We start from the raw sequence: 72,089 nt of genomic DNA, 5'->3' as shown, positions 1-72,089 counted from the left end.
TACAAAAATCTCCACCTGTTGCAAAATATAAACTGGAATACTGTAGTTTATGGGGTATTAAGAAAGTCTATTTTCTGAATAATTAATTAACAATTTTCCTGAAATGTGAAAGAAACTTCATGTAAGAGTCAATAGAAAATATGAAGAAATAGCTGACGCAAAACATTCTTCCACAAAGTTTAACATCTACGATTATGTATTTCCCTAAATTGTTAGAGGGGAAAATAAAGTTTTAATTTCACAGGAAATAAAATGGGCTGCAAGTTACTAATAGAACCAGAGGCTAAAAGAGGAGTATTTTAAATTTTGCATCAGAATTTTTACTGAAAATATAAATGGTGCTCATATAAATTAATTAAATTTTCATAATGCTAATGAAAATGGGTTTCTTTTTTAAAGCTGAGCTCTGCTGGAAATCAGTTACTACTTAAGTCCTGTGGGCTTCCCAGAAAAATGCAGATAATAACTTTAAGAGACCTCTAGAGGGCACTCTACAAAACAGATCTAGGTCAAGTGGAGAGGAAGGAACTAGCAGGAGGCAATTTTCAAATGTGTAGAGATTGAAGATTTTTATTTGGAGACACTTAACACCCAGCTTGCTTTTCCAAATGACAAATTAATCTTAACAACTTATCAGACACAGTTTGGAATGTTCCAAACTCTCGAAGTTGCATGCCATTTCTGTAGTGCCAAATGTCCCCAGCTCCTCCTGTGTGCACTCAGCATGGTTCCAATACAAGACATGATGCTAACCCTAGAAGTAGCTGTCTAAAAATTCCACATTCTTTTTAGCTCCTTTCATCCAGTTCCAGGGGTGTTTAGAAAATGTCAGTGCAGGATGAACTGAAAAATAATAAAAACATGTCTGACATTCCGTAGCTCATAATGGTGAGTACACATTTCCACGCACATTACCTTAATGAAAGCTTAAAATATGAGCAAGTCTGGTTTTATTGTCATTGACGCTGATGGGATGACTGACTCTAAGGACTTGAGGTAATAAAGCACATTCAAATTTAGTTCTCTGAATTCAGTCTCAATGACCTTTCCATTGAATCATCCCTATTTCCTATTACCCAGGTAATGAAGTGAAAATCAGTAACCTTTCAATAGATGTTCCTCAGCGGATGAAGTCATGGGATCTGAGCAGGAAAGCAGCATCAACATGATCTGAGTCAGTAAGTCAGAGACTTGGAAAGCCAGCCTGCATTAGGAAGAAGGGAACTAGCTGGGCAGATGACATAGTCATGTCACAAAGAGCTCCCCATAGCATACAGATTACACAGGTGCCAGGGGCACAGATCACATTATACACTGTGATTTGCTTGGTTCACAAACCATAATAAAGAAAAACAACCCCAAAGCCCCCAAACCACTGGAATTCTCATAGCCACTAGATGAGACTTGTTCCTCACTTTTTCCTACCCTCCAGTTTATTTGGTTTTAACTGGATAAAGCCACACGTGTAGAAAACAAAGCTCATACTATCCCAAAGCAGAGTAAGGACTAAGGGCTGGGGATCTGTTACTGACCTTTGCGGGAGTTCTGAGGTGAAGGGTAGTCAACTGTCCCACTGCAGAAATATGGCCACAAAGACAGAGAGGACAGGGAGCCACCTGGCTTTAGTCATAAAACTCAGGGCCTGGCACAATGCCAGACAGATAGAACAGAAGCCTCTAAAACCACCCTGCCCCAGAAGCCAGAACTGCCTACCAGAAGCCAGGACTGCCTACTGGAAGCCAGGGCTGCTTACAAGTCACTGGTATGGGGTTGGTTCAGACCCAAGGGCTGGTGTAAAGTTGAGGCAAAACCCAGGAGGAAGGAAAAACAATGATGAGTGGTCAGCCACTGAGAGTAGTTGGACCTATTACAAGAAAAGAGTAAGTGGAGGTTGGCCAGCTATCCCCATATGCTAAGAGGAAGATAAGGCATGGATATGATACACCATAAAAGACCTGGAGGAAGCCAAAGCCTGAGCAGAAGTCACCTGTTTTGTGACAGGTTAAAATCTCTTTTGAGAACCCCTCCTCAAATGTTTAGTTTCCCAAGTTACTTTAGCTGAAATGCTAGTCCTTAAAAATGACCTGGTTTTCCTGAATGGATGGTAGCTGAGAACACAGTCCATATTTAATGCTAAGAAGCTGACATTCTGCAGCATAATAAAGAAAGCACGTGAATAAAGAAGATGGAACTTTGTTTAACCGTAAAACCTGCAGTTGGTTAGTCATTACATTGTAATTGAACCTGATCTAGACCAGGCAGTGTGCATATGCTGTATAAGCTTCTACTCTCCTAAAAATACCTCATTACCACCCACTGGAACTGTTACAGAGAAATATTTTGATTTTATAGCCTTTATTTCTGAAACATAAAAGGTTTTATGTTTCTAATTCCTAGACAATTTTTGTGGTATTTCTGTTTATCTTGCATTCTGCTTTCAAGCACGGTTTGAGGAAACAATGCAAAATTTCAGAGAAGTCTGAAGCATTTTTCAATTATCAAGAATAAATCAGAGACTGGGGAGTCATTTAGTCCTCTGATCTTAGACAATTACATTGACTGACAGGAGTAAATTCAGTTGAGATATTAGTTTCTTGATTGCTTTAAAAATCTCTCTAGTTGCTTTGGCTTCTGTTTTTGTTCCTGTACTGTTTATCACAGTGACTTTCAAAGCAGTTTACTAAGATGTATTTTGGTAGCAAGAACGGGTTCTTTGCCTGGAGGTTTTCCAACATCGGAATTTTGTTATGCAGACCAATAACACCTGTGATCACACTTCTGATGACCTTGACCTTCATGTGAGTTTGGGCAGAGGACTCTGTCTGAGGAAAGCCGTGGTCATCAACTCCATGGACTCCTCTCTGTGGGCAAGGTGACTCACCTCTGTGCAGCCTGTGCTGGCACTGAATTCCAACACTTGTACAGACTCTTGCTTGATTTCATGGTCTGTTCTCTCTGTATTAAAATTCTTACTAACTGTACTTAAGACACAAAGAGCTGTCCGAAGCCCAAGCCTGATGTTATGGTACTTTTTATGATTTCCTGTATGTCACTGCCTACGTTTTCTTCATCTATCTCTTCATAGCTCATAGTCAACCACTGTGAAACTTTCTCTTTTTGTTTCCAGGTGTGTTAGCAGCTTGCTGTCTTTCTGTTTCCATGGTAACCTAGTCATCCTTCCAGAATTTCAATGCTTATTCTGCGTTACGTGTGCACACGTGAATGTCTTCTGTCTATGGTATGGACTCTGGGATAGGGATCATCTCTGAGTTTATCCTTTGGTTCTTATGGAACAAAGTCAGATGCTCTGATATGGGGCATGAGATGAGTTTCCGCAAATATTCATGCTTTGCTTCAATGACAAGAAGCAACTGCATGTGTCCGGCTCATTGTTCCTCTGATCAAGATACCGCTGCATCTTCCTGCAGTAGACGGAAACAAATACAGAGACCCACAGCTGGACAATGTGCAGAGAGTGAGAGACCTTGAAACACTCCGTCCTTAGTAGGATGTCTCTATCAAATCTCTCCTCTCAGGGTTCAGGGAACTTTGGGCAAGAATAATGTAAATAATTCAAAAATAATGTAAGAGTCAGAGGGGAGGGGATAGAGGACACCAAGGAAAGAAGGTCTTCTAACAACAGGCCTGATGCACTTGTGAACTCACAGAGACTGTGGCAGCATGTGCTGGGCCTGCATAAGTGTCACAGTGCTGATAGAAATAGACATGCAACTCAGAAACCATCTCCAACCAACAACTGCTGGCAAAGGAAAACATAGTTTTTTTCAAAAGAGACTCACTGGTTATACAAACCACACTTGGGGGAGACTCATGCTCAGCAATACAGAATTAAAACAATATAAATTCAATGGTGCTTTTGGAGTGTTTTGTCTCATAGTGCTTTGTCTGGGCATTCTTTTTAATCTTGTAGGTCTTTTGCTTGTATAATATGTCTCCTAGTGCTGTATTTTAATGGAATTTCTGTGTATACAATGTATACAAATTTCTCTCTACATCTCTATGTGTTTCTTGTGCTTTCTTTTTGATGCTTTTGGTTTTTTTTCTTTTGCTTACTTGTTTTGTCTTGTTGTTTGTGGTGGTAATGTGTGTGTTTTCTAATGAGAGAGAGAAAGAAAGGGTGGGTGTTTAGGTGTGTAGAGAGGTGGTGAGGATCTGAGAGTTATGGTATGGGAAACTGTGATTAGAATATGTTGTAAGAAAAATGTCTATTTTTAATAAAAGATAAGAAGATAGCATTGTCCATTCCTTGTATATGCTGTCTCCTAACATTCAGCTAACAGCTAGAAGGTGCTTCTTTTGGAAGCCTTCCTTTCTTAATAGCGAGAGTAAGGAAATCGCAAATCCTTCTCCTTCCCCTCTAAATCTCAGCACTTATCCCACCACATCGATTTTGAAAATGTCCACTCTACACGCCCTACTCCAGTACCAGGCACAAAAATCCTTTCTTCAAGTGGTTTGTCTTAGTAGTCTAAGTGACTCCCAAAATAGTAGACTACCAATGTAGTCCTTGGTTGCCTCTTAGCTACTGAAAGTGGACCTCTACTGAAGATTAGGACATATAAGTCAGAGGATTCAAACTGGATATTATCTTAAAACCTGCTTTTGAGGTATAACTTCTATCTTTCTGGAAAATCCTATGCAAACCATGAAGGGAGGGAAGCAATTAAACAGACCTACCAGCTGCAACACCTTTGAACCATGACAACTAAAAATATGGCAAAATATCTGTAAATATGCACTAAGTGGCACTCACATCTTGGTGGTAACCAAAAGCTAACTAATCAGACTTAAGTTCCACTAATCCACTTAAGTTCATCCTAGAAAACCATAGATGCCACTATAAATCCAGCCTGCTTCCAGAGGATAGTGAGGTCTTGAACCTTAGAAAGGAATCTATCACCACTTTGTTAAACCAGCATAATTTCTTACTACATTCCAAATCTTAACCTTACATCTACAAATGACGATCAAGAAGCCTCAATTTTCAGCAAATGGAGACCATCAGAGAAAAGCACAAATGGACACAATGCTTTGATCAATGGGTCATGAGAAACCCATCTCCAACAGATACACATACATCATGACTCTTACACCTATATCTCAGTGAACATCATAAAAGAAATGGTGGAAAGATTGTAAGAGCAGAGAAATGGCTGTGAAATAATTTCTCCTAAACAAGTACAATAGCAATATCAAAGGATATGCTAAATATGAAAGAGAGAAACAATTTTTTGGCCTACGGCTAGACAAAGAACTACATGACTACAAAGAACTAATGACTTCCAAGTATGATGAGAATGAATGTCTCCTAGGAGTGAGCCACCTTATAGATTGTTCCATGGTTAGTTTTGAAACCACTATACACAAAAACATCCAGAACATACTTATATATTTGTGTTTACATGCATGTATACACATGCATACATGCATGTATGTTTGTAACAATAATAGTAAATGAAATAAATAATAATAAAATAATAAAAATAAATGAATAATAATAAAAAGGGGGCTATTAACTTAAGGGTGGTGGGCTACAAGGGAAGTATTAGAAGGAAGGTACCTAGGATGCATTGGAGGGAGAAAAATATGAGGGAAATATGATATAATTTTATTTTAATTCATCTTGGCTTCATGTGGTATTTCTTTCTGCTTGGTTCCTTCTCTTTAAGAGAAAGGAATTCCATTAGGGTTAGGCATGCCAAACTCTGATCTAGATTTCATGTTTTAAAACCTGGAATATAATATTACATGTTAAGTAATAGTCAAAAAAAGATGCAAAATATTATTTCAGTTCAAATACCTGAAGCTTCCTTAACTGGAATTCTGAAATCTCTCCCAGGTAGACAGACACTCTACGTAGTCATATCTTGGAAAATTTGAATATGAAGGTCTCAAAAACTCATGACATGACACCCCGTGTGACATTTTATCTCATGAATAAACACAACTCATAAGAAAATAGTCTTCTCATATCAAACTAGGAGTTCCACCATTAATATTGTACTTCTGTACTTTAGAGATTATACTGTTTTTTGCTGAATGGGTTATTTAAAATAGTTTCATTTTTGTGAAAGTCTTGGCAATAAAGTGGGAAACTTGGTGTCACCAGGCATTTTATTGTTGTTGATGATGATAAGTCAGAGACTTTGAGAAACTAAGGGTTTTAATGAATTTAATTTAACAAATTAAAATTTGTTACATGTTGACAAATTTTGGCTTGAAATGTGTAATAATATTAAACGAATGGATTGTATAGGGAACAAGAAGTAGATGTTCCTCTGGAAAAGGGGGCAGAGCTAAGTTATCTTTTATTCCTCAGGCAATTTCTCTGTCCACTGAAAGAAAAAGAGAGAAGAAAATTTGCTTCTCTTTGGTATTATGTGTATTGGTAAGGGTATGCAATCCAAACTGACATATACATCATGGTATAACTGTTCCTGTAAAAGTAGCATTAAGCTCCAGTGTCTGTATGGATCAGGCCTTGGAGTGGTCATTGTGCACACAGAGACAAAAGAAATCAGAATCATGGTGTAGGAGTTTTACAAACTATTGTCTTATTTATCAACATTTCTTAGCTGAAAAAAATGCCCAATAAAAATACATGATTAAAAATACCTGACTTAAAAGGAGTAAAAACTTGATTTGTCTTACAACATCAGAACCTTCATCCCACTGTTGGCTATTTCTATTGTTTCTGGATGTGGTGAGAAGAATATCATGACAGAAATCCGTGAAGGAGCAAAGTTGAGAAAACAGCTGAGAAACACCAACCCAGCCAGCAAGCCAGGAAGAGGTTATTCCTTTCGAAGATATGCCCCACTAACCCATTTCCTCCATCTGAAATCAAACCTGCACAGTCTCAGCACCTATGAATAGTTTATTCAAATGTATAATCTATCATTAGTTTAATCATTCATCAACATGATTTTATCATGATTGAAACTATGAGAGATCCTCATGACTAATCACTTGTTCTTTTAAATGCTCTTATAGATATTCCCAAAGTTATGCTTTAACTAATTATTCTTAGTGATCACTTGGGCCAATCAAGTAGATGGTCAAGATTACTCACCACAGTGATCTTTGTCAACAATACATAAAATACACTGAATCTTGGTGTCTTGTCAGTATTCTCTTGCTGTGATGATACACTAGGACTATTCTTATAAAAGAAAGCATTTACTTGGGGGCTTACATACAGTTCAGAGACTTAGTCCATTATCCTCTTAGTTAGGAGCATCTTGGTATACAGGTAGACATGATAGATGAGAGTTCTACATCTTGATCTGAAGGTAGCAAGAAGAGAGAGACACTGGGCTTTTGAACCCTAAAGCCCCTGAAGTGACACACTTTCTCCAGCAAGGCCACACCTCATAATCCTTGCCAAGCAGCACCACTCTCTGACAGCCAAGCATTCAAATACCTGAGTCTACAGGAACTATTCCTATTCAAACTACCATTCTTGGGTACTTCTCAGATTGAATAGTATCTGTGTAAGTATAATTCCTAAGAAGTTTCATTTTATGTAGTTCTACTTGAGGAAACTAACATTCCTACAGTGGGAAAAGGAAAGCCCACAAACTTATGTAGAGTGACAGGTCACTTATTCAAGGACTTTGTCATTCAATAAAGACACAGAATAAGTTGAACCAGTATGAGATCACTGCCTGTTGGTATACAAAAGAGTTCCACAATAGAGTATAACAAGTGAGGATAAACTCACAGAAAGTGTAGTGGTCTGCAGTCCTCTGCATGCTCTGGGAACTGGAACTGAATTCAGCAGCCAAGAGGCCTGCACACACATTTTGTCCACGTTTACAGAGCATGCCCAAAGTAGGACAGTATCTTTAAAGGAATTGGCTTAAAGAGTTCCCACAGCACCTCCTCCTTTTGTCTAAATAAGAGAGTTCTAAGACTAATACAAAACTATATATGATAAGAATAAATATCAGTAATTGTCCAGGGAAAAGAAGAGGCAAGAACATACATAAAAATTAGAATTACAACCAGTATGAATAAAATCAAACAATAAATATATGCTAAATGTTTCAATAATTATCCTATCCTAAGGAATATAAGTCTTACATTAAAAATGGCTTGTTTAAATCATGAGAGGAAAGTAACTATGACTATATAGTCTCCAACCCCATCAAAGACCTGAGAAGGGAAATACTATTACTTGAGTAAAGAGGAAGTCTAATCAAGCAACTTCCAAAAGGTACAAGAAATGACAGAGACAACTAGCTACCTGGGCAATCACTCAAAAGTCTGATTTGTAGCATTGGGGCAACCAACTTTAGCTAAGGCCTGACAGATAATTTTCAGTGACAAGAAAATTTAAAAACCATCTTATTCTGTCTTGTAAAGGTTTGGCAGTCTTTTTTGCTTGTCTCCTGCTTGTCCAGTGTGGACACCATGCATTTTGTCAGTGGTCAAGATATGGGCAGTTCTTTGCCCAAAGGCCAGTTTTGCTAAGAAGAAAATAAGCTCCGAGTGGAATGTCTTTGGTGCCCAACATTTTTTAAGTAATAGATCAGTGCTGTCAGGAGCTGTTGTGTCTCATATCAATAAAATCCTCAGTTATTTAAATGCCATATTTTATAGTTCTTTAAAATGTTTGAAGATTATATATATAATTGAAATATAGCTCTGTATATCCAGATAACCTAATTAACATGACTATACATTTGATTATTATCAATGATTATCTATTAATCTGTCATTTAAAATTATACACTACATTTTAAATGATCTTTATAACATAATACCTTAAACAAGAGTAGGAATATACATATAACAAAATTGACCTTAAACTTGTATTAATAAATCAATGTCCATACCAACATAAAATATTTATTTCTATTTCATATCTCCCTTCCTTTATTTATAGAAAGTTTGGGAATTTGGGCTTAGTTTTCTCCAAACAGCTTCCTGCTGTTTGTTGGGGGAAGTATTTTTAGGTGTTCATAGAGACCTTTCAGGAGTTCTTGTTCCATCAAACCACAATTACTTGTAAGGGATCCACAGACTCCCTTGTTGTGAAAACAAAAGCAAAACCACTTTTTTAAAGTAGAATATCCTTAGAGCCAAATTTTGAAGTTAAGATACCTTTATGTTGGTTTAAATTATCTAGCCCCAGAATCAAATGTCTCTCTATAGTCAAAAATTCAAAGAAAACACAATAATATACATAATTCAAACTCTCTATGTATAGTTTACCTTTGCATGGCTTATTTTATTAACTCATTTAATCTATGACTGTCTGTATTCTTTTACATTGCTTTTACTTTCTCTTTAAAGACTTTGTTTTATTTTAAAACTATTTCTTTTTAGAACTCTCTATACTCCTTTTCTTCTCTCTCCCAAGCCTACATACATTTATCCGACATTGTGAGCCATTTAGAGGTCTTTTTCATCTGAATCTGACTTTATTACATATTTGTAATTATTTTCTGAACAGGAGCACTCTTTTGTAATGCTGAGTAGGCATGGCTAGTACCAACTTTGTGGCCCTGACTGTTTGCTCCACCCAGTCAAACATGGCAGAGGTGCATTTACTACTCCCATCCCAGCTCCAGGGATGTAGTGGGTCTATGGTCTATGTCACCATTGAGCAACTAGTAGCATGTTGCTTGCTCACAAATCTCATTTAAGTGCCCTGTGTTAGGACCTCCTGAATAAGCCAGAGCTGTTTGTACAAACCAGGAAGCCATTATTTTAAAAAAGCTTCAGTTTTTGCTACTAATGCTGAGTCATGAAGCCTTCTCTTAAAGGCTATCTAAAAAAATGTGGTTACCAAGAGTCTGTGCTTGGGCTCACAGTTTTTTGTGGGTCTAGAAGTCCTTTTTTCATAAATTTTTTTTTTTAGGTTTTATGAGGATCCATGCCCCAGACATTGGGTGCAAATTTGTTGACATACAAAAGAGTTCCACAATAGCCTATAATGGAGTAATGAATGGTTTATTTATCTAGGGATAAATTTACAGAAAGAGTAGCAATCCAGAGTCCTCTGAATGCGCTGGGAACTAGAACTGAGTCCAGCAGTCAAGAAGGCATGCACGCATTTTGTCTGCATTTATAGTACATGAGACCATACCCAAAGTAGGCCAGTATCTTAAAGACTACTGTTTTACTTTAAACGTTTTCCTATTACTAGGCAAAGACTATAAAATAAGTTTATAATAGTAAAAATAAGTAAATTAGTAACATAGTGTTATAACATGACTACCAATTCAATATTATATATGCAAAGAATGATATATGCTATAACTTTCAAAAACTGGAGGTACAGTAGGTTTATTTATAATGGTGTCACCACCAAAGCTAATGTAAAAATCATTACTCTGTCTTAGGGTATCTATGATAGCATTGGTAATGTTTTGGCACCATTATGATCTTAAGGGCCACCACTGTATGTGCAGCCTCTCATGATCAGAATATTATAATGTGATACATGGCTATATACTATAATTAACACAGGGAAAAGGTCAAAGGTGCAGATTGATGGCGTAACCTGTTTGCAATTTTAAAAGATCTTAAACTTGGTTAAAAACTTAAAATTTCATAGGCAGAGTCATTTGATCAAATCTCAAAAAAAATGGTTAATGTTTGCCCCTGTAGATAGGCTGGTGCTGGACTATGACAGCAAGCCCTGGCAGTGAATACATCTGTTCCAGGGGAATATAGAAACATCACTTCACTCATTTCCCTAACCTATTAGGGAATAAGCAACCTAATGTCCTATTAGGTTGTTTCACTGTGTCCTTTGTCCATGTATGACACTTTGACTTGAAAAAGCCGAGCATCTTCCATAACTTTTTCTTTTCAAGGTAGGGTTTCTCTGGGTAGGCCTGACTGTCCTGGAACTAGCTCTGTGGCCCAGGTAGCCTTAAACTCTCCGATGTCTACCTGCCTCTGCCTTCTTAGTGCTAGGATTAATGACATGCACCACCACTGCACAGCCCATAATGTTTTTAATATGACAAAAACACTTAAGATAAAAAAAAAATCTTTTCCCAAACATACATTTGTTTTGGTTGTTTTTTGCAGGGATTGGTAACTGGGATGTTATGTTTTTTTATACTATTGAGCTATACTAATCTCCTTTAAAAGACTCAGAAGGCAAAAATTCATTCTTAGTTAAGGGGTGCCAACTAATTCCTATAAGGATCCTTTACAAGCCTCTGCTAGCTAGAGTGTTAACTATTTAGGAGCAGTAATTTTTAACAAGCCCATAACATTGCCATTTCATGAATTATACATGGCTTATAAAATGATTATTTAGTTAGTGGAAAATTAAATCCGTCAGTGTTTTCCAAATCCGAGCTAGGACATTCATCAGAAAAACTGTTAAATTTTTAATCAACTGTACTGTGGTTGATGTAGCTATCAGGCGAAATTGCTCTTTCTTCACCATTCTCCTTGTTGCAAAATATAGAGTAGAATTATCAGCTCTATAATGCTAATTGAATTTTTTCCTCCAAAGATTTAAGACAGTTATGTTCTATCCAGAATTGGAATAAAGACTTTGTATGAGCTTCAAAGACATTTTACATACAACATAGTGGTAATTGAATGTTTGAAGACTATTTTTTTCTTTCTATTCTCTTCCTTCTATTATAGTGCCTCAAATAGAGCCACCACAGATCAAGATTACTCACAGCTCACAGACATTGGAATTAAAATTAAGAACTAGCATAGTGTGTCAAAAGGCATCTCATGTTATGATGAAAGTATAGCAATTGTGATAGTTTTAATTGTCATCTTGACACAATATAGAATCATCTCAATGAGGGATTGCCTATATTAAGTCTACATGTCTAGATCAGGTCATGCCTATGAGGGATTATATTAATAACTGAGGTGGGATGATCTGCCCTATATGTGTACATTAAGACATGCCTATGAGGGATTATATTAATAACTGAGGTGGTTTGATCTACCCTGCTTGGCAAGATTATGTCATGCCTATGAGGGATTCTATTGATAACTGAGGTGGGCTGATCTACCCTGTGCATGGACATCATCATGCATTAGACTCTGGGAGAATAAGAGTAGCATTCATGTATCAATTCAATGTTCACTCTTTCCTATTAATATGACGTGACCAGTTACTTCATGTTCCTGTACCTTGTCTTGTCTAAATGATAGCATATAATATAGACTTGGGAGCCAAGAATGCCTTATGCTTACATTGTTTTATCAAAGCATTTTATCACAACCATGGGAAACAAAACTAAGTCCCCCAAAAAGCTTGAGATATTCTTGATATTATCCTACTTTGTATTATTTTCTCTATGCATTGTTTGAATTGTACTTTAAGTTCTTCTGATGATATTAGAAGTTAATCATATTTTCTTCTTTTTAATTTATTTTTTTGAGAATTTTATAAATGCATACTAGATTTACATTGCTATTCCTCCTGTTCCCCAATCCAACTCTTTCCATAGCCCCCCTAACTCCATCTCTAAATTCATTACTTCTTCTTTAATTATAATTGTAACACACACACACATACACACACACACACACACACGCACACACACACACATACACACACACCAAAACAAAAGCAAAACAAAACCAAATGAACAAAAACCTACTGACTCCATATTGTGTTGTTTGTATGTAGAATGAATTATGAATTTAGAGCTGACCGGTGATGTGGAATTTCCTTCTGTATGCTGTGAATACTGTTGGCTAATAAAGAATCTGCCTTGGCCTGTGATAAGGTAGAGTAGAGCTAGGCAGGGAAAACTAAACTAAATGCTGGGAAAAAAAGGCAGAATCAGGAGATGGCATGTAGCCGCTGCCAGGAACAGACAAGCCAGAAACTTGCTGGTAAGCCACAGCCACATGGCAATACACAGATTAATAAAAATGGGCTAAATTAAGATGTAAGAGTGTACTAAAGATATGCATATAAATTGGCATGGTCATTATGCAGGTAGTATTTAGGCAACCATATTTTTGAAATTTTATTGGTATAATTTCTTATCTAGAAGATACAATCTCTCAGCAGACATTCTGACCCTATGGCTCTTACAACCTTTCTTTCTTCTCTTACAGAATGTTCTCTGTGCTTTAGATATATGGGTTTAATTGTATATGTGCCAAACTTAGTTAGATATACTACATCAGATGTTCTCTGCATTTTGACCAATTATAGTTCCCAATAGTAGTCTCTATCTGCTGTAGAATGAAGCTTATTTGATGAGAGGTGAGAGCCATGTGTTCTATGAGTATAAGGATAAATATTTAGAAAACAGAAATTATACTGTTTATTATATTTTAGAAATATGGCAGTAGTAAGAGCTCCTCTATTGTCCATTGGCTTCTCTATTCATGAGTAATTGGCTAGAATTTCATTTACCAGTCACAAATTCATTCCCATCAAACAAGAAAAATTCAACTAGATAAATATTATTTACTCCAAGTTAAAATTCAAACTAATTTTAATAAATTTGATAAGATTATTATTTTAAATGCCATAATTGCTTCATTAGCATTATCTTTCTGGGATGGCCATTGTTATGGATTTTACAATATACAATTGGATAGAATTATTGATTGCTTTCCTTTTCCTTTGGCAGCTTACATAGCAACTTCAAATATATAATAGCTAGGTCTCAGGGAGGAGGCTTCCAAGTCATTTCTAACTTGATTCCTCTAATTCCTGTTTCCAATGTATGTGATATCTTCAGTAATAGTATCTTAATCATGCATGCCTAAAAGCAACCTTTGACGTTTCCACAAAGAGGATGGGACCCCACAGTGATGACTCCTCCAGGACTGTGATAACACTACTAAGCTAACAAACACCACCTAAGGGTGAACTTTTGACTACACACTTCTCAGATTAATTGCAAGGTGGTTAGCTGAGATGATCCAGTCTAACAGACTACTCTAGCCAGGACTTGAGACAAGCCTTGCACTTTCCTATTATTCATAGACTGGACCAAAAATAATGATACTGTATATACATTTCTATTCTTGTTCAAGGTATTGTACCTTTATAACTCATTTAACAATGTAATGAAAATTTCTAGTCCTTAAAAAATATTATTACCAACTATTTATAATAATAAGGAAATGCAGATTAGTAGTTAATCACCTAGTATAACTGAACTTATAGTCACATTAGATATGGTTTCAAGTTCAAACAAAGATGTATTTTAGATATACAGGTCATCTCCAAACACTTCAGAGACCTTATAGAATATGGCATTTAAGACGTTTTAATAACATAGGTTCTTTTTTATGTCAATGAGACATGTATCCTCCTAGCAGCACCAATATACTTCAGAGAGGATAATGGACATTAAATAAACTCCACACAGAGTTTACTTTCTTTGTGACAAAAGTTAAGTGGGCAAGAACATGCCCTTGCCTCAACTTCTGTCATTATGCTATCCTAATTGGACAAGCAGGACACAAAAGAAAGTGACTGCCAAACATTGTCAATACAAAGAGGGACAATACTTCAAAATATCCCACTTCACAAAAATGTTTGTCAGATATGCTAAACCTTTAGGCCAAAGATAGATGCCCCAACATTGCAGAGGTGCTTTGGGTGACCATACAGGCAGCCAGTTGTTTTTGTCGTTTCTCACATTTTTTAGAAGTCACTTGCTCTTACTACCAGCTTACTCAGTTAATATTTCCTTCTTGGGTTTCTGAGGGAGTTGAATTCTAGATAGTTACAGCTTTCCTTGTTTACCTGATACAGAAAGCAAATTATAGTAGAAAGTAAATTAGGTACAAGACTTTAGATTCACCAAGCTCGGATAGATAATGAGTATTTTCTCTGAATTTTTCAAATGCAAATGACTAGACATTGTTGATGTACTTACTGCCTGTATATATTATATACAGTTATTGTACTTACTGTATATAATTTTTCTTATATTAGTTATAGCCTTTTTATTTTAGACAAAAAAGGAAAACATAGTGATATTTTATTTTTGTTATAGGAAATAAAGCTTGCATGATAATCAGAACTGCAAAGCTAAGCCACTAGAGTTTAGTAGTGGTGGCACACACCTTTAATCCCAGGATTTGGGAAATAAAGGCAGATGGATCTCTGTGAGTTCAAGACCACCCTTGGCCACACAAGATCAATGGTAAAACAAATCCAGGTGGCGGTGCCTCACACCTTTAATCCCAAAAATTGGGAATCCCAGCACTAGAGGGAATATAAAATTAGAGAAGAGAGAGACTCGGTAAGCTTACTCTGCAGTTTCCCAGACTTGACAAACATAATACTTCTCTGCTGGCTTGGGTGCTTTACTTTTCTGGTTTCCAGGTTGAGCCACAATATCTGACTCTGGGTTTTTATTATTTGTGCTACAGTATTCTTCATCCCCAGGTAAAGTGGACACTACTCTTCACTGACCCCCTTTTTTGACAGGCAAGACCTAAACAAGTGTTGACCATGTAGTCTTCCAAGATGAAATTCTTTGTGGCACTCTTGAGTCCTAGCCTGAGTCTTTATTCTTCACGATATATCTCGGTTCAATAAGGCATGCCTCAGTATAGGACCATGTGGATGGAGTAGGTGGTCACAACAAGGGCCAAGGTGTGAGAGAAAATGATGGTGAATGGAGACAGATATTTCTAAAAGTGGTCTCAACACAGCTCTTACTGATATTAAGTTCCAGGGCAAATATAAGCTCATCAGTTCTTCCCTGTGAATTTTGGTTTGGGGTCAAAAAAGGGAAGGGCACTTTTATCATTCTATAACGTTGACTTTGTCTGAGGCCTTTGTATATTTGCTGATCAAGTGTGGTCTAATAACAACTAGGAAAAAAATCATTGTTTCTCTAGAATAGTCTTTATAATATATATATATATATATATATATATATATATATATATATATATATATATTTAGAGACCTCTACATATTTGCCAAGACCATTCCTTCTAATTGGAATACCCACCATCTCTTTTCCTGTTAAAATATTGTCATCTTCTAGGTAGATCTCAAATAAAAAACATGCCCTACCTTATGCTCTGACATTCCATATCCAGACAGAAGTATTCCTCTTTTCTCTGCCTGGTGCTGTAGGGTTGGGTCATCTGGTTTTCTAAGGATATACTAACCCTACTCTCTGTGTAAGCTGTTCTAAATTCTGAAAAGCATAAATAAGATCATAACCCCATAACATATGCAAAAACAGTTCTTAAACCAAACATTGATCACTTCAATGTTTGTCTATTAAACATAAGACTTGTAGTCCTGATCAGTCAGTTTCTAGATATCAGGGGTCTGCCTGTCTTGGGGTTCCTTTTCACAGTAAGCTCTCCTAGCTTTTCTTATGGATAATAACACTACCCTTGCATGTGAACTTGGATGCGCATGAGCTCCTTCTCACTCCAGCTATATTCAGAATACTTTACAAGCCTCATCTATTAGGCCTCTTCTCATTCCACTCTTAAGTAATAGAAAGATTGTGTCTGTATATAGTCTTATTCTAGAATTGTCACTATTACTTGCTCTTCCTATATTTGTTTCTTGTGGATCTACTATCAGAAGTATTAGTCCTGTGAAGAGAAGGCTCCACTTTCCTACGGAATTTTACATCTTCCCGATATACAGCAATTATCCTATAATATGAAATTATTCCAGACATTTTGGCTGAATTAATAAACATTGAAAGAATTAAACGAGCAAGATGGTCTCCCATTAAGAGAGACAGAAACAGAGTGGCACACACACACACACACACACACACACACAGAGAGAGAGAGAGAGAAAGAGAGAGAGAGAGAGAGAGAGAGAGAGAGAGGCAATGGGAGCATGTTTAGCACAGCTTGGCATAGGGAGTAAACTGTCAATGTGGCTGACTTCCCCACTATCATTAGCCTTCCTATGTTTACATGAAAGGCAGCAGGGTTGGGAGAGAGGGGTGGGGTCTGGTGACCTATATGAGAAACAGCCTTCTCTTCAGGATCTAGAAGATAGAAAAGTTAGGGAATGTTTATTCATTTGTTCATTTATTTTAGAAAACTGATTTGAAAGTTAGAAATTATTTTATTAATTGCCATACCACCAAACATTTCTGTTCTGGAATGGTGGCTTTACATGTATCTGGACTCAAAGGGAAGATTTTAACCTGCTGAGAACTGAATGGTGAACTATTCAAGACTGGATGTACGGAGTGGGGAGGTAATTATGTGTATGGGAAGCATATGGCAAAAGCTGTATTTCTCCCACTGAAAGAAACAAGTCCAAATATGTAACATACACACATTCTCCCTCCTATAAATACACAGATTGGATGATGCTGCAGCAACATTTTGTTAAGTACCCATATCCCAGAGAAATCGCTGGAAGCCTTTATCAGGAACAGATGGTTGGGTCCCTCCTGGTCTGAAAGTATTTCTGACTGTCATGTGGTTATTCTATAAATAAACCTTACTGAGAGGAAGGTAAGCAATCAATTGCCCATTTTGACTTTGTAAAATAAAGCCCTTGGTGGTGTGTGGGGGAGCTGAAAAAAACTGGCCAGTTTAATTATGATCTGTTATTAATATTAAGGACTAAAAGGGGTCTTGAAAAACTATCAGGGCCATCTGCCCCTTCTTGGCTAAACCTCATTTGATGAGGATCAGTTTGACATTAAGAGCCCTTTAGAGAATGTCATCAAAGCTCCATTGTGATATTCACAGCATTGTCCAGAGAACCCTTCATATGTGAATTCTCCCAATGGGGATCCATCCCTCAGGCATTCAGCTAGGTACTTTCCCATATTCTGGGTTAGAAGTTCGAGAAAGGCATTCTTTTAATAGCCCTGATCTAACCTCCACTAGGATGTCCATAAGAAGATAACAACAACCCAATGCCAATTATTCCCCAAACTATCTTTACTTTTATGAGCTGTGATTTCTGTTGCTCAGAGCTCCACCATGAGGGTTATTTCACTATTCCAATTTTACAAATACTTCTGAGGTTCAACATACTGGTTAGGCTGCAATTATTTCACAAGCCACCATAATAAATAATATAGTGACTAAGTCCGGGGCTTTCTACCTCTTTGCCCCTCCATTAGAGCAGAACAATTATATCTACCCCTCCCTTTTTTCTAACTCTGTGGCTATATACATACATAAAGGTGTCTTCCAAGAATCCAAAGGACACTCATTTACTTTCTAAGTCAAGGCACAAATCTCACCCACACACCAGCAAGGACTACCTGTTCAACCATGAGTCCATCCATCAACATAAAGAAAAGGATGCATCATATCTCAGTCAGGCTGAAAACCACTCAGCGTTTAAAATTATAACATTTTGTTCCTTAAGCTGTCTGAATCATAGTGTCGATTTAAAAGCAGGGCCACTTCCTGCATGAGAAGATTCTTGGGCTGATAGGAGTTTTGGACATGCACTTGCATCTGTAGCCAATATTATCATCCCTCCTAATTTAGCTAAAACCAAAAACAGCTCCTCCTTTAACATCAGAGGAACACATGCTTGTTTCTGAAAGTCCTGGGAAGGATTTTCTTAGACTTGAAGCCAAGTTTGTGCCATGTTTTGGTGGGTATCTACAACCTAAAAGGCAAATGAACCTGGTGTCAAGGTATTGCTTAAGAGGTCATTAATAAAGTTCAGTTATTAATGAAGAAAAACGGCAACACTTTTCAGATTTTTGCACATATTATTTTTATAAAATGATGTTCTTCATACATTAAAATGGCTGTTTTTTTGTTTTTTTGTTTTTTTTTGTTTTTTTTGAGACAGGGCTTCTCTGTAGCTTTGGAGCCTGTCCTGGAACTAGCTCTTGTAGACCAGGCTGGCCTCGAACTAACAAAGATCCACCTGCCTCTGCCTCCCGAGTGCTGGGATTAAAGGCGTGCACCACCACCGCCCGGCCTTAAAATTGCTGTTTTAAGTTGACAGTTTACATGTTGGATTTTTGTCTGGTAATAGGAAGACAAAAAATATCTCCAATAGACAGTCTCTGCAGTTACTGAAGAAAACTATGGTACTGAAGGTGTAGGGAGTTTATTCAAAACCAAACTCTTAACTCCACCTTTAAGTTATAATGAGGAGCCGTAATTTGAAAAATATTTGAAAGAATAGAATCTAGTTTTCTAATTAATTTTAGAAGTAGATGTAAAAGTTGTTATAGTAATGAGATTTTAGTAGAAAATAAGAAAGAGATTTAGAAAAAAATGTTTTAAATGATACCCTTCTCCGATTATATATATACATATAATGTATATATACATAAATGCTCACATATACCCACACAAAGCCACTTTAATCTATAATAAATCCCACTCTTTTACTCAGGTTACCTCATAATCATCATAAAAATCTGAAGCCAATTCTTAGAGCCATGTTTTGTCTTTTTATTTTGTAAATTTCTCCTCTTGATATAATTATAAATTCATATAAGGAGATATTATGAAGAAATATTCCATGCCTGTTACCCAGTTTTCCAGCTACAAGAAGCCCATTTCTCTTCAGTTGCCAGGATATATGCTTGTGAAAATATACAGTCTTTATATGGTCTACTACACAGTTTCATATCCCAATAAGAAAAAATTGACTGCCCATATTACACCATTTGTGCTTGGTGTTTATTGCTTTTATCTGGTTTATTTTGGTTACTTAATTTGAGAAGGAGCCCTGCAATTCAAGAGTTAGATCTACAAAAATAAAGCTCAGGCAGATGTTCTTCCCTCATTAGCCATATTCCTGTAGCCTGCCTCTCAGAGGCACAATCAACCAATGATTCACATCCTCCTCTCTAGTGGTGCTGCCAGAGGCTACTTGTCTGTTCCTGGATGCTTGGGCCAGAAATAATCACTCAGACTATATTAATTAAAACACTGCTTGGCCAATAGCTTAAGCGTATTGCTAGCTAGCTCTTGTATCCTAAACTAACCCATCTCTATTATTCTGTGCATCACCACAAAATTGTGGCCTACCTGCTAAGTTTCAGCTGGCAGCTCTGTCTTTCTCCTCTAGTGGCTAAATGGCTTACTTTTAATCTCTTACTCTGCCTACTGTCCCTCTATCTTTCTTTTAGCCTGGATTTACTCTGTTAAGCCATTGGTCGAAAGGAGCTCCTTTATTGACCAGTGGCAATAAAACATTTTCCCAGCATACATCTCCTCCCACATCACAGTGGTATATTAGTTAATCATTGAACCTCCACTGAAACATTGTTATTATTCTAAACCCACAGTTTTCATTTGAGTGTAGTCTTAATAATGCTGTAAGTTGTATCAGTTTTGACAAATGCAGGAAGATACATAACCAAATTAATATCATTGTACTGATTAATTTTTTTAATGTCAGCTTAGTACAGGCTAGAGTCTTTCAGGAAGAGAGAACTGTAATTGAGAAAATGTGCCCACCAGACTGGCCTGTAGTCAAGCATCAGGGTGTTTTCTTAATTGGTGATTGATGAGGCAGCTCTCCTGGATGTGATGAGAAAGCAAGCAGAGCAAGCCATGAGCAAGTAAGACAATAAGCAGCACTCCTCCATGGCCTCTGCATCAGTTCTGCTCCAAGTTCCTACTTTGAATTCCTTCCCTGACTTCCCTGGATGATGGAATACAAGTTGTGAAATGAATTAATCCTTTTATCCTCGAGTTGATTTTGGTCATGGCATTTTACTGCAGTAATGGAAACCCTAACTAAGAGGACCATTATGTAGAAACGATGTGTGCCTGAAAATCTCTGCCCTGTCTTTTTTTTTTTTAACTCTCTTCATCCCAAATCCCTGATGATCACATATCTTTATGTCTTTATAAATTTGCCTTTTTATACAATACCAATACCATATTGTAGGCCATATGCTTTTGCAGCAACAATGGCTTTCATATTTGTTTATTTCACCTAGAAATATGCCTGCAAGTTTCTTCTAAGCCTTTTCATGACTTGATAGTTCATTTCGTTTCAGCATCTAATGGTACTGTATTTACTGGTTATATCACACTACATTTATCTCTTCACCTTCTGGAGGAAAATTTAATTGATTCTGAATCTTTGTAATTATAAATAAAGCATTTATAAATACACTTGTTTGGGTTTTTAAATGGATATAAACACCCACGTCTTATAGGTAAAAACCAAGGAGGGCAGTTGTTCAACAGTACTGTAAACAAATGTTTTAGCTCCGTAAGAAGATAAACTGTGTCGAAGGTGTCATTTTGCAGTCCCACGGCAACAAAGGAAAGTTCGTTTTCCTCCACTTCCTCATCTGCATTTGCTGATGCTGGATTTTGCTCATTCTGTATGTGTAGGAGAGAAATGTCCTTGTTATTTGAGTTGCAGCTCCATTAATGGAATATAATGTGGGTCATATTTTCATATGCGTTTTGGTATCTATGTGTCTTTGATGAAATGTCTGTTAAGTTCATTGACCCATTTTTTAGTCAAGATAATTATTTTCTAAAGATTGGGTTTAAGGGCATTTTAGGGAACAATCTTTTCTAGGTGGTGTCTTGTACAAATACTTCTAGTCTGTGATTTATCATCTTGTATTTACAGGAAATTTTGCACAACGAACTTTAATTTTGAGGGAATGTAGCTTATTAATGATTTCTTTCCTAAGTTGTGTCTTTGGGGGATTTGTATAAAAGGCACTGCCACACCCAAAAACCATGCAGGCTAACCTGTGTTACTGGCTAGGACTTTATAATTTAGATCAGTGACTTGTTGTGGAGTTAAGATTTTGTGTACATTGTAAATCTGTATCTATATTTACTATCCTTCATGTGAGGGTCCATCTGTTTCCCCATCGTTTTTTGTACCTCATTTTAATTTCACCAATCTGAGAAGTGAGGACTTGCACACTTGTATTTTTATAACCGGCATAACTTTAATTATGATTTACACTTACTTATTTTTTATGTCTTTGGGAATATTTGTATGTTATTACTGAATTATTTTTAGTTCTTTGTACCTTAAATTTCAGTAATTCTTCATACTTTCCAGAGTCATTTTTATGTGGTCTTTATTGTCTCTGTATTCTAATCATAGTTACAATGTCTCGCCTCACTTTTAATTGGAGAACAATTCAATGCATTCATTCTATAATCCATTTTAAGCTTATTGTTGTATATGCTGTGCGTTACCAACTTATTTTTAAATTTTACTCTAAATGGCTACTCTTCTCCTAGCACAATTTATTCTAACTGGACTGGAGGTTATCTTAATGATTGGGTCTTCTTTCTGTGGCTGAGTGTGTATTTTTAATAGACATGAGGCCTTAGACTTCAGTTTTGTTTTTAGAATATGGTTTACAAGGCCATAAAAGAATCTCTCCTATCGGATGTGTCAAATGAACTTGTTAGAGAATGATGAATATGTCCAACCATAGGATAATAAAGCTTATGTTCCTTATAACCTTTCCATTTACAGTAGAAGTTAAAACCACTACTCAATCCTAGAATTCCGTTTTTCTGTATGTGGATATTACTAATCCTTTCTTTCTGGATACAGGCATTTAGATGTATGCTTGAGAGATTATATGTATCATTTGCCTTGATAAATGGCATACCTCCAGGGATGTACAATGACTTTCATACTACCCACAGTAATTTAAATATTTATTAGTCACCATAGTAGAAAAGGAATAGAAAAATTAATGGTATATTACTTTGACACTATTTCAGGTAGGGATTTAGAGCAGCTGTGATAACAAGCTACTAGGCATTAAACACCTATCCATCAACAACATTTAAATAACAGAGGCCATGTATATAAAAATATGTTTCTCAGCATAGATCAGATCAATCTCTGGTTGTTTCTACTAAAAAATAAGACAATGTGCCAGGCCATTTTATTTTTTATGATGTTTTACTCAATTTTGTAATTCTGTGAAAAGATAGCATTAGCTTGCTGAATAATGTTTCAGTAATTTTTACAAGATGGCATAGCCAGCAAATTGGAGCCTGATCTTAGGACTTTGTGTCTACTTTTGTGGTGGTTTGAATGACATGCCCTCCTTTCCCCATATTTTCAGGCAGCTGAATGCTTAGTGTCCTGTTTACGACACTATGCGGGTAGGTTTGGGGGTGTAGCTATGCTGGAAAAAGTATGTCACTAAGGATGGGCTTTGAGGTTTCAAAACCCTATACTGTTTTCAGTGTGCTTTTTCTGCTTCCTGATTATGTTACGTTTTGAGGTGTGTGCTCTCAGACTGCACTCTAGCTGCCTGCTACCTGCTACCTCTGCTCTGCTATCAGAGATTATTATCTCTCTTGAACAGTAAGCCTAGCAAACTCTTTCTTGTATAATCTGCCTTGGCCATGGTGTTTTATCTCAACAATAAAAAAATTGGAAATATCTTCCATGCTCTTGGATAAGTAGGATCAATCTAATAAAAATGGCAATCTTACAAAAGCAACCTACAGTTCAATGCAATCCCCATCAAAATCCAAACACAATTCTTCAAAGTCCTTGAAAGAACAATACCCAGCTTCATATGGAAAAACAAAAAACACAGAACAGCTAAAATGATTCTGTACAAGAAAGGAACTTCTGGAGGCATCACAATCCCTAATTTCAAACTCTATATAGAGCTGTAGCAATAAAAACAGCTTGATATTAGCAAAAAAAAAATAACATGTGGACCAATGAAATTAAATTGAAGGCCCTGACATAAATCCACACAAAACACCTGATTTTTGACAAAGCAAAAGTAGTACAAGGTAAAAAGGAAAACATCACTAACAAATGGTGCTGGCATAGTTGGATGCCAACATGTAGAAAAATGTTAATAGATTTTATCTATCGCCATGCACAAAATTCTAATCCAAATGGACCAAGGACCTCAACATAAATCCAGTTACATTGACTCTAATAGAAGAAAGAGTAGGAAGTAGCCCTGAATACATTGGCACAGGTGACCACTTCCTAAATATAACATCAGTACCACAGACACTGAGGACAAAAATCAATACAAAGAACTTCCTGAACCTGTAAAACTTCAAGGCAAAGAACATGATCAATAAGACAAAACAAGAGCCTATAGAATAGAAAAAGATCTTGACCAACTCCCCATTTGATAGAGGTCTGATCTCCAAAATTATAAAGAACTCAAGAAATTAGACATCGAAATAGAAAATAATCTAATTGAAAAATGGGGTACAGAGCTAAAGAGAGAATTCTCAGCAGCAGAATCTCAAATGGCCAAAAGATATCTAAGGAACTGATCAACAGCTTTAATGATCAGGAAAACACAAATCTATACAACTGTCAGAATGTCTAAGATCAAAATTACTGAGGTCAACTTACGTTGGAGAGGATATGGAGTCAAGGGATTACTCCTCCACTGCTGATGGGAGTGCACACTTGCACAGCCACTTTGAAAATTAGTATGGCAATTTCTCAGAAAATTGGGAGTAAGTCTACCTCAAGACCCAGTGATACCACTCCTGGGAATATACCCAAAGGATATTCAATCATACCACAAGGACACTTCCTCCACAATGTTCACAGCAGCATTATTCATAATATCCAAAACCTGGAAATAATCTAGATGTTCCTCAACTGGAGAATAGATAAAGGAAATGTGGTACATTTACACAATGGAGCATTTCTCAACTTTATGAAATTTTCAGGCAAATGGATGGAACTAGAATAAAACATGCTGAGTGAAATAACCCAGACTTAGGAAGACAAACACAGTGTGTGCTCACTCATAAGTGGATATTAGATGTAAAGCAAAGAATAAGTAGTCTACAATCCACAGTTCCAGGGAAGCTAGGTAACAAAGAAGAGCCTAAGAGAGACATGTGGAGGGCAGAAGGATAGAGTAGGAGAGCAATGAAAGACAGATCTCGATAAAGAGAGTTACTGTGGGGTTAGAGAGCAACCTGGTGTGTAGGCAGAGACTGCTTGTTTGTTCCTGACTGCTCAGACACAAAATAATTACACAAAACTGTATTGATTAAAACACGCTTGGCCAATAGCTTAAGTGTGTTTTCTGGCTAGCTCTTATATCCTAAACTAACCCATTTCCATTAATCTCTTCATTACCACAAGGTTGTGACCTACCTGCAAAGTTTCGGGGGAATTTGGCAGGGGTTTCTGTCTCCTGCAGTGGCTACATGGCTACTTATTGACTCTGCCTTCTTTCTCCCAGCATTCAGTTTAGTTTTCCTGCCTAGTTCTACTCTGTCATATTACCGGTCAAAAAAAAAGCTTCTTTATTCATTAACCAATAAAAGCAACACATATATAGAAGGACTTTCCATATCACTGGTGCTAAGGAAATTCCCAAGAATCCACAAGGATGACCCCAGCTATGACTCCTAGCAATAGTAGAGAGGGAGCCCTAACTGGCCCTCCCCTGTAATCAGACTGGTGAACACCCGAATATCATCATAGAGCCTTCATCCAGCAATGGAAGGAACCAGATGCAGTAATCTACAACCAAGAAAAAGGCTGAGCTCTTGGAATCCAATCGGTGAGAGGAAGGAGGGAATATATGATCAAGGGAGGTCAAAATCATTATGGAGAAATCTAGCTTGTGGAAACTCATGAACTCTAGACTGACAATTGTGGAGCCTTCATGGGACCAAACTTGGCTCTCTATATGTGGGAGACAGTGGTGAAGCTGGACCATCTGTGAGGCACTTGGCAGTAGGACCAGGATCTATCCATGGTGCATGAGTTTGCATGAGTTAGGTTATTGGAGCTCATTCTCCAGGGTAGGATGCAATGCTCAGCCTTAATGCAGAGGGGAAGGCCTTGGTCCTGCCCCAGCTTAATGTGTCAGACTTTGTTGACTTTCCATGGAAACCATTTTCTCCGTGGGAAGAGAGGACGGGGGGAGACTGGGGAGGAAGTAGAAGGGGGCAGGAGGAGGGGTGAGGGGAGAATTGTGGATAGAATGTAAAATAAAATTTAAAAAAATAAATTAAAATTAAAAAATTAACTAATGCACTAACCTTTGTCAGTAGCTTGTTAAGAACAATGAAGGTTCACCTTACCCCAAATTCAGAACATATAATCATATAAGGATAGTCAATGGCACAAGTAACTCAAATTTATACAGTAACTTACTGATATTTATAAACTCTCTATATGTGTCATAATTTTGGTGGTTCTAATATTGGAATCTTTTAATTTATAGGAGTCAATAAATAATTCAGAAGAAAGTTGACAAGAGAAAACTTTTGTCCTTTCCTACTTTATTATTTTTAGGAAGAAATTATTTTCCACTTCAACTGTTTAATAAGCCAGCTGTATGGTTTACCTTATTTTCCCCCATTGCTTTGATAAGTAAATTGTGCAAAATCCAGTCTTTTTGGTAATACAAATATTGTTCAAAAAACATTAGAGTCAATTAGACTCATACAGTAAAGCATACCTACCCAACATCTGGGTCATATTTAAGAAATCAATTTCTCTTGCATCTAAAAGAGTCATTTTTATGCTGGAAGACAAACTATCACAATCTAGCTTGGATAATGAAAATTTTATTTAGAGTCATTCTGAGTTTTCTGATGGGTCAATAACTATATTTTATATATGTAAACAGATTAAAGACAGTTTCAAGAAATGACATTTTCTTAACCAGTGACTATTGAGTCTTCCCTCATAACAGAATTAAAAAAAAAAAACTGTGATTTTGTCTAAGGCATTTTATTGACAGCAAATTTGGTTCTATATTTGGCTACAGCCATTCTACAGAAAAAGGCTGACCAAAACCATTTGGGCTTGGAACCAAGCGTTCCAGGATAAATTTCCAAGTAAATTATTTGCTGGATATTTGACTCAAGGGAGTATCCAACCATGTATGAATCTTTCCATGAGGACATCTCTATGGTGCTTACATCTGAGAATTTTCCTTCTGATATAAAACCCTATGCAGAGAGAGTCATTTTCATTCACTCTGATCACTTGTCTTCCAAGAAAACTAACATGACCCACCTTTGGACAGTGATTTGTTTGAAAGATGGGCAGAGCAAGTGAACTTGTTCTACCTGTTTCTCACAAAGTAATTACATTTGGATGTGAGGGAAACAGGCATATTTTCTCAATCCTTTTGCAGCGTCTAATGAATGAAACCTTGGAACAATCTCTCCTGGTGGTACAGAGAGGTTGAGCTGCTGGCCATAACTGAGAGTCTCTATGGGAGGCATGGGCTGGCTTACAGAAAAGCTTCACTAAGTGAAGACATGTTATAAAGGAAAATATACTCTGCATTTCTCAGATTTAATACATAAAGACAAATATATGTGGTATTAGCTATAATTTTTATATTAATTGTTGATTGGGATAATGATACATCTTACACACTAGGTTAAATAAAAATAATAATTAAATCAATTTTGTCCTCCTTGATTTTAAAATGTGACAGATAAAAATTTCTGAACCTCATATGTGATATGTATTATTATTTTCCTTGGGTTCTGATAGTATGGTCTTTGCTCTTTCAACTTGCTTGCCCATGCTTCTTCCTTTCTCAGTGATAATCCCACTACCATTGTAACTCTTGAGGTTCTCTGCTGCTTGCAACCCTTTGTCATGAACATACCAATTCATCAGATAAAGCCTCCTATATTGGCCACTGACAGAATAAAAGGCAGAATCTAGAGTTCTTTTCTCCCAGTAACTTCCTTGGCTACTCTACACATTTGCTTATAGCTGTCTAAGCATGCATCTGTGCACATTTCAGTGATTTGTCAAAGCTTCTCCTCTGTGAACTTGGTTGCTTTGAAATATTCTAGTGATCTGTACCACAGTAGAGACTGTGTGTTGTCTCTACTAGACAGTTCCTCCCCCATCTGTCTATGTGTGTGTTTAATTAGTTATGCTCCAAAATGCATCATTTGCCATGTGATATTGTAGTGGGGAGCTGCAGGTTGCGTTCCTGCGGCCCAGTTCCCGGCCTCCTGACTAGCTTATGCCCCGAAATAACAACACACAAATTGTATTCTTTTAAAGACTGCCTGGCCCATTATTTCAGCCTCTTACTCATATCTTGATTAACCCATATCTAATAATCTGTGTAGCACCACAAAATGGTGCCTTACCGGGAAGTTTCTAGCGTATGTCCATCTTGGGCTGGAGCTTCATTGCGTCTGGTTGTAGAGGCAGGGCAATTGTCTGAGCCATTTACCTCACTTCCTTCTTCCTGTTCTGTCTACTCCACCCACCTATTTTCTAACCTATTAGGCCAAGCAGTTTTCTTTATTAATTAACCAATGAAATCAACAGATTGATAGAAGACCCGCCTCCATGATATGGTAAACCATCTAGACTGTTTTTACTTTTAACATCTGTAAACTAGCCATACTACTTGTCTTCTTTATTTTACTGTTTGTATTAACAAATAACAGAAAATAAGAAACTAATGAAAATAAAAATTAACTTACCTCAGCGTTTTGGAGTCTGGAAAGTCCATGGTCAAAAGACTGAACCTAATGAGTGTTTCCTTGGTTTTCTGTAGCGACCTGAAGGAGCAGCTTGCATTGTGTGATGAGGATTTATGCAAGAAGCAGAATCAAACTGCCTTTTGTAACTGATTCTCTTAGCAGATAACTCATCAATACTCTAGTGGATCAATCCATTTATGATGACCAAGCCCTCATGAAGTTAATAGCCTCTTAATTTCTCTACCTGGTCCAACTTCATAACATTTCACACTAAAGATTAAAAATATGACATGCAACTTTTGGAATATGCAAAGCAGCCTTCCATTATCATTTGATTAAGAAAATCTAGAAGGATTCTGGTATGTAGAGGCAAAGACTCTATGTATCAGCTCAATATCTCCATGGTCAGTAAGTTTTATAGGTGTTGTCTTCAGCAATGGAGCCTTGCTGTCAGTTTGTAGGGAGCAACCTATATTCCTGGCAAAAGCCAGGGTTGTTTGGGACATCCCATGGAACCCCTTTGGCCATCAACTCAAATAGATGTAACCCAATCACAGTACCATAAGCTTCATTTGGTGACAAGACATGGCCAACTGGGACCCTGTCTTCCCCCATTATTTGACAATTTTATTTAGACTACCTTAATATATGCACGTATTTTAGGAAGTCTCTACTATATTACATTTCCTTACCACCATTCAAAGTCACTTAGTTTCAGCTGTCTCTCCTCGTATTCCCTCCACCTTCTCCTTACTCGCTACCATAATTCTTTCTTCCCTTCCCACTTAATGCTCCCATTCTATCCCTCTTCCCACCCATATCTATCTATTCTCTTTCCCTTTCCTAATGAGGTCTATCTGCTACCTCTAGTCCCTTACTCTCTAACTACCCTCTGAAGTTCTATGGATTGTAGAGGCTTATGGACAAGGAGGATAAGTTATCCTGGTAGGATTCAGAAATTAATATTGGCAAGAAATGTGTGAAAACAGGAAGAATATCATGATGTGGACAAAGCACTGCAGACAGTTGCTGGAAACATAGTAATAAGAAAGGTGCAGTGGCGGGTAAATGAGCAGGTGCCTTAAAATAAAGAGTAGAGTGCAGAATCATTATTATTATTTAGTTTGTCCTCCTATCCTGTATTTAATAAACCAGAACTCTGGAATACTTATACTTAATAAAAAAATACTATTTCCACAGTGAGGATAAAGAAAGCATTGTTGACATCTCTCACTTGTGGTGGTTGTTGTTATAAATGGTTTAAGAAAGGAAGGAAAGAAGGAAGGAAGGAAGGAAGGAAGGAAGGAAGGAAGGAAGGAGAGAAAACCTATAGAGTGAAAGTAGTTGGGATAAATAATAATAATAATAATAATAATAATAATAATAATAATAATAATAAGTGCCAGGCAGTGGTGGTGTGTACCTTTAATCCTAGCACTCGAGAGGCAGAGCTAGGCATATTTCTGTGAGTTTGAGGCCAGCCAGGTCTACAAAAGCTAGTTCGAGAACAGGAACCAAAGTTCCAGAAGAAAATAAGATGTTAAGCATGTTTAGATGGTATCTATAAGACATCCAGGCATATGATAAAAAAGAAAGAAGCAGCAGTTGAGCTGGGGCTGAGTCAGGCAGCATCAGAAACACAAGGAATGTGTGACAAAACAGGTCTAAACTTTGCCTGCAGAGCTAACAGAATGCTTCTGCCTTATGGGCCAAAACAACTGCTCCAGAAATCCTACCTCTAGACTGCCATTCTCCAGTAAAGCTTTCTACATAGCAGAAAATCCTAAGAACTTTAAAAGGGCTTTAGTGTAGATTATCAAAAGTCTGTTTATCTTTCTCAGTATGCATACTACAATATCACTGGAGCAAGTTTTATATATATATATATATATATATATATATTCAAATTCATGTATTTCTTCCTAAAGTAGAGAAGGCACACGGAGGTGGACAGAATGCTCCTTGATGGCATATCTGGAAGAGGTTGGATTTCTTTTTTTCATTTGATCTTGAAACCTGTGAAGAGAAGTTTGTAGAATTAAGAGCCGCTGTCCAGTGTGTCCCAAGATGATGGGCTCACAAATTTCTGAAGCAGTGATTCTTAGGTAAGTTTCCTTTTCAATTTAATAAGTGACATTGCCACTATGACATTTGGTACAAAGTACTGAGATGTCAAATGGAAACCTTAATTATTTAAAATGAAGTCGGGAGATGGAAGAGGCCTTGATTTTACTAGGGGTATCTCCAGCTTTCAATATTATGGTTATAATATTTCAACATTGGGATGGTGTCAAAGTGATTTAGAGTCATCATGAACCTTACACCTTGTCAGTGTATCCCATAATACATATGAAATAGTAAGTGTGCTGTAATAAATAGTCTTTCTGTGCCTCATCCTCTGACTAAGTATGAGAGTGTTTAAAGCATGGGTACTAAATGGATAATTGACTTATAATAATTTTAAATTACAACTGATTAATTAGAACATGAGACGGTCAACTCTCTTCTAAAGAGAACCATGAGGGGTTCAATCTATCACTAATAATCCTAAATTTGAAGTGAAAATATAGTCCCCTAAACAGACTACATAAAAACACCCATAACACATAACATCTTTATGCACAAGATCTAAAAAGTTAAATGGTAAAGAGTTTGTAGACACAGAATTTAGCATACTCATTCAATAGAATACTACTAGCAATAGACCACAACCTGCTCCCGAGAAACATAACTTGGAAAAGTCTCAAAAAGTCTTGCATGTGGGGAAAAGAAGCCTCAAGGAAAAGTTATCTATTGTATGTTCGTTTATATGAAGTTCTAGGAGAGCCATAATAAGCTGACAGTGATCAGATATTGGAACAAATTTGGTCTCCAGAGGAAGAGCAGTGGCCTGAAAGTGGGTTGGGCAGCTGTGTCTCTGGGGGCTGAGAATATTGCATATTCCTACAGGGGTAGGAAGAGGGCTTGACTGTTTACACTTGTTAAACTTTCTACACATGTACAAAATCTGTGTCTTATCACATGGAACTTGTTTTTATTTAAATAAATTTTTTTCACTTATTTTACATAACAACCAGTTCCCCCTTCCTCCACTCCTCCTGTCCCTTTCCCGTTTACCCCCTCCTGATCCACTCCTCCTCCATCTCCATTCAGAAACGGACAGATTTCCCATGCGCAAAGTATGGCGCATCAAGTTGATGCAGGACTGAAAGAGGTAATCTAGCATGGGAATCAGGTTGCCAAAATCCTAAGCACCAGGCAGTGGTGCTGCTCTTACTGCTAGAGCCTTACTAATAGACCAAGCTCCACGACTGCCACACACATGCAGAGGGCCTAGGTTGGTCCCATTCAGGCTCCATGACTGTTTGTCCAGAGTCCATGTGTGTCCATGAGCTCAGGTCAGCTGTCTCTGTGGTTTTCCTCATCATGACCTCCTGAGTGGTACAATTTTCCCTCCCTTTCTTCTACAAGACTCTCTGAGCTCAACACAGTGCTTGTCTGTGGGTTTTCCCTCTGTTACTGGATAAAGTATCTCTAATGGCAATTAGCAAAGTCACTGATCTGCTTACAGTAGACGACCAGTTCAGGCACCCTCTTCACCATTGCTAGGAGTCTAGTTGGGCTCATCCATATGGGTCACTGGAAGTATCCCTGGCACCCAGGTTTCTCCTTAAGCCCAAAATGTCCCTCCCATTAAAACAACTCTTTTATTAGGTAAAATACAAAAGGCTTTGGATTATTTTTCTAAATTAAATTTTGCGGCGCACGACGCTTGTCTGCTCTCTATGCACCACCATACAGTTCGTGAAGTAGGCAAGGGGCTGGAGACTGAAACACACAGAGACACACAGACACAGACACAGACAGACAGGTCATCCTTGATACAGGAATGCCTCAAGAATCCCCCCTTTACTGTGTCCAGAGGCAGCTTATATAGAGATAGTCACGCCCCAGCCAAATGCACCAGAATCCACTCTCCTGTTATTAGGAACTCCTGAGGGTCTCCTGCTCAGAACAGCTGTAGGCACTCAGATCCGGAGAAAACAAGCTGATTACAAGAAATTCAGGGTCTGGGGGCTCACTGCTCCCAACAAAATTTAACCACTTCTACCACAACCTTCAAGAATCTATAGTTATAATCATACTTCAAAGGCCAGTGGGTCATATAGCCTCTCTTTCTTCTACGTGGTTTTCTTTTCAAAAATCTTTGTTTCTACAAAATGAAAAGAAGTGGGAAAATTGCCTAAAACCCAACCTATTTTCTAACAAGAGAGTTTGTCTAAGCAGATACCTTAAAACTAAAGGAGAAATGAAATTCTTTTCTATAAGATATTTAATTTCAGAAACAGTTTAAACAATAATTTGCTGATGATGGTTCCTTAGCAACTAGCAACATCTGAAACAGAATTGGGAGTTTAACAAACCTCAGATTATTATACTATTTTTCAAGAGTACTATTATCTGAAAATAGAATTTTCCATTTAAAAGATTTAAATGAAAGACAACAGAGGTTCAAGAGAGAGGCAAACTTATCACTCCATATGCTTTCCCATTAACTTGCAGATAATTGGTCATCAAAGCATAATCTACTCTCCGTTCCATGGTTGCTAATTTACCATGTTCAGACAAGGCCCTTGATGACTAAGAGAGACTAAGTGTGGCCTATTTTAACTCTGTCAGTCACTTCATGAGACTTTTGAGGCATGAGAAAGTTAGCAGTTTTATCTGGTTGTGAAAGTGGTCTTCAATAGATACCAAGAGATGTAGGGATCCTGATAAAACTGACAATGATACAGATGCTCCATCTTCAGGCATAGTTCCTCCTGGCAAATGGTCCCTTTCTCTTTACTTGCGGTCATCTGATGCTGAGATGCTGATGCTGAAGGTTGATGTGGTAGTAGCAGTGTGGTAGCTTAGGAGAACACTGCCCACCATGAAAGATGTGCGTAGTGAATAATCTCAGACTGAAACTGAAACTTACAAATTATGGCTCAGCTTCTCCCCATTATGCTCATAGTATCTTATGATACTAGGACTGTCTTTTCGGGATAACTTTTAATCTCAGTCTTGTTTTCCAAAGGTTCTGGACAGGGTCCCCTCCTACCAGGAAACTGATTCTCATTACCATGACATGATCAGAAATATTCACCCTGAATATAAAATAACTGTTCTATTTTGAAAAGTGGGTCCTTAGTTATAAGAAAATCCTTTATTAATATGCATTTCATTCTCTAATTTACATAGGTTCCATATTTTATAGATATAAAATCATAGACCCCTTAAGTAATTACTAGTGAATTAGTCAATCTTTACTATATGCAGAGAGATAGATATAAATATAGATATGGATGTTAAAGTTACTGACAAACTGAACTCACAAGCAACTGAATTTGTTGAAATGGATGTCTTCTTGAGCCCTGGTTTACAGTGGCTCCAAAGACTGCACTGAAAGTTTTTTATTTTAGGAGGAATCATTGAAAGAATCAACTGACCTTGCTCTTCTGTGTTGTAAGTCAGAAAATAAATAGTGAAAGTGTATCTTAGTGGTTTGCAAGTGATTCAGGCAGGATGCTCAGCTATTAGAAAGGCATCGATTGGGCTGGAGGAAATGAGTTGGCTGTAGCATGAGCTATAAGCCAAGGCTCAGGATTGTGAGGTCAGGGCAGGATGCCAAGGTACACTGCATTTCCTGGCAGAATTTCAAGCTCCTAGCTGACAGTCTGAACTCTTGTTTCCAAGTTTTGTAAAACTATTACTTGGTATTCAGTATGTTTCATCCAACCTTTCTCTCTTCCAAAATTCTTAATAGCAATATGATATATTTCTTCTTTGACTATAGTGTAATCACATTTTTAGGTTAAAAGACATTCAGTAATTATGGGTATATTGCTTTGTGTTTGTTGTTGTTTGTTTGTTCTCTGGTTGAGAATCAATACTATCCAAGGACACTATTTGTAGAAACATCCTCACTCTGTAAAACAAGCAATTTTGCCAAGAGTATTACTCAGAAAAATATTAACAATCCACTAATATCAAATCCATTAGCCACTGCCAACGAGGCTGCTTTAAATAAGGTGTATTGGAAAGGGTCATAGATGAACGGGAAACAGACAGACATTAGTTCTATTCTTGGCTTGGCTTCCATGTGACCTTGAACAATTCACTCCATCTTTCAGTTGTTCAGCTTTCTCAGGTTTCAAAAAATTGGAAAAATAACACCAGAATACTGTGTGGACTCATTAGATTAGCAAGACACTCGAACTCCTGAGTTCCAGCTAATGTGCTGATACTCAAGATTTGCCTCACAGAAACAGCTCCTGTGTCCTGTGATCTGTGTTCCCTTTTACCCCTTTTCCTTGTTGCTCTAAAGCCTCATGAATTATTTTTTTAAATGTTGTATTGTTCCATTTGATTGACTACTTCTGTTATAGATGATGTATTAAATGTATGCTCTACTTAAATCAGACTATTTAAACTGAATACATGAAACGCTGATAAAGGCATATATACATACAGGAAGTAGGTTATTAGTTTGCCAATGTTTGTTTCCTAAATCCATCATATAAAAATAATCTTGCTTTCTGTTTTCTTGCCAGTCATCAAAGTACTGATGTTGGTCTACTACTCTTGCCTCAGAACTGCCAAGTTAATGCTGGCTGCTATGTATTTTGCTAAACATTTTACTTGCCCAGTTTCCCAAGTGTTCAGGTTGCTATGAGTTCTGCCATTTTATAGTTCTTATTTTTGTAGGCCAGAAGCCTTACAACAACTCAGAGGCATTCAGAGAACCAGAGGCATGGATACCTTTGACCTCTTCACTTCTAACCACTAACTTATTGAGCAATTAAGTTAGCCATCATCCACCATGTGCATGCTGGCTTAATTTCTCCTGCTGTGATAAACACCATGACCAAAATCAACTTGGGGAGGGAAGAGTGTATTGATTTGGCTGACAATTCCATGTTGTAATTAATCATTGAGGGACGGCAAGCAGCTGAAGAGGGAACTAAAGCACAATCTATTGAGGAATTCTGTTTACTGTCTCTCTCCCCCATTTGACTTGACATTGCGTGATCAGCTACCATTTTTATACCACAAGACCCATGCTCTGCTGCAGACTTAATCAATAATGAGAATCACAATTGAGATTCTGTGGAGAGCCAGTACGGAAACTTCTTGTCCTGTCTTTAAATAAGTACTTGTGTGTAAAACCCACATATCACTATAGTAACTGGGGTGGTGGACAATGAGGCAGGTATGTCTGATAGTACTAGCAAAGGCAGTTTCATATGCCTACCTCTAAAGCAGGCACCTCTGCAAGTACTACGGTGTCACTACCCACTCTTATTCTCATTAACCAGTGAGCTTCTTTGAGAGACAGATACAAGACAATCAGCTGTCCTTAGGAGGATTTTCCTCAACCTGGCATGTTGATATTTTGGCCAGATATTTTATTTTAGTGGGGTATTGTATATATTGTGGGACATTTATCAGCACCCACTACTTCCAACTTCTAGAAGCAGTACAGTTTTAAATAGGAAAATTTAAAAATATCTTCATACTCTGTCAGGTGTTACTTGAAGAACAACGGTGGAGGTCATTGTTCCCGCATAATGCCTCAATTTTTTATTAATTAATTTCTTTCTTTGTTTTATACCCTGACTGCACCCTCCCCTCCCTCTTCTCTTTCTACCTCATTCCCCTCACTCCCAACCCAGCCTCCTCCCCAGTCACTCAGAAAGGGGCAGGCCTCCCATGGGCTTCAGCAAAACAAAGCATACCAAGCCTGCCATAAGATCAAGCACCTCCCCCTGTATTCAGGCTGCCCAAGGCAATTCACCTTGTAGAATAAGTTCCCCAAAGCCAGCCAAAGCACCAGGGAAAGCCTCTGTTTCCATTGCCAGGAGTCCCACAAATAGATCAAGCTACACAACTGTTACATATATGCAGAGGAACTCGGATGATTCTGTTCAGACTCCTTGGTTGTTGATTCCTATTCTGTGAGTTCCCATGGGCCAAGCTGGTGGTTTCCAGCTAAGACCAGTGGCAGCAGTGGGTGCATAGCCTGAACTGGCCATCTCCTATGATCAGATTGGTGACTACCCCAGTTGTTATTGGAGAACCTTCATCCGGTGACTGTTGGAGGCAGATTCAAAGGCCCCTGGCCAAACACTGGGCAAAGCTTGGGGAGTCCTGCTGAGGAAAGAGAGGAAGGATTGTAGGAAATATGGTGGCCAAGAACATGCAGGAGAACACCTCTTCCTTAGACAAGATCCATAAAGATAGGAAGGCCTCCCCTTTGTTCATCTGGGCTCTACTGTAGAAGGCACCATATTTTCAAAGAAAAGTGTCAGTTATAATATGGTTTGCGAGGTCAGTGGCAGATAACCATCCCAGATTTCTTGAGAACTCTAGGCAGAAAAGCAATCCAACCAAACAGGGAGATCAATCAGAACTGCTGGCTGCTAACCACAAGTGAGAACAGCTAAGGTGGCCAAGGAAAGACTTCGTGACTTCCACATAAGAAAGGAATGGTTACTGAAGATCCAGGGCCCTGGGGAGAGGCAGCTGTACTGGCTAGAAGTGGAGCCCCCTGAGCCCACTGCAGGGACTGTGGGTAAAGGAAGCTTGTAAATGGGGTGAGGAAGAACAGTACCTTGGGAAAGCTTTGCTTGGAAGGAAAGGGAATTGGGGATAGAGGGAAAAGCAGAACAAAATGTTCAAAGCCCCTGTAAAATCAGTTCTTTACCTAGAATGTTGCCTCTGTCTTCCTGTCTGTCCCCTTAGCATCTTATCCCAGTGACACATGACATGATCATTTAATTCAAATCACCACATAGAAAGGGTAGATATGGGAACAAGGAATTATATATCTTAGTTAAGGGAGCCATTCTAGGGTTGGCAGAGACTTGACTCTAGAGGAGTTCCCAGGTGTCCAGGAAGACGCCCCCAGCTAGTTCCTTGGGCAGCTGAGGAGAGGGTGCCAGAAATGTCCAGATCCTATTAAAATTTAAAAAAACCAACCAACCAAACAATCAAAAAAACCCAAAACAAATTACCACATGTTACCAGTTTATTTAATACGTGTTTGTTTATACCCTTTTAGCACAGTGATCCCAGAATTTCATTGGCTTTCTTTTAACACAAAATACTGGTGTGAGATAGGTGAGAGAAACAGGGAGCATTGTGGGAATAGGGGAAAGATCAGAGCCCTTTACCCCCAGAATCCTTTTGAGTCCTATAACCAGCTGAAAGTCAAGAATCTCAACATAATTAACAATATTTGCTAAAGTCCTATTTCTTTTCTCAGCTATAAACCTATACTTTTCCAGGATTCTACCAAAAACCCTATTTAGAGTACACACACACACACACACACACACACACACACACATATATATACACAAATAGGGTTTTATATATAGAGAGAATATATATACATAAATAGGGTGATATATATTATATATTATATATTACATATACTATATATATAATATATTTTACATATATATCTTAACCCCTTTGGGGGAAACTAGAAGTACTGGTTTGTATCTTTTGTATCTATCATAGTATAATATCCTTAATCCACTGGAGTCACCCTAAAATCTTACATATCAGAGAGAGAGAGAGAGAGAGAGAGAGAGAGAGAGAGAGAGAGAGAGAGAGAGAGAGAGAGAGAGAAAGAGAGTTTATTAGTAATGCTTTGATGTCCAAGCTGATGTCAATATACCTGCTAGTAAACTGAGACGTTTCCCTGAGAAATCCACACTCTGTACTCTGGAATGCTTTATTCTTTCTGGGAGTACTCTTCTTTTTGAATGAACTCCATGACTCCATGGGCTGGCAAGAAGGCTCAGTGGTTAAGCACATGTAGTGCAGAGGAACCAATATTTTAGCTCTTGTCATACAATAAGAGGGCTCACAGCTATCTGTTCTCTCCAGCTCCAAGCTGATCAGATGCTGACCGCCACAGGCAGCAGCATTCACAAGTACAAAACCCGCCCTCCCACCCCCACACACATGCATAGAATTAAAAATAACAGATCTTAAACAAATATACCTCCAACTCTGCTTCACACCAGCTTGTTCTAAATGAAATTCTTTTCTTCATCTAAGGCAAGAATGAGCTTGAATTTCAGGGAAGGTTCTACAGGGTTTAGGAAACTTCTGACTGGCAGCTATGCCTTTGTCTCTGCCTCCACTGCTGTAAGAAGCTACATAACCACTTTGAAGAGAACATATTCTCGGAAACAAGACCAGAACCCTGCGTAAGACTGCTTGAGTGTGCTGAGGGACAGATGGCTCAAGGAGGCATCTCTGTGTGATGACACTTGCCTGAGGATTCCCAGAAACAAGAAAACTTTCATTTTAAGACCCTAAGAAACCAGAAAGGACAATAAAAGATGAGCTTTCCTTAGACATTTGAGTGTTTACATCAGCAATAGTTTAACCCTCAGGGATAACCCAAGCACTGATTTGTAGCAGCTGATTCTCTGAAGAAGTGAAGAAGTACTTTCACATGGCCTATTCCAAGCTACCATCAAAAAGCAGTGGGCTAAAGAGGAGAGCATTTGACTGCCAGTCTGAGTTGCTTTGAGTTGATTTCAGCACGCAGGCCTGGGTTGGTCCCCACTGAGTGCTCCCCATTAAGAATATAATTTTTCTATTGTTTGCACCTTTAACCCAGCATTTGGATACAGCTGCAATATTCCAGTTGAGGGACTTTCAAGTGCCCACTTTCCTGAAGCACCTAGTATCCATCTTTCTGTTCTTCCATTGACAGCTCTCTTTGGAATATTCAGGGTTGTTATGATCGAGCAACAACAGAACTCCTTGGGGTGTGTAGAATAAGCAAGGAAATCAAAGATACTTAGAACAAAAACTAAATTCAGATGGGAAAAGAAGCCATGTAGGAGGAGAGAAAATAGGGAAGATATTTGGTTTTATTATTCAAAGGAGACTATGGTTTTATGAATTCAAATAAATAAATACTAAATAAATAAATAAATAAAGCAAAAAAAAAAAAAAACCCACAGAAGCTGTCGCTGAGAAATCTCAGAGCTCACAAGTTTCATTCCCCTGACCCTTCATAAGACTCAGCACTTTCAGAACTACCTACTCAAGGAATTGTGCTGTGATCACCTTCATGGGCCCCGGATTGTTAGCTGTGCATTACAGAGCTGTCAGATGCAAACTACAGTTTTATCACACTAGAAATTCGATTGATCACACACAAGTTGTCTAATTGCCCACCTATGAATTTTGTTAAAAATGTCTCTATATTTTGATCATATTCTTTTCTCCTCCAATCCCTTCCAGATCCCTGAGACTTTCGAGAGTATATTTTTAAATAATGTATTTCCCAGCCTGGAAAATGCATTTGAAAAGTGAACAATTGGGGCTAGGCACGTGGCACAGGCATTTAATCCCAGCACTCATGAGGCAGAGTCAGGCAGATCTCTATTAATTTGAGAATGGCCTGGCCTATACAGCAAGCTCCAGGAAAACCAGAGCTACATAATGAGAACCCACCTCAAAAAAAGGGGATAGCTAATTAAGAAAAAAAAATGCCAAAAGAACCTATATAATTTTGTCGTTTTCTTCCCAGTCTCTTTCTCTCTGTATGCGTTTTCCCCACTATATCATTTGATCCTAGGTGGGGCTGAGAATGGCATCATCTGTTTCTAGTTCATGTCCTCTCTATGAAACAGCACTTAGTAAGTAGCTCCTGACGAGAAGAAAGTAAGCAATTAGCATCCCCTTCTTACCTCTTCTCTCCTCAACTTTGTCAGTTAACGACTTGAATACACATTGGTCCAAGGTGTCAGAAGACTTAATTCTTTAATTTGAGCTCATGAGAAGGTATGTGGATTGGGGAGCTCTCCGGGAAATGAGAGCAGACCTTTTTGTTTGTTTAATAGCTGGATGATGTGGAGTTACCTCATTAGGCCCATGCAGGTTTAATGATGCTTTACACAGATTGCATTTGAAGGTTCCCACAGAGGGCAAAAAAAAAAAAAAAAAAAAAAATGATTTTCCTTGACGATTTCTGAGGCATTTGTAACTTTTCCATAATTGCCCTAGTTGGTTTTGACTTTGTCTCAATAGTAGAGGAATGTTAGTAAACCTTAGCATTTTTTCCCTTCCCACAATCCTCTGTGAATTCTTACTGAAGAGCCCATTCCCACTCAGATCTTCTTGGCTTGTGCTCAAGAAATGCTGGAGGTTCTGAGGGTTTTAAGATTTTATTCCTCAAAGTATCTGTTGCAGAGTCTGATATGGCAAAAATATCTAGCAGACTAAGGACTTAGGAATCTCTAGTTTGCTATAAAATGTTTGCATGGTACGTTGTCTCGTCTATGAGAAGGAAATAGGAGAATGTTTTATCCAGTGAGACAAAGCAAGGGGAATGCTATTAAATTATAAGATTATCTTATCACTGAGTCACTCTTTTATTTCTCATTTTAAATTAATTATTTGAGAATTCTATGCAATGTGTTTTGATCATGTTCGCCCACCTCCTTCAGTTCCTTTTGGATCAGCCCTCACTTTCCTACACCCCAAATTTGGGCCCCCTTTTTATGTGTTTCTAAGCTTACCAAGTACAGTATGTGTTGTCGACTTGCTCTTGCATGTGTGAGGAATTCTTGAATTCCTGCAATAAGCAGTACTTCACTGTGATGCATTGTCTAATAGCCCCGCCCACACCCCGGGCAGATGCAGTTTTGAGAATAGGATCTGCTAATCTCTGCCGATTTCTTTTCCCTCCCTAGATGTCACACTGGAGGTCTGTGGTAGGAAACAAGGAGAGACAGATACTGGTGCTCAACTTAGCTCACTTTCTTTTTTTCTCCAGTCCAGGATTTCAGCCCATTAGATAATACCACCCACTTTCAGGGGGAATCTTCTTCCCTCAGTTATTCTTATCTAAACTACTCTCAGGTGATTCCATGGCGATTCTACTCTAGTCAAGTTGACAATCTGCATTAACCATCACAACCACCATTCCTGTCTCTAGCCAACACTTTGATTAATTCCTTCCTTCCTAACAGGTTTTCCTTTCTTTTATCCATTTGTTTACCCAACAGGATCCATTATCCTTTCCTGGATGTCCTTTCCTGTGTCCTTTCCTGGGATGCAGCCAAACACAGGAAATTCCACATGTCCATTTCTCACAGAATGTTGTAGATGACAGTTTTGGTTACTATTCTGTTGCTGTGAAGAGACTCCATGACCTAGGCAACTCATAAAAGAAAGCATTTAGTTGGGAGCTTGATTACAGCTTCAGAGAGTTAGTCTATTAGTATCATGGTGGGGAGCATGGCAGCATGCATGCAGGCATGGTGCTTAAGAAGTAGCTAAGAGCTTTATCTCTTGATCCACAGGCAGCAGGCTCTGGGCCTGTTGTGAGATTTTGAAACCCAAAGTCCCACCCCAAGTGAAACACCTCTACCATTCTATACCATCCACAAGGCCATATCTCCTAATCCTTTCCAAATATTCAACAACTAGACACTATGCATGCAATTATACTATCCTATATTAAGGTAGGGTTCTCATTCAAAGCACTACAAAGGCTTTTACGATTGTGACTTAGCAGGAAAATGCTGGAGTCCTGTCTCCTCGATCCTTTCTTCATAAAAGTTTGGTTCTCTTCCTAAATATTGGTACTGTGTAGTATGCTAGATCTTGTATGCATCAACATATCAATTTTTGCAGACTAGATGATCCAAGTGAGCTAATCTAGGACAAGGGGAGCACTTCTAAGGACATTTCTGTTCAAAAGTGTAAACAGAAAAGATGATTTTTCAAGGATCAAATGACAGCTTCAGGCTTGCAAACAAGAATGTAATTAACATCCTAAGACAGAATGAGTCAAGAGAGACAATGACAGAATGGGCTGTCTTCAGGGACAACTGAACCTCTGTGTCTGCAGAAACAAGAGCAAGTTTTCTTTTGAGTTGAGATAAGCATATTAGGTATGATCTATGCATTTATAATGATGCCATATTTTCCCTAACATTACTCTCTTATCTTAAAAAAAATCCAAGAAAACTTTACTGCAAAGTATATATGTCATTGAGGATAGAGTGGGTTAGGAAATATTGAGGTTTATTATTGATTGTTTAGGGTGTTACCACGTTTCTTCATCTAAACCTCAGAATGGCATTCCTGATATCCACAGTTAACTCGCAATACAATTCTACTGTTATGCCTTCGAGCCAGGACTCCAAGATCTGTCTCATACCACACTGCCATTGCCTGTATATACAATTTCGAAGAACCCTTTCCTGAACTGAGTTGAATGAAAAATTTTAAGGCCAAGGGAGATTTGAACGTTTATTTTCAATAAAGATTATTTCCCAATGTCCAGATTCTCAGCATTCTGGCTCTGTCTGAGTTCATTTGTTAGGAGACTTGATTTGGGCTTGTTTTAGCAGACAGGCTGAGTTAATATTTATTTTGGGAAAGTAGGATTAGTGAAGATAGAGGCAGAATAAATTATACATTCTCTGAGCAATTGGAGGTTGTTAAGGAAACATGAAAGAGCTAGCAGTTTCTAAGTGAGTCTTGCATTCTGAGGCCTAAAGGGCAATTTACAAGTGTCTGCTTTCTGCATACTGGAGTCACTTCAGAAGAGGTAAACTGGGACAATTAAGCTACCAATTCAAATAAGAGAGGGAGGGAGCAAGAAAGGCATAGAGACAGAGCCAGAGAGATCAGTAAGTAGGGAGAAGGGAGTTCACGAGGGTCACAGACAGTGAGTGCAGGCAGTGCAGAATAGAGAATTAGAAGATTTGAGTATTCTGTGGAGTCAGTGTGACTATGTGACAGGGCAAGACAATGCAGTGGTTTCTCCATCTTGTATTCTTGCTGAGGCCATTTTAGGTTTAACTAGAATTTGACCTCTTTGATAAGAAGCCCCGACTTTATCCTAGGAAGCTGAGGTTAAGATGGCCCAGCTAACTTAGCTTCTGTTAAACTGAGTGTGCATGCAAACCTTCTCCTCCAGCTAGCCACTTAACTTTCATTAAACTGTTTGCTTACTGTAAAATTCGATACCAGGATATGCTTTTGCTTTAAAAATAATGCTTACTCTATAACCACTCCATCGGCTCAAAGGGAGTGGCATTATATAAAAGGATTAGGACCATAGCCTCTTTGGACTAGGTGTGATCATATTGGAGAAAACGTGTCACTGGGGTGGACTTCGAGGTTTCAGAAGTTCAGGCCAGTCCGAGTAGCCTCTTTCTTCCTGCTGCCTGAAGGTGCAGATGCAGAACTCTCAGTGACCTCTCCAGCACTATGTCTGCTTGCTTGTAGCCATACTTCCTGCCATGAGGAAAATGCACTAAACCTCTGAACAATAAGCCAGCCCCAGTTAAACACTTTCCTTTAGAAGAGTGGCTATGGCCTTGGTGACTTTTCATGGCAATAGAACCCTAATTAAGATAGTTCCAAATACCTGAGTAGCCCTAGTGTGATGGCATAAAGACTTTCAATTTGATATAAACTGCGTCTAAATGGTCATCTCTGATAGGCTCCCTTTAACAAATAAAAAGGTTGAGAAACTAGCCTGCCTCCATCTTAGGCTTGAAAGTCATCTTATAATAATGAAAACCTAGCTCTATTTCTGTTTATACTTAAATCTGTCTCTCAAGAATTGTTCTATTCCCCACCTGTAGCCTTAGCTACAAATTGTTCTGTTTTACCTCTTCTAAGAAATGGCCATTATGCCTTTGTTTCTAAAAGCTATTTTGACCACCTGTTGTTATGTTTACCTTGTTATAAGCACCTGTTGTTATGACCACCCTCTTATGACTATCTTCTTATGAACACCTTGCAACATGTCTTTGTTTCAGAAGATTATTATGACCAACTTATTATGCTCATGTTCTGCTTCTGAAACCCCGACTATTCACCTACCAAATCCCCCATCTGGAAACCCCTTACTCCTGAGCTATAAAAGCCCTTATCTCACCCGTGTCCAATGCTGATGTCTTGAACCTTGCTTTTAAGGAGAAATAGCTCCTTTACACAAATTTTAAAAACTTTGCTTTAATTAATTGCTGATTTTAATTAATTTGGCCATGATTTGTGTCAGTGGCCTTTCTCTCTCCATCTGCTGGATTAACAAGGGGGAGAAACAAGGCAAACTAAGTCAACTAGCCAAACAACCCTGGCATGCTAGACATTTGAATGTAGAGTTCAAAAGTACATGCAACTCGGATATCATTTAGAATAGTGTAGGCTCTGAAAATTTCTTTCTAGAGAAGCCAAACTGTTCTCATAGAGGAAAACAGAAATTGAGACTGAGCAATGAGAATCGCTCTGAGATCACCATTGCTCATTCTCATGCCCTGCTTTGCGAGCATTGCACAGAGTACTTTGCATGAATTAGCATATTAAATTTTCACAGCAGCTCCATGTGTTAGATAAAATCATGCACAATTTACAGATGGGAGAATACTCTAAAAGTTTGATTGTTTTGCTCCAATTTATGCACACATAAATGTGGCAGGCCAGAATGCTAGCTCAGGCCTCTCTGTTGTTAACTCCTCTGGTGGTTATGGTGCCTGAGAACTCTTCACAGCATGTGTCTTTTAAACAGAGAAGCAGAGGGGACTTCGTGACTGCTGTTTGGAGTTGGATGCTAAAATTTGGTGGGGGATCATGGGATTCTAGAGTCTTTTTCCACCTTAGAGGAAGAGTCATCATCTAGACTCAAGTTCCAGCTATCATCAGAGAGAACTTTCATCATTAAGATTTCTCTTTATAATTAGGACAGACAAATGCAGAGACTGATCAAATGTGGAGGAGGTTGCCCCGTCAATCCAGTGGGAGAGATGGGAAGCTGAAGATTGAGAGTGCATTGGCCCAGGAAGTAAAAACGGACAGCTGCCATCAAGCCTGACAACCTGAGATTGATCCCTAGGACTAACATATTGGAAAGAAATGTTCCCATAAATTATCCTCTGACCTCCGCACACGAGCCATGGCATGTACATGTCCCAACCCCTATATTTGAAATATATTTTTAGAGATGGGAAAATTAAAGTTTTGACTGGCAAATATTACCCGGTCAGCTCCTTCTGAGTGCCCACCATTTGCCCAGTAATATCCTAGACACTAAAAGACAGCATAGGCAAACAACAAGTAAAGCATGATGTGAAAGGAGCAAGAGCATCTTTATCTGCTTATTCTAGCCATGTAAATAACTAGCTTCATGGCCCTGGGCATGCTGTTTAGCATCTCTGTGTCTCAGCTTCTTTATCAAACATGAGTATAAGAAACCTCAGTTCTAAGGATCGCTGTAAGGAGTAAGTAAGGGAGTGTCTATGAGATGTTTGGCTCATAGAAAACACCCACTTACACAGCAATGAGACTTCTATTCAACATTACACATAGAATTCCCCATAGAAAACACATGCCCAGTTCTCTTCACAGTGTGATAAGCCATCATCATCCTCTTTGGTCTTTTCCAAGTATGTTTAAGCATTTCACCTTGAAAGTTAGTAAGTAGAAGTGAACTTCTAGGGTAAGAAAATGCATTTTTAGGATCTACTCAGACTATTCCTTTCATGTGGTATGATAGGTGTCCTGATTAATTCTGTTTCCACTTGAATGGGCCAGATATTTGTTCCCAAATTATTTTGTGGGTGTCTTTGGGACTGTCTCTTAACAAATTTTACATTTGTATCAGTGGGATGGATAATTTAAATGGTTCTTCTCAATGTGAATCAGGCCCTCATCTATACAGCAGAACCCCTAAATGGAAGATGTTTGATACTTTTGAGAGCATGAGAGGATGCCCGCTGTCTGAATACCTTGAGTTGGGACCCTAGCTCTTTCCCCCCTTAGATTTGAAGGGACGCATTTGCGCTTCCTGAGTTTGGAGATTACTGATATTGAATATCCACAGTTGGCCCTTTTGAGACTACCATTTACCAGATGTTATCATGGGACATAACCAGCCTGTAGAAGTGGATGAACCAATTTCATGTTGTGATCTCTTTTCCTTTCTCTCTCATTTCCCTCTCTGTCTATCTCAGTTTTGTGCCTCTCGAGATTATAGGCTTATACAGTTGAAAACACTGACATCCAGAGACGGGACTGTTCTTGTGCTCACAAGGAGAACAGGAAAGTTTTTGACTTTTCTGGTGTATTGCCTAGTATATCCTCCTATAATTCTTCCCTTCCTTTTTTGTAATACTTCTCCCAGAACACTTTCCTCCAAGATTTAAACATTCCATCCTGCAAGAAGATCCTTAAACAGGAGGGTGAACAACTCAAAGAAGCTTCAGGAAGTCCTGCAAAATGATCAGATTCACTAGCACCTCCCTTCCAGAGTAAACAATAAAAGCTGAGAGCGCCTCTCAGACTGAAGGAAGCTGAGCAGCAAAGAATATTCTCAGAAGAGCAAAAGCTGCAAAGAAGATTCTGAGACCAGAGCAGCCACTTGGAAGAAACAAAAACCAGCCAAGCTGCCTGGAAGAGGTTTAGATCAGAGTCATTTGTAAAGGACACTCTGCAACCTGCTGACCTGTCTGAGGGCTATGTAGTGTGCTCCTGGTTTCCAAACTTTTGTGAGCTTTCACCCATGCTGGAGTGGTCTGTGGTTTCCGTGGGTCATTTCTGCTCCTGTAAGTAAGCCCTCATCTGTAGTCCTCTAATAATCCCAATAAAACTCATTGGTTCACCAAGGTGGAATTTGGTGGGATCTGTACCTTTGCATGTTATGAGTTCCTTATTGGGGATGAGTAGATGTGTGTTTTGCCTACCCAGGGAAAGTTTTGTCACACATACTGTTGCCTCAAAGCAATACTTAACATTTTATGATTACAAAGAAAAGAAACACAGGTCAAGTAACCTTTTTAAAGGGAAGAAATCTAAATTGGGAAGTTATGACCCCCACTTGGATCAGTAGATAAAGATCCTACCCAATATTCAAGAAGAGAGGTGGCCGGGCCATCTACTGAGTACGTGCTGTGTACCAAATAAGTTCTCATGCTCACATACGTTACTATTGCACCCTAACAAAAGCCAACTCTTGCCTTCCCTTTTAGAGCAAAATACTGAGGCTCAAGCAGAGACCAAGGCCAAGGAGCTGGAGGCAATGGATCTACCTGGCAGAGTTCCCATTCTCATTATGATGGTAAACTCTCCATGATGATTACCTTACTCCTTAGAACTGGCCAAGGGAAGCAAAGATTGTACTACAAGATCCCTTTCTGAAAGTCCTTGTAGGAAAGAGTCTGAGAGACCCTGAGGCTGAGTGAGACAGCTAAGCGTCCTTGGATCCCAATTCTAGTCACCCACCTCTCCAGTGGTCTGACTGCTTTTTTTTTTTTTTTTTTTTTTTATCAGAATCTCCATATGCCTGGGTGGTGCACATGCATCTGGGAAGATGCCAGGCCTGGCAGGTAATGCTTGTTTTACAGTCAGGCACACCTGCTTCATGGAGCCTGCCAGCCCCTTTAGCTGCTGACTGTTGGCAGGATGGCCATCTGGCTCCAGACCCCTTGCTTGAATTCTGCATTCTCTTTCCATTGAAAAGCATTCTTTTTCTCTCCCCACACTGAGTCTCCCTGTCTATCCTGTTGAGGGAAACTTCTAAATTACTCTCTGACCTCCTTCCTTTCAGCATAGATGCAGTGTTTAATGCACAAAGAGTAACAAAGCAAAGGCAAAACCGGTTTAAAATGTATTTTTTGGAAGCCTGCATACAAGGCTGGTATTAAGCTATTATTTCCCTCTGCTCCTCTTTCTCCCTTGCATCTATGTTTGTCCTGATGTTCTGATATTTGCCATGCAAATAGGATTTCCTTTGAACATGATTTTAATTTGAAGAAGGTTCTGGGTTTTTGTCATGCGAACAAGGCCTCTCTGCCTTAATACCTTTTAGTCAACTTTATTAACTACTCACATTTCCATAGTTACCTTAATCACTTAATCATGCTATTTCAGGATGTGGGAGAAATTTAACTCCCTTTGGTTATATTCACTAAATGAGTTTTCTGTAACTTTTATACAGGCCCTTAAAATAAAGTTGTAAAATAACTTTTGAGATTTTAGTAAAAATGCATCATTTTCTACCCCCCCCCAGCCCTTTCCATGTAAATGTAACCCTCCTGCTCTCTTTCCAATCCATGACCTCTTTGTCTTTAATTATCCTCTCTCTCTCTCTCTCTCTGTCTCTCTCTCTCTCTCTCTCTCTCTCTCTCACACACACACACAAACTCACACATACGTATAATGTTAGTTGTATGTATGTTTTCAGAGCTGACCATTTGGTACTTGGCAACCAGTTTGTGTGCTCTTCCCCAGGGAAAAGGGTTTCACTAGATTTCAGCATTCCTTAGCTGTGTGTAGTTTTTGGTTTAGGGTTGAGGCCCCGTGAGCTTACCTACTCTGAGCCATATTAACATGTCTACTAGTTGTGTTCTCACTCAGGTCATATTTCAGAAACCATGCTGATGAGACATCACAGGTATAACCTCTGTCATTCCTAGGAGGCACAATCTCTAGGCATACTCGCTGCTCCTATGGATCTTCCCATCTTTCCAGTCTTCCCCTTACATAGAGGACTTGTCTGATAATGCCCCTCTAAAAAGTTACAGGTCATCAAAAAAGAAAAAAAGAAAAACCAACACAGACATTAGAAGCCCTCTTTTGAGTTATTTGTCTGGGTTGCCTAAAGGCTTATGATTCTATAGTCTATTACTATTGCCCGTGGTTGTTTTCCAAAGGTGAAAGTTATGTTCCTATTGCTAAAGATTACATTCACTTTAGAAAGAGGACCCAGAAACTCCCAAGGAGGATCTTCCTCAGAAATCTCTTCCCTGAGGATAAGCTTTCATGCAAACTTCCAAAGGAACACATAGTTCTACCCCGTTATTGGCCTTTGAACCACACGAGGACAAGCATGGCAGAATGACCCTAAGGATGTAATAGTGGCACATGCACCCTGGTGGTAACAAAGAGTCCTCTAATTGGGATTTAAAACTTGCTCAAGAAGAGGGGAAACATGCCTACATACCTATTATTAGAAACCTAGGCAACTACCCAGGGATAGTGAAGTCAAAGACTTTGAAACAGAACCTACAACCACCACTTTATCAAACCAGCATAATCCTTAACTATATTCTAAATATTCATCCTTATACCCAAAGGTAAGTGTAGTTCTCAACCCTTATCAAGGCTTAGGAGTAGTTTAGTTTCTGATACTGTTGATGAAGGGCACATCAATAGGAAGGTCTGGCTTTGCTATAATGCTGTTTGTTTGGGTGGAAAGATGACTGAGCTCAGAGGTGGAGTCCTTGAACCAATGCAATGTTGAGCCAAAGGTACAGGAAAAATTTGGGCGTCCATTGAAGGTATGAGAGTAAGTCTAAAAATATCAGGATTAGAAGACCAAATTTACTCAGATAATTAATACTGAATCGAGGCCAATTAAAATGAGACGACAAAATGAGGGCGTAATTTGGGAGTGGAGATTTTGAGAAAATGTATGGTAAATAAAAGTCAGGATTATAAGAATTAACTCTCCTTACCTTCTGCCTAGTTGGAGTTCTATTTTTATGCATGACATGTTTCTTAGAATGCACAAAGCTGGGCCAACTAGACTCCATTGTTTTAGAGATGAGAAAACATTGTTGGTATAAATATATGAAATCTAGATAAAATATCAATCCTTTATTAATTGATTTTCATTTCAGAATCTTAGCGAAAGTATCATTTTCAGAAGTGTTTAGTACTTTGCTCTGTCTTTCAAGATCCTTTCTTAATCTTCAGAATCATATTATTGCCCCCTGAAATTCTTTATCATTACCTTTGTAGTTTGCATTTTCAGTTCTTAACTGTGACCACCTTCTCAATGATCTGTCCTGCTACACTTCTGAATTACCTCTGTCTCCCTCCAAGATAACCGTCATCAATTTATACAAGTATTTGGGGAAAAGAGTCTGCTCCTTTACAATTATTTTGTATTATACTTTTTAAATTTGTAATCAGAAAAAAATGAGAGATACTTTTCAATGCCTAAGCATCACTGTGCACCTAAACAACAAGATCTTAATATGGCCAGGATAGACACTCATGACACAAAACAGTACTCATGGTAAATGACTCGCTTTAGGCGCAATAGTTTGGTAGTAATTTTTTCTATTACGTGTACTTTTAAAAGAACTCTTACAGCAAGAATAAGAATAATCAGATAAGACACATTTTTATTAACAGTTATTACATAGATTGCAGGCATTGTGGATTTGAAGCAAGTGAGATGGGAGTGTGTGAAATCAGAGATGAAAAGGAAAATATTAGAAACCAAAGAGTTAGTACAAATGACTTATTTTCCAGGGCTAACCTGCTTTCAACCTTTCTGGAGTTAATTCTTGTTGGGTTTAATTCAGAGGAGAATGGTACCGAGAATATATAGATTGGGAATCTCTCATCACAAATCCCTAATCTAAAATGCCCCAAATTGGAAGCATTTGGATCAGAGATTTTTACACCAGTGTAAAAATACCAAAGCTGATTTTTACATCAAAACTGGATTCCAGATGAACCACAGATACATTACAAATATTTTCATAATTACCTTCAGACTCTGGGTATAATCTGTGCATGGGGTAAGCATGAATTATATGCTTAAACTTGGATTCTAAACTCTGTCCCTATACATGAAACTATTGCCAAATATAAAAAGAAGCCTGAAATACAAATGTTCCTTCTCATAAGCTCTTCAGATAAGGTTTACCTAAACTGTCATAGATTAGATCTCCCAAAGGAACACTTAGGTTGAAATTACAAGCATCAACAGGATCCTTATATCTACTGATCCCCAGTTATGGATAGTCCCAAGAAGCATGTGTGTTGTCAGTTTGAGCAGTTGCCAGTTCTTAACTGAGGCACTTCTGAGAGTGTGCTGACAGGTAAGGCTTTTTGTGGAATATCAAAACGCCGTCTTAGGAATCAAAGTGTAGGTGTTATGGACCCCATCAGGAGACTCGGCTTTTTCATCTGTAGTATGAGTTCCCCCATGCTGCAGTAGCGTTGCAGTAGTGAGACAGAATTCCTAGGTACCGCAGTAAACATCCCACTCTACATTTTAAAGCTACTGTAACATTGTGAACATCTATGCCAAAATTACTGTCATAAAGTCAGCAATGCAATAAGAAAATCAAGATGCAGTGGATGCAGATTGGGGGGATGGTAGGAAAGGAATCTTTTCACAGATATTCTTCCTATGACTGAAGAGACTTTTTTAAATGGCTGATTCTCCACAGAGAAAAAGAAAACAAAAAAGCAAGCCGTATTTGCCCAGGTTCCATACCTAGTAAGCAACAGAGCCAGGAATGAAATTGAAACCCTTTTAACTTTCAATCCTAGGTTATCCTGGAACATCAAATGGCCAGCCCCAGAGAATGACACTCATCAGAAGAGGAGATTATTTCTGGGGCTCTGGGAGTATTGCAGTGTCAGCATTTATGGATAAAGACTAAGTTTCTCCTTTTTTCCTAGATGTCTGCCATTGTGTTGACTGATGACAGGCAGCAGTGAATAATCAAGGGATTAGCTTGATATAATTATGAAAGCTTTGGTCTAGTCCTTTTTGGCTCTGCTAATATCATTGATAATTGGATCAGTCTCCAGCTAGAATAAAAACTAAAGACAACTAGCCTAGCAGGGCTGTCTTATGTTCTGTTGCTAAATATAAACGTGAACAAAGGAAAGCCATCTCCTTTCATTTGGGGAACCAGGGCTTGCACACAAAAAGCTTTACTACAAATCAAAAGGATTTTATTTATAGGTAAAATAGAATGTTCACAAAAGGAAGGGATGGAAATTGTGATAGTGTTGAATTCTGTTTTCTGAAAATTTCTGACCCTCTTCTTTGTGGGCACAGAATAAAACTTCTGAGGTCCTGACAGGTAGATAAAACTGTGTAAGATGAGTATCTCTGATAATTTTTTAAAGTGACACAAAGCTCACTAACACAATTAAAAGAACTCTGTATATCTTACCTCATATATTATTTAGTGTTCCTAAGGTAATATAATGGACAGTGTGTGCTCATGCATGCACTCATGTGTGTGTGTGTATGTGGGGTGCATGTGTGTGTGTGTATGTGGGGTGCGTGTGTGTGTGTGTGTGTGTGTGTGTGTGTATAAAATGAAGGAGATGCATTAGGTTGCCAGTGGTTGGATTATTTAAATGAAGCAATCAGACTGACACTGAAGATTTTCAAACTACATGGAAGATCAAATAAGTTGTTTCTAATACTGGTGAAGGAATGTCACATCAACAGGAGTGGTGAATGTACTATTTGAGAGTGAGAGTAAACAGGCACAAAGTGATGTTTCCTTATTCCATATCCTTTTCTCTGGGCTGTCCCCAGAAGGTGCCACTAAGGATGGATCTTCCTGTTTAAAATAATCTGATCAAGAACAATGCTCACAGGAGTTCCCAGAAGCTTTGTTGTAGTTGATTCCAAGTACAGCCAAGTTGACAGTTAAGATTCATCATCACAACCTGTAAACATGTGAAGCCAGCTAATTCAAAAGCCTTTGAGAACTTTCACTTCTCTGTCTTCTAGTTTTTCTGAAATCACTCACGAACACACCTTAATTTTTTTTATCACATCTAACATATTCTTCTTTTTTTTTACTATTCTTGACAATACCTTTATAAATCCTTTTATCTATGATATCTTCAAGGATTCTGCCTTTCCCCTAATGTGGAAGAAAGGCATGAAAACTATAACAGATACATTGTAAGATTTTATATATATATATATATATATATGTATATATATATATATATGACATGCTCATGGCAACGTACGTTTATAGCATTGCTTAATTATGTGTTTGCGTTTATCTCTTCCACATTAACCAATTGATAAATGCTTTGTACTTTAGTTTACATGTGTGATTAGTTTACATTTTTAGCTCATGTCATAGTGAAATATTTAGTGAATTCCTGAGTGTACTTCCTAGGAAGAATTTCCGCTAGTGTGAGTTCATTCACACAGGCAATTCTGACAAGTGAATAAAAATTTCTGATACTCAAAATAAATGGGCCAAGAAAATTGCAGAATGTACAAGATTATGCCCACACTCAAGGATTTCTGCTTGCATTCATGATCTCTGCCTTTTATTAAGAACAAAAGAAACTTATTTGTTGTACTGTGAAAAAAATCTGAAAATATAACTGAAAAGTTCCCCCATAATATGTAGAAGTCATTCACTCTTACTTTCGATTCTGCATTATCTTTTTTGCTGTGGTTGTCTAAGGGGCACTGTAAAATAGTTCATGCTCTGCTGTGCATTGATTATATTACAGTATCCAGTTCACCATGGTCCATTCATAACTGCCATAAATAAGGCTGTGCAAAGGAACATAGCTGTGTGACAATGAAGCATATCATGATGAAAGTCCAAGATTTGGGAACACCAGAACACTTAGAACCATATTATTATTCAGTGTGACGTACAGAAGATAATTTGTACCGAAAGTCAGCACTGCTCAGAATGTTGGAGATTGAGTTTCACCAATGGCTCTGCAAATCTTCAAAGAAACAACGTAAATTTTCTGTTCTGGTGACAGGTGAGTCTTTTTACATATTAAACACAAATAACCTTTTATATCTGTACTTTTTATTTTGAATGATCCACTTCATATATGCTTATTCAATTCAAAGCCTTGTTACTTAAACTACCCTTTTCTATATTAATTTCTCTCATTACAGAAGAGAGAGAGCACAAACTATAGTAGTCACAGAAAATGTAGACAGAAGCTGAGAGTTCTTTTCCCACCCTCAAATACCCAGTGGATTAGGTCAACAAATCTACATGCTAATTCTTTAGGTTATGAATATGGGAAACACATTAAATTATTTTTCTTTTCTAACTTAGCTCTTTAGAAACATTTATAATAAACCAAGAGTAGCATCCATGTATGGATCTTTGGTATTATTTGTGGCTATGCCATTGGTCACCTTGAACTACAGCTGTCAAGATACACTTCAGTAAGAACAACAACAAGAAGAAGAAGACAAATTTTAAATGCACAGTAGTGATTCAAGTAGTAAAATATTTCTAAAAGCATGTTAGGAGATTAATGCAATCACTTCTAAAAACATTGTCATAAATTAAACAGGACAATGTGTTGTATTTTCGTTTGCCCCATTGTCTTATCCTTTTCCACTCCAACTTCTGTTGACCCCTCTCCTTCCCAATTTGTCCTTCTCCTGATTTCATGAGGCTTGAAAGTTAATATAATAAAACTAAAGTCATTATACATAAATATTTTATTTTTGTTATAAGCCAGGAATTGGGTGCATGTCTGGTTTTCCAGCAGTCTGGGATAGAGACAAGAGGGTTATTGCAAGTTTAAAGACAGTCTGATCTATATAACGGGGTACAGTCCAGTCAGAGCTACTCAGCAAGCCCTTTTCTGAAACAAATAAACAATCAGTTTTACAGTGTTACATTCATGAAAATGTGCTACTCAAAAGTAACACTGTAAAAGCATAATCAAATATAAAGAATTTTATCTTCTGTTATATTACAGTTTCAAAGCCCACATGACATAAACAGACAAACCTTTATCTATATGAAGTGCAAGACCTTGTATCTATTGTTTAATTGTCTTATTTAGTTATATTTCTATGACAAAAAAACTTTTAAAAAATAAGATAGAAAATTCAGAAGGAATTAATGATTTAACTTCACACTTAATACCCTGAAAAGGATATTATATTTTCATATCAACATGAACTAAAAGAGATTTTGTTTCTTTGGATTACATACTTATTATTCTATAGGTACTTTAAGAATTTAATACAGATATACAATTTTTTATAATAATGCTCAAATAATTATCTACTTTAAGATTACCCCCTCTATTTCTGTGTGTGTGTGTGTGCGCATGTGTGCATGTGTGTGTTTGAGTTTTTCATACTCTACCCATATTTACTACTTTCCTCCATTTCTGATTTCTCCAGTCATCTGGGTAGCAAATTTTGGTAGAAACTGAAGAGGCGCTTCCATCCAGTTTCTGACACTGTGGAACATATCGGGTCTTTGTGCTATTAAAATGGACCAATTTATCTCTTGTCATGTTCTTCCTTTCCCTCTGCTCACTCCTCTTCATCCCATCACAGGAGCTTTGAGCAATACTCTTATACTTACTTTCCTGAGACTAAAACCACATACTCTCTTATACTTACTTTCCTGAGACTAAAACCACAGAACAGAAATTAATGACACCACTAACTAATGGTTTGGTTGCTTTTATTGTTTCTATTCTGTAATGTTAAAATGTAGTTGGTTTAGATAGTGACCTGCAGAACTCCTTAAGGAAAAACATCTATCAAATGGCCTTTAAAAAAGTTTATGGACCTAAAATATGAATAGAACTTCTATATTGAGTTAAGTTCTACAGGTAGATAGAAGGGGACATACACACACACACACACACACACACACACACACACACAGAGAGAGAGAGAGAGAGAGAGAGAGAGAGAGAGAGACAGAGACAGAGACAGAGACAGAGACAGAGAGACAGAGAGCAGGCAAGGGGGTGGGAAGAATAGAAAGAAACATTTTTCATAATTTTTGTTATAAGAAAAGTATTAACAGATGCATATCAATTATTATGCTATTGGTAGTTGGTGATTATGCTATATTATAAAATCAATGTAATTGCTATACATGATTTTATATTCAATATTGTGATAAAGTTTTATAGACTATTTCCATGAGGACTTGAAGTTTCCTTTAAACCTACACAGCAGGCCTAACTGAAGCTATATTGGAATCTGATACCTGCTTTGTGATGGAGAATGTTCTTTTTGACGGTGTTCTCACTGATCAGCTTTCCACACTCCAGTGGATGGTCCCACACCTATTCACATGTAGGGAACATAATCAGAATCCATGTATTAGCAGATAAAAAAGAAAGAAAAGAAATACATAAACCTGAAAGGGGCCATGTTGAGAGCTTTAAGGAAGGAAGTGGGGGTGGATATTTGCTGTGGAATATCATTTTAAGGTGTGTTGCCCTGATTTATGTTGTGGAACATCTGTTTAATGATGTAAAGATGTGTTGCATTCTTTTATGTTGCATTTGTTTATCTCTATGAATCTGTGGGGTTTTTTGCCTTTCTAAACAGCTGCATGTCTAATAAAGATCTGAGTAGCCAAAATCAAGGCAGGACAAAGATTAGGCAGGGATAGCAAGCAGAGATAATAAATAGAAAAAGAAATCTGTAAACAAAAGAGGAGCAAGTTGGAATGAGGGGAGGAAGACATCAGGGGCTTGCCAGCCACCCACCAGCCATGGAATAAGAGTAAAGTAAGTTATACAGCAATAAGAAAAGAAAAATCCCAGAGGTAAAAGGTAGACAGGATAATTTAAGATAAAAGCTGGCTAGAAACAAGCCAAGTAAAAACCAGGAAATTATAAGAAAGAATAAGCCTCAGTGTCATAATTTGGGAACTGGGTGACAGATATTAGCATATTTCATTATATGTATGAAATTCTCAACAATAAAAAATATAATAAGGAAAAATGGACTATAGTTCCTACTTATGAAATTTGCTCTTCTTATCAGAACCATGGACAGCAACACAGACTGCCTCCTTGTTGGGTATGTAGCTGTGAGGTAAGAGAGCAGATTAGTCTCTCTTATCCCATGTACATCGCTAAGAGTACTGATTTAAAGGTGACAGGAATTTCCCCTACTTTCTACCAAGGAAGTAATTACAGGGTTTATATCAGGAAAGGCACAAAAGAGGGGTTGGCACCTACATCTGTACAGATTCAGAGGGTTTTTGTATTTTCCATGTGGGCACTTCAACAGGCTTCATCCTAGCCTCAACTCCTCTAGTTTGTCTGTATTGGTACATTGCATGTGATTGCTTCAAATTAGCAGTAATACTAATAAGAACAGAAAAGAATGCAGGGCAAAGAGGGCATACGATACACAACCTGGGAACTTTATTTACAGATAAAATTACTGATCATTACAACGTTCCATTTTGTCATTTACTCAGACCCCTCCATTTTTTCTGTTGTCATCTTGAAAAGAGTTTCTTCCTGTGGGTGACTGACTTCTCCACATTCATATCCCCTGCTATGATTTCAGATACGTACCTTTGCCCAGGGCAATTGTCAAGGGAGTACTACATTACATGAATGGCATCACTTTATTTCAATTAAATTCCTCCTTTTTCTCATCTGTAAAATCTACTATTTTTCCACCCAACACCCATGACAAAACACATTAAAAAATCAAGCATCAAGTGAATAATTTCCATTATTTTTCTTATTAAAAAATCTAGACCTTTAAATTAGATGCTTTTTCTGAGTATGAAAGCCATGTAAGGAGCTAGAATAATCAGAGGACTTTTTGCTTATCTTTTTATGTTAGTAGAAATGAGTACACTCATTAAAGAATTGTAACATTTAAAGAGATATCAATCTTGTTAAACTGTTGTTTAAAATCAGTAAGTTATAAAAGCATATGAAAGTGGAATGGTTACTAATTTTGAAAAAGAAACTGGGAGGAAGATAATAGAGGGTAGTGGAGTGAATATCTTTAGAGAACATTGTATACATGTGTGAAATTGTCAAAAATAAAAAATGATACGTTCTCTAATGACTTAGGGGTTATAATAGTGAGACTCATCTCCTCTATTTATATTATTTGTAACATGGACTATGGTCTTGAGGAAAATGACACTGTTTGATGATTGTTGATTTAAATCACATACATTCTGTAATATAACATTTATACTTGTGGGTGATTTCTTCTAGCTAATGTGATAAGATTTAAATAGTAACCTTGGCTTCAGGGAAGGAAACTACACATGAACTATATAATCCAATTAGGCCAAATGCTCATGGATGAAGAATTAGATTGACAAAATAAGCAAATTGTATGAATAAAAGCCTCATTTTATTTAATTTGCCACATAATGACTTCCATGGTTGAAAAAGAGATGCTACATAGGATACTGCTTTGGAGCTTTAAGAAGTAATCATGTGTAGATGAGGTCATGATCATGAGGCCCTTGTGATATAATCAGAGCTCTCATAAGATAGAAGAGGGCTTGCATCCTATGCCTTGTGGGAATCTGAGAAGAAAGTCATCTGTGAAGCAATAAATAAGGTCTCACATGATACTGGATTTAATGGCAACCGAAATTCTGGTCTTAGAATTCTGTCCTCTGAAATTATGGGATAATCAACACTTATTGTGGTAACTAGGTGACCTCCCAGTTATATCAGGAAATGGCATTGTATCCGATGTTGAATATAAGTATCTCTCATTGCCTAAATGGACACTTAGCTATTGCAGGAACTGGATGAAGCTTGGCAAGGATACACTGCTTTTGTGAGCATAAGTAAACCTCTTTCATGCAGTCAAAGCTACAGCAATGCAGCTTGGGAAAGGGGCTGGCATCCACAGCATGGGTTGTCTCAGCTTAGTGCATCTCTCTCCCTAGTGGGTGTCTTCTTTGGGCATTTCCAAAGATAGCACAGATAGCAAAGGGTCTGGGTGGGTGAAAGGTCAGTTGAATTGGCCATAAATTTGCTAAGACAGTTTTCACTCATAATTCACTTCATACCCACTTGAATTAAGTGATCCATGTCCTGCTGTTCTTCTCAGAGGTTTTGCTATTCAACCCTTTAGTGAAGACTTATGGAAAATAATTCATAAAGGAACACACGCAGGGCGGCATATGCACACCTTCTTTGCTGAAGTTGGAAGGATGGCTCAGTGCTGGCATAAACTGGTAGGGTGGCGCATCAAAACCTCAGTGAGTGCAACTTTGAGTGGAGTCAGTGGAGGGATGCAGTCAAAGCACTGGCAGACCGACAGCTCTTAAAAACCGAGGTTGGCAGGGCAGTGGTGGCACAGGCCTTTAATCCCAGCACTCAGAAGGTGGGGGCAGGCAGATCTCTTTGAGCTTCAGGCCAGACTGGTCCATAGCGCTAGTTCCATGATAGCCAAGGGTACAAAATGAACACTGTCTGGAAAACAAAACAACCCCAAACACCCTAAGGTTGTCCAGAGACACACAGGTATTTAACTGGAAGATAATGTCATGATAAATCTATTGTAAACATCCTTCTGATAATTTCATGAAAACAGTTTTAATGGTTACCAACTCTATTGAATGTATAATTAGATTTTTAATGCTATTGAGCCCAATAATTAGATTTTTAATGCTATTGAGAGGCATGTATGTTACTAAATAATATCTCGGTTTCACAGTAACATTTATTTGAAAGAAATCATGGAAGAGATTCTGAACAAATGAAGCAATGATTTGTTCATTTTTAACTTTTAATTTTTAATTTTTTTTAGTTGTTCTCTCATATAATGCATCCCAAGCACAGCTTCCTCTCCCTTCACTCCCAGCAGTTCCCCTCTCTCACCTTCCCCTACCTCAAGATCCACTGCTCCTTTGTTTCCCTTCAAAAAGAACAGGCCTCCCAGAGATATTAACCAAGCATGGCATAGCAAGATGCAATAAGACCAGACGCAAACCCTCATATCAAAGCTGGACAAGGCAATCCAATAGGAGATAAAAGGGTCCTAAGAGCAGACAAAAGAGGCAGAGACAGTCCCATTCCCACTGTGAAGAGCTCCAAGCAAAACAACATTTATTTGTACCCATGGAATATGATCCTAAGGAAAATGACACTATTTGATGACTATTGATTTAAATCACATATATCCTGTAAGATAATATTTATAACAAGTGTAAATGATTTCTTCTAGCAAATGTGATAAGATTTAAATAGTAACCCTGGCTTTGGGCGAGGAAACTATGTATGAACTGTATAATCCAATTAGGCCAAATGCTCATGGATGAAGAATTAAGTTGACAAGATAAGCAAATTGCATGATAAAAGCCTAGTTTTATTATATATGTGTGTATATGAATACATATACAAGTGTGTGTGTGTGTGTGTGTGTGTGTGTGTGTATTATGCATGTATTAAGTCTGACCTACTACAGACCCATGAAGATTGCTACTTCAATCTCTGGGAGCCCATATGTGCTCTGTTTTGTTGATTCTGTAGATCATGTTCTCCTGGTGTCCTTGTCTCCTCTGGTTCCTTCTATCCTTCCTTCCTGCTTCTTCTGGGTTTCCTGATCTGTGCCTAAAGTTTGGCTGTGGGTCTCTACATTGCTCCTATCAGCTGCCAGAAAAAGTCTTTATGATGACTGTTGGGCTAGACACATGATGATCTATGAGAATAACAGAATATCATTAAGAATCATTTCATTGACCTTGGCTCTACCCTAGGTTTCTGGGACATCCAGCTTCTGGTTCCAGGCCATCCAGGCAGTTTCAGGCATGGGATTCTTCACATGGTCTAGGCTTCAAGTTAGACCAGTCAATGGTTGGCTATTCTCACAAGCTCTGAGCCATCATTATCCCAGGACATGTTGCAGACAGGACAGGTTGTGGGTCAAAGGGTTTGTGGCTGGGTTGGTTTTCCAGTACCACCACTAGATGCCTTGCCTGGTTACAGGAAATGGTTAGCTCAGACTCTTTATCCTCTATTACTAGAATTTTTCACTATGATTATTCTCATAGGTTTTTGGGAGTTTCCACTGCACTAGGCTTCCACATAGCCTCCCCAAAGCACCCCACTTCCAGTAATCTCTCCCTGTATTCTCTCCCTCAATCCTCCTCCCAACTTTATGAGAAACACTTAACCTTAGTAATAAATTCTAGTCACTAGAATCTCTTAAGACTTTTAATAATTTGGTATTATGTGGAGCTGATTATGTCTTAGCAGGTCTGTAACTGATTTTTTAGCACATTGTTTATGTCAGTATTTGCTTTGTTTTTAACAATTTTATGGGTGTTTGTCTAATATTTTAGTTCTTTCAGTCTATGATTATACAGTATCCGATTCTTTCTATTGTCTATCCTATTGAGGATCTCACTTTGGATGGTTTGTATCAGAATACATTTGAACTTGAGTATTTCCTTGAGGTACTTAGTCTTCATTGACTTTAGCATGCATGTGAATCAGTTTGGGAACTCAAGTCTATTGAACTTTATTGTGTCTCTTCCAATTTCTTCTTATATCTTTCTAACTTTTTTTATGATCATCAGAGTTGACTGGGAACAAAAAGGGTATTGTTCCATTCTAATATATTTGATTATAGAAATGTGATACTAGCTATCTTAATTTATTTTTAAGTTTTATAATTTATACTATTATACTTATTATACTATTATCCTATACTTAATTTATTTTTAAGTTTTATAATTTATGATTAAAAATAACATGATCACACTAAATTGACTTACATGACTGTGCCAATTCATGTAGAATGAGCATATTAAATTTAGGGAATTCGACATAAAGGAATAAGGTTTTTCATTCATAGAGGTTTGGACAGAAACTTTGAACTTGTGCTTATATTCTTAGTGCTTTTGATTGTGAGCCATGTTGGCTGAGAACACATTCAAGAATTGGCAATTTGCTGTGGTTTTTCTCAGTACCCTGCAGAGTTCTGAGAAACTTGAATCAATACCAATACCCAACTGTTCACAGTAATCAAATTCCACCCAGAATCACTGCAAACTAAAACACAATGTGGATTCTTTGAGAAAAAACCCTTTTCAGATTTCATCTTTTTATTAACTATTGAACAGGTAGTACATGAATGTTTACACACATGCCCACTGAGAGCTACAGAAATTAACAACATCTCAGTCAACAGACTTTACTTTCAAACACCAGAACATGATGCTCGATTTTGACACTCAGCTGACAAGATTAATTTTTAATATCTGCAATGGACATTCTTTTAAGTAGGAAGAAAATGATAATAATAATGTCATCAACAAAAAGAAATTCAGTTCTTTAATAGATTAGGGAGTTTGGGGTCAAGAATTCCTGAGTCAACCCAAGCCTTCAACTGTTACAAACAATGGACTGATTCTAGATTGAACTAGATTAAAATGTGTTCCTGGAGTCTCCTAGGTCAAGAAAAATCAGTTGTTTCCAAGTCATGAATTCACACAGCAGCAGAGTTAGCTCTGAGGTATCACTCCATAAAAAAAACAAAACTACATATTCTGACTCTCAAAAATGAATGAAAATTTTGTCATCTCACAGTGAACATATAAATCAAAACAATCCAAAGCAATAGGGACAATTCTTTGATTCCTAATGTCAATCTGTGGCAGAATCAGTCCTTTGAACTAGAGACATAGTGGTGTAGGAAGTCCTTCTGTATATGTGCTGCTTTTATTGGTTATTTTCCAGGGGTTACTCGTCAACTGAGAGAAGAAATAGAGGAATGTGAAAGAACAAAATTGGCTTTTCACAAAGTCTTTCCTCTCCTTGCTTTATATACATTTCCAGTTATGCCACATCTTTTCCCAGGAAGGTTTAGTGGCAAGTCTTTGCTATTCCTTGATGAATCTTCAGTACATCAGCAAGTTCTTCCATGGAGATAATGAGGTTAAGTAACTAAACACTAGCCTTCTTTATGGATAAGAGTGAATCTATATGTCAAATACTATAGATTTTTTTCTCTCTGCTTCTCAACCATTTCTTCTTAAATGAATCCATTTTACTACCAATTACCCAAATCAGTGAATGTTTACAAATTCTTTGTGATTGTTATGAGTTTAATATCACCAGGTCTTAATGATTATCTGTTTGTTCCATACTCTGTTACTCTGTATTTTAAACCAGCCTTAGCTTTAATTTATATTAAGCCTTTAGCAGTTCCATGACCACAAGTCTTCTTTTGACACTTACTCAGTTATTAATTATTTTACCCACTCATTCATATGAAGTAGTATAGCACTCAGCTAAAATACAGCTTACTCCTTCAGACCACCTGGTTTTCATTCCAGCTCTGTTCTATGCCACTGTGTGAACTTGAGAAAGTTACTTTATTGCCCTATAGTTTCATTATCATTCCAGTGTCTTAAAGATAGCAAGTACTTAGTAAATTGTAACTAGCAACAGCTTCATTAACTCATTATATATTCAGGATGTATGGTGATAAAAAATGTTTAATCCACTAACGATGACTCACTCAAAGGTTTTACCCACTGCTGATTATACATCAACTAATTATACTAGGTGTAGCAGAAATGAGTCTTGTTCTTGGGTGATAGTTTGATGAAAGAGACAGACATGATCAGCATTCAGACTTTAGCTCGTGAGCAGGGACTCTAGCTTAATAGTAAAAGTGCTTGACATAAATAACCATAGTCATAAAAATAAGTTTCCCCATAATTAAATACTTCATTTAAATTGCTTGGATATACTGTTTTCTTTGAGAAAAATTACTGGGCTTTTTTTGAGGTGGGGATGCTCTACTTTAGTCTGCATGAAGTCTGACATTTAAGTCAAATACAAAGCATTGGAAAGGAGTCCTATGAAAACAGCAGTCAAAATAGCCTGAGTAAAGAAAGCAGCGTGTGTTCAAGACAAAGGGTAGAAGCCTGCTGGAGAACTAGTAACAGTAAAAAACATGCAAGGTAAGAAATAGAGGAGTGTTTCTTTATAAATGACACTCATTTCTCTCACTGTGAACCCCCTCTTTACTACCAGTTTCTCTCACTCCCCATATCCATCCAGTATACTATCTCTAGCAGGAAGAAAGACTGAATCACCTTGAAATAAGCAAGAGGATAATGATCTTTTTCTTTAGATGAACATAATCCCACATTCATTTGTTCTACACATACCATACCGTAGCACCTTTCCAATTTGATCTATAGTTGTTGATGAAATCAATGCTCTCCTTTATTGCCCATTGAACTTTCAGAGTCCCATCTAGCCTTTTGCATTGACTGACTCTGGGTATGAAGGTGTTTTATGAGAGACAGGGTAAATGCATGGAAAACACATTGAAATACCCAGACCTTCTAGACAAGAACTGTCATCTTCCAGCCCTGTTCTACCGTTGTATGGTTGAAGAATTTAATTTACTTTTAAAAGTTTTGGAGTCCTCTTTTAGTGGAATGGATGATGACAAAACGTTCTCTGTTTTTTCTTTTGTTGTTATTTTTTTTCTTTTTTATTATTTTGGTTTTTCAAGACAGGGTTTCTCTGTAACTTTGAAGCCTGTCCTGGAACTAGCTCTTGTAGACCAGTGTGGCCTCGAACTCACAGAAATCTACCCATCTCTGACTCCAGAGTTCTGGGATTAAAGGCATGTACCACCACTGCCCAACTTCTTTACCACCATCTGATTTTGTCAAAATTTGACTTTGTATTAACAGGAAAATATGTTCCCACATCACACAAAAAGGAGCTGCAATTTTTATCCATATCAACAATTCAAACAAATCTTCAGCACCTGGGTCTTCACACCCCTGGACACAATGGAACAACTGGACACACTCCATTGTCTATAATTTTTTAGAGTCTTATAAATTAGCTGCTCACTGATTCTTGCTTCAGTGACATTTAAAAATGTCAGGTTAGATTATTGAAGTATTTTGAATACACTTTTAATCACTCAAGTGTTACATGTCTCTAGACTTATATGTTAGCTTATTAATTTGCTAATTTATTAATTTTCTTTACATTTAGTGCCCTTCAATCCTGGGGAAGCTATTGAGAGTAAAGTGAGGCAGAAAACAAGCAGGGTCTTCATCTCCCTCTTTGTAAGAAGATTTATATCTAGAAATCGTGAAGCCTGGCAGCAAACTATCCATAACCTAGCACTGATAATGCTGGTTAAGTCTTATTCTTAAGTGTTAATGAAACGGTTATAAAGGTAAAATGAAATAATATCCTAATTATGGAATACAGAAATTCATAAGAAATGGGACAAGTAAAGTGAGAGGAATATTGACAGCAAAAATGCTTTATGGTTAGCCCCAACTGAAGAATTTGACCAGAATGAGTCATCAAGCCTAGAGAGTCCTGAATAAACAGAATTACCTAACTACTTCTGTCCTCAGAGCTCAGAACCAATTGAGACACATAAATAGGAATCAAATGGGGATCAGAATTCTGAAATTATTGTTGATTCGAATGCATTAAAAGAAGTGCCTGGGCCTGAAGTTTAAATTCTGCTTTCTTTTCCTTCTCTTTATGATTCAGATTTCCAGGCCACATGCAGAAAGAGTGGAGTATGACTTGATATCAGATGTTTGTCTAGTTTGACCCACAGAGATTTTTATCTGGCCATAACTGTGAGCCCAGTGATACTGAAAGAGGGCATAGGAAATAGTCGACCACTCTGCCTGTAGGCCCAGATGTCCCTAACCCTCAGCCAAATGGATGACAGCATTGGAAAACAAAATGTGTATGTTTTGTTAATACCCTGAGTGCAAGATAGGCCATGAAGAACTTCCTCAGTTATGCTATGCACTGCATTAAAATCCTGGCTGTAAGAGAGACCATGCTTGCTCCTGTAGAGAAAATTGGAATATGGAATGAATGAAGTATGTTCCACTTGATTCTTCAATGAAGACCCTAAGTAATCGCACAGATAAAGGTAACAAGTATGCACCCAAATAGAGAATATAGCTTGAGAGTCATTCATTTATCACCTTATTCATGTATTCATTTTAATTTTCTAATTTCCAAAATAACTATTTAGTTTATATTTATTTAATAATTTATTGTTATTATTAATATTATTATTATTTTGGATTTTTGAGACAGGATTTGTCTATGCAGCCTTGGGGGTCCTGGAACTCTCTCTGTAGACCAACCTGGTCTTGAACTGACAGAAATCTGCCTGACTCTATCTCCTTAGTGTTGGGATTAAAGGTGACAACCACATTCAGCTTAATTTCTAAAATATTGTGATTGCTTTTTAAATAATTTCTTTTATTGTTTTAGATTATTATATATAATCTATATGGCTGGGGCAGGCTGTGGGGCCACTGGCAGTGGCACCAGGATATATCCCTACTGCATGTACTGACTTTTTGAGAACCTATTCTCTTTGGATGGATACCTTGCTCAGCCTAGATATAGTATGGAGGGCCTTGGACCTTCCCCAAAGCAATGTGCCTCCTCTTGGAGGAGTGGGTGGGGGACAGAATGTGGATGGAATGGGAGGAAGGGAGTGGGAACTTAGATTGAAATGTATAATGAAAAAAGATAGCTTTGTTTTCTTTTAAAAAATAAAAAATTAATCAGATAAAATAGTAAAGACAAGTCAGAAAGAGAATTGATGCATATGATTCTTATCACAATTATAGAAGATCTTCAAGGAGGGTTGAGCTTGATTCAAGAATAATCTAAAAGTGATAGAAGTGGACACAGCCACTCATGACTCTGAAGGTAATTTAAATAGCATAAGTTACTTGTGAGCTCCTGTGTCAGACTGAGTTCAAAGTCTAACGTTGTCTTATCTACTTAGGGTATAAAATCTCTTTTTCTTATGTGTTCATGAAATTACATTAAACATATAAAGCACTTGGCCAAGGCCATGTGTAAAACATGTATTCAATGCAAGTAATATTGAAAATTAAAAAAAAAATAACCCGAAGGGAAAGACACAGGACAATTTGCCATTTTTGGATAATAATTAACTAGAAACAGGAACATAGGTGGGCAGTTGTGGCTCATGCCTTTAATCCCAGCACTCGGGAGGCAGAGGCAGGCAGATCTCTGTGAGTTCAAGGCCAGCCTGGTTTACAAGAGCTAGTTCCAGGACAGGTTCCAAAGCTACAGAGAAATCCTGTCTCAGAAAACCAAACCAAACAAAACCAAACAAAACAAAACAAAAAAATAAAACAAACAAACAAACAGGTACTTGACTTTAGTACTTCCAGGTTTGTTGCACTTCCCAGGCTTGTGGCATTGACTGTTTCCCTGGAACCACATACGCAAAGGCAGATATTAAAGGACGTGCATTTAGGGTCAGTCTTGTAGGTGAGAGCTGCAGCATAACAGTCTTCTACTGTGAATCCTGAGGAAGGTTGTCAGTCAAAATCCACACCAAAGCCAAAAATGGATGCTGATGGTCTTTATTTCACTTCTACTGTATCTTGTTTTAATGGCTAGGATGAAGATGCATTGAAGTAAGTTGATTGATTGAGACAGGAGATTTAGTGAGAAGAATTTCTGTTTTAGATTTTACTGTTTTGACTAATTTAATTTTCCTTACATTAAGAATTTGTAGTGCAATAGTCTATAATTTCAAGCTATTTCTGGCAAGTGATGTCTACTTAAATTGGCTATTTCTAGTGCTAAACAGATACTATCCTGGAAATTTTTTCTTTAGTTCTTTTTAGTATGCTTTTTCTCAGAATGCTAAATTTTCTCATTTCTAATTCTGTCGTAGTATCAAAATATACTCACTCTAAATTATTAAATTATTTAAATATTAAAGGATAACACATAACTGAATTTTCTTTATAAGGTCTTAATAAATGTTCATATAAAGTATATTAAATCAATTGTAATAAATGAATAAAATTATTTGCTTTAAAAATTAATTCTTAAAACCTCAAAAATGTTGAGATTATAATAGAATTTCAATTATACTTTAATCATACCAAGATACCAAAAACTAAATTGAAATTTCTCATATAGAGATGAATTATTTTATTGGATTGTTTGTAGATTTATGCAAACCTAATTCGAGTTTCCAACTTTTTAATGGATGATAACATTAACTATTCTGCCATGTAGTATCTAATTTAAAACATTGCCATGCTTCCTATGTGCCCGTGGTTAGAACAAATAAAGCCACATAAATAGTTTAGGAAAGGAAAATGTGCCTTAGCAAAGCAGTGCAACCACTGCAAACACCTCTCAAACTCTGGGATTGTGAGATGGAAGATGAAAATAACACAAGTAAAGGCATGTTTGCCACATACTTGTGGGGCACAAGTCTTGAAGTTCTCCTCCAGAGAAGACAGAGAGCAAAGGTTACACATACTCATTTGTCTTCTTTCCTGCTGCAGGCTCTGCTGCTACAATCCTTTAGCATCTGTCTCTGAGTCTTCCTGGCCTTCAGATGCTCTGACCTTTTCATTGCAAGAACACAGATCAAGACATGTGCAGAAGCATTTCCCTGAGGCTTGAATACATGCAAGAATGGAATCTCAGACCCATACTGTGTCAGAGCTGGGAGCTGTATACTAAATAGTAAAGGTGATTACATGTTCTTTTAAGCAATACATTTTTTAAAATGTGCCTATAATACAGCAGCGACTTTAAATACATGTGAGCCAAGATGTCCACTCTTGTTGCCTATTCCTAAAGATAGTTGCACAGGGACAGTTTGCGAATTGGTCACAAATTCGGTATGAAATTGGCAGAGTTTTGTAGTAAAAACGAGGAGGTGAACAAAACCTGTGAGAATCCAATTTGTTTTAATATTTGATAAGAATATTAAAAATCCATTTTTCTCATTAAAATAAAGCTATACACACACACACAAAGAGAGAGAGAGAGAGAGAGAGAGAGAGAGAGAGAAAGAGAGAGAGAGAGAGAATGAGAGTTACTGCCTTGCCTGTGAGTGAATTATATTCTACTGTATGAAAGAGGAAAAATATACATCTTCTGTGGCACCCTGACCTAAGTGGAGCATAAAAGTGCCTGCAGAGGGCCCATCTTAAGTTAATCAGTAATAACATCCCTCCAGAGGCTGCTGGAGTCAGCAGTTTCTCAGAATCACCATATTATGGAGGCATTCAAATTTTCACTGTGATTTACTGGGTCATTAAGGTAAAACTTAAATTGCTAAACAATGCAGATTACTTGCCCTCTGCCTCTGTGAATGACCCTGATAGATTTTCCAGGATGGTCTAGAGAAGACAGTAATCTGGCAGACAGGAGCTCTGAGCACATGAATACTTCACTGAGGATTCCAGGCAGCAAGTAATCCTACTACTGGGGTTCCCTCCACTCCTGTGGGTGCTGGTCACTTAAAAGGAGCACTGTCTCAGTCCAAACAGTATTCATTGTTCATGGAACTAGTATTTACTGGACTTCTATTATTTAACCAACATAATTCTTGACAGATACAGTGACAACCTAATCATAATTTTATGATTAAGAGCTTATGTTAGTTAAGGCATTTGGCAGTGGACAGTGTTCAGCTTAAATACATAATGCTTACGATGATAAGACCACAAAGAAGGAGGACTGGAGAGATGGCTCAGTGGTTAAGAGCATTTACTTCTGTTGCAGAAGACACAAGTTCAGTGCTCAACATATGCATATGATATCTCACAAATGCTCATTACTTTAGTTCCAGGGGATCCAATGCTCTTTATGAGCTCTATAGGCTCCTACACATATGTGGGACGCATACATACATTCAAGTACACGCACACACACACACACACACACACACATATATATATATATATATATATACATATATATATATATATATAATTTAAATAATTTGAAAAAAAAGCAAGGAAAGGCCAGGGTGACAGGATAAACTTTGATGTCATTCAGTGTTTGGGTTAGTTGTCCAGGGCTGGTCTCACTGCTAGCATCATGTTTAAGTAGGGACCTAAACAGAATGAGGCTGTAGGTCATGAATATACCTGGGTATAAATAAGATTGCAGTCAACACAAGAAATGTATGAAAATCCAGAGATACCAAAACACAGATGAGAACAGAGAATAAGTCTGGGTACAAGAGCAGACAAGTAAGACCAAGCTAATGAGGAATGAGGTCAGAGAAGTGAGGAGCTCCAGGACAATGGGAATATGTCCCTCATTCAGAAGGAGATGCAAGTTGATTTCAGGGTTTCCAGCAAGAAATGAAAGAATGTTATATACTTTCTAGAATTATTGTTCTAGACACCTTGAGAAGTGACCAAAAAGGAAAGGTAAGAAGCAGAGGAGGAGGCTCAAGGCTGTTGCAGAGATCCAGAGAAGTAATAATAATAGGTGTTACTCCAGACTTAAGCACTTGCTAGAATCTAAACACCCTTTAAAGTACATTGCATGTCTGAGTTTCCAAGTGTTCATAGTGCCTTTGTAAAGCATGTACTTGAAATCATGCCTAACTATAGATGAGAAAACTGAGGCAGGGGGTTGAAATAAATGGGTAGGGGTCATTGAGGGAACTGGAGGTTTAGATCAGACCTTGGAGGTGTTTGGCTGAAGGTACATAGGGACCAAAGAAAGTGTTGATGGAATAGTATTTATACCACAAAAACCATAACAACTTATTATTTATAATGTTATAAACAGGCTGAATTCTACATAAACTATGCAAATTTTACAACTACTTACAAATGAAATATATACATTCTTCCTACTTTACTATTGGATTAAAGAAAGCTCAGATAACTGGAATGGTTTGCCCATAACCTTACCTGGCTAATGATTGAATTCAGTCTTAACCTTTAGCCCATGAACTCAGCCATTGTATTTTGGTGTCTTTCCGTTTGTTTCTTCATCTATATCCATATTTTCTTTAGATCTTTTGGCATTATTCTCTTTTCTGAGTCTATGTTTTTCCTTAGAACAGGAGAACATGTTGACGTTAGTTAATTCCTACAAGAACCCTTGTCTTTTTTTATCTTTTAATTCTTAGTTATTTATTTTTTAAAGTTTTCATCTTGAGTATTTACTGTACATAATATTTTTGCGTTGTATATACTTTTGTGCATTTGACACAAGCACACACTGTACTTTAATCGTATAACTTCATTTCATAACATATCCATTATGCATATTATGCATACACTAATGGGGAATTCTTTACCTCCCAAACTCATGCTGAATGTCTGACACCTGAGTATCCCTCAGAGTGGTAGTGTTTGAAGGTGAAACAAAGGAAATAGTCTTCTAAATGATAAGAACAGACTCAAAGACTTAGAGAATCTGAGCTCATATATGCTCCTTTCTTCCTTTCTCCTGCTTTCCTATTTTTTCTACTCCTCTAACATCGCTGATCTTTGCACATAGAACACAATGATGGTGGCACTCTGATTGGTGATAGATGTCTAACCTCCATACATGCAAAAAATAATTTTCTGTTATTTTACCCACTCTACTGTATGCTATTATGCCAGCCTGAGCAGGCTAAAATAATAATTTTCTATACTATGGATTGATTTGTTATTTCATTGCATTTTACTTGTTGTATCATATAATGTTATATTATCTCTGCTTTCTCCTAGTTTTTTTCTTGATTTATGTCTGCTCATTTCATCACGTACTTGGAGACACATATTATTCAGCACACAATAGGCATATAACAATACTTTGAATGCATACATGAGTGAATGAGTAGTTCCAGTAATCCGAAAAGCTATCTTTGTTAATTAAAGGATTCCCAACACCAGCTATAGACTTCTTGATAAATATCCTTTGTAGCTTCCTCTCAGATCCATTTGGAGAGATGACCGATTCTACCTGTAGTCTAACTGGTTCCATGAATTAGCCTATTTTGTATACAAGCTCTTGGGTAATCTTGGACAGGTTACCTCTTTTCTTTATATCCGGTTGCTTCATCAATATGGATGTGACATTGGGCTGCATTGACTCTGACAGATGAAAATTCCAAGATCATCAGCTATCATGAAGATTAAACGGGAAAGAAGCATCAGGAATCTTTCCAAGTAAGTAATTCATCTAGAAAAAAAGGAATAATAGTTGGCATCTCTCAACTATGGCTGTGGAGTCAGAGCAGACAGCCAGTTGCCTTCAGATACCTGTCTCTAGGTTGGGGAAACTTCTCTAGGCAGAAGGTGCTT

Source organism: Arvicola amphibius, chromosome 1 (genome assembly GCF_903992535.2).
Source record: "Arvicola amphibius chromosome 1, mArvAmp1.2, whole genome shotgun sequence".
Lineage (NCBI taxonomy): Eukaryota > Metazoa > Chordata > Mammalia > Rodentia > Cricetidae > Arvicola > Arvicola amphibius.
This window is presented reverse-complemented; position numbering follows the sequence as displayed.